This window comes from Nelumbo lutea, chromosome 4, assembly GCF_056320005.1.
Source record: "Nelumbo lutea isolate HS-2025 chromosome 4, American lotus-T2T, whole genome shotgun sequence".
NCBI classification, from domain to species: Eukaryota; Viridiplantae; Streptophyta; class Magnoliopsida; order Proteales; family Nelumbonaceae; genus Nelumbo; species Nelumbo lutea.
The window spans coordinates 40,642,255-40,714,343 of record NC_142687.1 but is presented as its reverse complement, the minus strand read 5'-3'; the positions used below and the strand labels follow the sequence as shown (position 1 = coordinate 40,714,343).

The 72,089-nt window shown below is 37.3% G+C and overlaps 3 protein-coding genes across 4 annotated transcripts; 1 reads left to right on the top strand and 2 right to left on the bottom strand.

Moving 5' to 3' along the window:
- Nucleotides 1-13,978: 13,978 nt before the first annotated feature.
- On the bottom strand, nucleotides 13,979-16,093 carry LOC148855376 (putative clathrin assembly protein At1g25240). The gene has a single exon (XM_088981844.1). It carries the CDS (start codon nucleotides 15,473-15,475, stop codon nucleotides 14,306-14,308), a length of 1,170 nt encoding a protein of 389 aa, XP_088837970.1. The 5' UTR covers nucleotides 15,476-16,093; the 3' UTR covers nucleotides 13,979-14,305.
- Nucleotides 16,094-24,446: 8,353 nt separating this feature from the next.
- Nucleotides 24,447-40,704, bottom strand: LOC148855375 (RPA-interacting protein A). Of its 2 annotated transcripts, none has more exons than XM_088982176.1 (6): nucleotides 40,180-40,704; nucleotides 39,860-39,952; nucleotides 39,085-39,316; nucleotides 27,516-27,607; nucleotides 25,642-25,749; nucleotides 24,447-24,818 (listed from the first exon to the last, which is right to left on the bottom strand). In XM_088982176.1, the coding sequence occupies exons 1-6, from the start codon at nucleotides 40,240-40,242 to the stop codon at nucleotides 24,657-24,659; spliced, it is 750 nt and encodes a 249-aa protein (XP_088838302.1). In that variant the 5' UTR covers nucleotides 40,243-40,704; the 3' UTR covers nucleotides 24,447-24,656. The 2 variants fall into 2 exon arrangements, with proteins under 2 accessions (XP_088838302.1, XP_088838301.1); XM_088982175.1 differs by having other exon boundaries at nucleotides 39,085-39,319; nucleotides 40,180-40,640.
- A 148-nt stretch (nucleotides 40,705-40,852) lies between these two features.
- LOC148855374 (cytochrome C oxidase assembly factor) lies at nucleotides 40,853-68,270 on the top strand. The gene is made up of 3 exons (XM_088981843.1): nucleotides 40,853-41,051; nucleotides 41,727-41,831; nucleotides 68,077-68,270. The coding sequence occupies exons 1-3, from the start codon at nucleotides 40,983-40,985 to the stop codon at nucleotides 68,116-68,118; spliced, it is 216 nt and encodes a 71-aa protein (XP_088837969.1). The 5' UTR covers nucleotides 40,853-40,982; the 3' UTR covers nucleotides 68,119-68,270.
- Nucleotides 68,271-72,089: the final 3,819 nt, after the last annotated feature.

Sequence of the window (72,089 nt, the reverse complement as noted above, 5' to 3'; positions counted from 1 at the left end):
CTTATTCTTCTTGGAAAACTATATATAGAAACATATTAAATGGGGTGCCTGTATTCATGTCTATCTGGGATCTTAGGATCTAGGAAATGGTGGAGAGTTGTACCCCCCTTACCCATGTCCATGTCCATGTCTGCATCCATATCTGGAAATCATGGAGAAGTTGTTGAAAGCAGCATCAAGAAGTTTGCTATTTGATCAACCAATGGAGGTCAGCTTGCTATTTGATTCTTATACGGTTCTACTTTTGCTTGGCCCAAGTAAAGGGGGAGAATCATGTGGATAGGTGTTAGGGCTGCTTTGAAATGTACCATCTGGGAGGAGAAGAATGCAAGAACTTTCGCAGAAAATGAGAGAAGCAAAGAAGCGGTGAGAGATTGTGTTGTGGCCAAGGTGATTCATTAGATTTGAACCTTGGACTTGTTTTTGCAGTTCTCCTTTGATGATATGGAGAAACTGGGAAGTGGTGGCTAGAAGCTCCTCTAAGAAGGAAAAAGTGAATAGTTTGGCAGCCTCATCCTGATGGTTTTGTAAAATTGAACTTTGGTGGAAGATGTCTAGGTAACCTGGGCCCCTTGGGAATAGATTATATATAGGAGGGATTTTGAGAAATGCAAAAGGACATATTGTTGCTTTGTTCTCAGGCCCAGTAGGAATAGGTGACTTGGCCAGAACTGAATTACTTGCTACTACAATGAGTTAAAATTGCAAGTGAATTGAGTATGCAAAATGTGATGATTGAAGGGGACTCAAAATTGGTGGTGGGGTGATTGAAGGAACTAGAATCCATAATTTAGTTCTTTAGGGATGAAATAAAAAAGTTTAAATGGCTCACTAGAAGTATGGATTTGAGCATATTGGGTGAGGAGATCAGCTAATGGGATGGTGGATAATCTAGCTAAACGAAGGGTGAATAGAAATATTTTGTATGGGGCTCAAATGTAATACTTGAAATATGTATGTAAGAAGGGGTAGTTTAAATGGCTCACTAGAAGTATGGATTTGAGCATAAATTGGGTGAGGAGATCAGCTAATGGGATGGTGGATACTCTAGCTAAACAAGGGGTGAATAGAAATATCTTGTATTGGGCTCAAATGTAATACTTGAAATATGTATGTAAGAAGGGGTGATGTCTTGTGCCTCTCTAAGGAATGCCTTGATTTTTTTATTTATTGAAAAAAAATTACTTGTCAAAAAAAGCAGCATCAAGAAGTTTGAGTTATGGAGAGAGAGAGAATGTATGATTTGAAACTTGTGTTATCCTGTAAGGTCAGTTCTAATTGCAGTTGACCATGGTTTGAGAATGTGTTGCCTGTTTGTTCTTTGGGTCTTCAATGCTTGTTTATAGGACTTTTGAGGATGGGGGACTGATACAGACCTATTAGCATCATTGAGACATCAATCATTTGGTTGGTATTTATCCATAATATCCAGCTTATGGGTTCTAGCAATTATGCTGATCTATGTGACTGAAGATTAGATAAGCGATTATCTATGATACCCAGATACCTGTACCGATCATGTCCTATCCGCATCTGGGTAACATAGTGATTAGTTCTTCCTTGTTCAAAGGGATTTATGTGGTATTTATTTTAGAAATAGAAAACGTTGGCCTATTATCACCATATAGTTATTCTGAAGAATCTGAACTTAGTTGATGAGGAGCAGGGATGTTGATGTGGGGTTATGATGAAGGTTTTGAGTGTTGAAAAATAGAATATGAACAGTGCACTCTTTGTATTTGCCTGAGTTCTGTTGCCAGCAATCTTCCCCTTCAGTGGAGTAAACAACTTTACAATTTTTCTAGGTTTGATTCATAAAAGTTGGTCAAAGTGAGGAGACTCTGGTAGATCAAAATTCAACTTCAAGTTGACTCAAAACTCCTAGTCCAGCTGAAGCTGTTGTTAGGAGTGGAGTTCTCGGTGCTAAATGTGTGCAAGTGTGTGTGCACAGGTGTTTCTTTTTCATTGATCATTTGTGGTGTCAGCTATATATTGTGGTTAACATCTCAGTTAGGTGCTTTAGGCTGTCTACTCCTGATTCTATGTCAGCTGACTCAGCTCTAGATGTTTTTTCTTTAAAGCTCTGTCACTAAGGAAAACATTCTTGTACTCTTGTGGGTAGACCTGATGATCTGTTGAGTTGGAGCTATTTGTTGCTGTCCGTAAGTGGACTTGGCATTGGTTGCCATGTATCACTTTTTTTTCAGCTATGGAACTTTTTTTTGTATTTTAAAGTTTTGCCTAGGGGTAAACCAAAAAGGACAAGAGTTGAAATATTAAGTAGTAAGAAATGATTTAAGCACTCATAATTTAACAATGGATATGGCAAAAAACAGAAGTGTGGCGAAACAAGATTCAAGTAACTGATCTCCTATGGTTGGGATAAGGTGTGGATGATGATGATCTTATGATAAAATAATTTGATGTTTCAGATTTCATCTGTTTCTTCTGTATTGCTACCCACTGGTCACTGGTGGAGTTAAATACATGCTTGTATTTACCTACTGTGGTTTATCTAGGAAACCTTTCGTTTGCATCCCCGCTTCCATTTATTCTCTCTTTCGGCGGAATAAATTTTTAGGTGGGTGGTGTTTTTTTTTTAATTTCTTTCTACGGGACTTTATTCATTGCATAGGTAGTAAAATAACCCAATTCATAAATAGCTAGCAGAATTGGAATAGAGGATAGAATAGGGTAAGGACAGCAATGGTGATAATCTATTAATATCAGCTTGGCTGTAGGCTTTATTTAAGGAGTGGTTTGGTGTGTTAAAGGCATCTGACGAATCCACATTCAGGTTCGATTAAAAGTTGTTTGTGCTTTCAATGTTCTGCTTTCATTTTTTGGATGGGTTTAACAAAAGCACGGAAGTCTCCAGTGTCGGTGCAAGTTTGTAGTTTCTGTAAGCAGCAAATCCAATAGATTGATTGGGTTTGCATGCTGAAACTGCCCAAAAATGCAACATTCCATTTACAATTGCACCCATCTAGCCACCTGCTTACTGACGCATCCATTTAATGCTTTCCCATTAACAGCTTTATGGCCATGACATGACATGAAAGATGAGACATAGTATTGCTCTCTATCTCTGGCCATTCTATGTATTTCAACTTTTGCTAGAGATATTTCAATTTTGGACTGTTAATTATCTGGCCGTTCATCATCAACATCATTCTAAGCCAAGCCTTGTCCCAAATACATGGATGGGTTCGGTCACATGAATCCTGTTCAATCATTCCGTTCTATTGTTAAACCATGGTCTCTTAAATCATTTCTTACTACAACCTACCATCACATTTTGTCTTGCTTCTAGCTCTTCTAGGCTCTTCAACTTTTTAACATAGAGTTATTAGTACTGTGGTTTGATTTTCAAAATCATGAATATTTGAAACCATTTTTTGGGGGACTTTTCTGGAGGCCCAGTTTCTCTGTCACGGATCATGTTCCTAAGTACTTTTTATTGTGGAACTCCTGAATGATCCACTTTATTTTGTCTTTTATGATCCATGTGAGCCCGTTTTGTTGTACAAAGGAACTGATAATCCTGGCATATAGACTAAATCGGTGAATGTCCTGGCATATAGACAATTTTCTGGGCTGTTGCAGGAACGCGTCCCATGATTTCGTCCTGGAATAATCTTTGTACCCCTTCTTCAATGTACCGGCATGCAGGTATGCAGCCAACAGGAAAAAAAAAACAGGTCTTAACAGGCAGAAAGTCTAGCTTCATCTGGCTTGCTGCCTTGCATTTCCATTACTTTGATAATGGCTGAAGTGGATGAAGCGAGCTCCTTAATGGCTGAATGATATGTTGGGTTGATTGCTATATCTTTAAATGTTTTATTATATAGCTATTTTTCCATTAAAAAACAAAATGTCATTCAGTTGCGCAGATGCTTCACAAGTTATAAACGTCCCTTTTACTCCTTTCCCAAACTTAGGTACTGCTTGTTTCGAGTCTTTTGACCTATACAGTTTGCTTTTTTTTTTTTTTTTTCTTTTTCTTGCTTCGGCCTTCTATACAGTTTGTTTTATCCTGTTTGGCAAGCGTGCAAATTCAAATATGCATGGTTCGTGGAAATGCAAAGTTGGTCCAGTTTTGCATCGATAAATTTTGTATTCTTAGCAATTGGTTTTTTGGTTATAATGGGTATAAACCTGAATTTCAAGATTGGAGTGTACACTGATCACTTTAGAGTGAGAAGTTATCAAAAAAACAAAAAAAGTGCAATTACTCCCATTTTGAACTCAAACATGTCTGGAAATTGAAATTATTCTCAGTATCAAATGTTTGCAAAAATGAAACTAAGTATAAATTGAATCCAGTTCAGTTTTTCCTTTCTTACACGAATGCTAGGGCCAAGGGGTGCAATTGAGCTGAGCCGAGCTGAACTTTAGCATGTCTTGGCTCGGTTCAACTAAAATACTAGAGTTCAGTTCAAAAGCTTGCAAATGAAATATGCTATTGTATTTTATAATATATATATGATATACTTTTACATGTTATAAAATATATAAATAATAATATTAATCGATCTAGGCTCATGAGTTTCGATCTGTGAGTTTGAGTTCAAATATCTAATCGAGTTTGCCCTAAGATTCAAAATCGGTTCAAATTTGAATCTAGCCTAATCGAATTTGAACATGGACTACTAGTTTAGATTGCCCTCGAAATGCAACCCAATATGCATATAATGCAAATTAATTATGATCAGGCAGGATCTGGTTTGGAAATGTGATTAGATCGATACTAGGGTTGGGTACTTGGATTCACTTGGTATTACATCCATCTTGGTGTCTTTGACAAACGAAAAAAAAGTCTTATTATCAACATGGAATATAGAAAGAACAAATATCCGTCCCGTCGAAATCAGTATGGCCAAGGTTCAAAACATCGATACGCCGGTAGGGGTGTATCAGGCATTTTTGATACTTGTTTTTTTACTTGTTTTTTTTTTTTTTTCAAAACTGGTTCAGGGGAGCCAGTCTAGGATCGTTCCATCCCCTGAACCGGTCAGACCCCCGATACACCCACTGTAGGGGCGTATCAGTAGGGTCTCGGAATGATACGTATTGGCCGATATGGGCTGATACGTAACGATACTTTGAACCTTGAATATAGCTAGAAAGAAAGGAATGGCTCCTGAAACCACATCACCTATGTTTTGAGAGAAGCTTAAAACCTATCAACAAAAGCAACCTCTAACTCAAAAAATTTAGCCTTTTGGGCCGATGTGTGAATGGCCTTATTGCATTTTTTCTTGTTTGTTCATGGCATGATGGCTTATGTAGCAGCACCGATTCCAAACAGAAAATAATTGCTTACAACTCCACATGTTTAGTACTGTTTTTCTTAGAAAACAGTGCAATGTTCCTAAAACCGATGCCAAACACCTACATAGTCAAACTCACAGACAAGATAACAGCCCTAAACTGAAGGAATAACATTCTAGGAATCAGGGTGATTTACTAGGGCACTTCTTCTAGTTTTGCATATTTACAAAGATATACCTTTATTTATTTATTTATTTGACTAAGACAACTGCAACACTTTGCAACCACTTTACTTCATTCATCTTTCATCAATAACGTTTCTGTTTATATATTCCTTTGAGAATGGTCACATGAACTCTTAAAATATTTTTTTATTCTAAAAATATTCTTAAAAAAGTCTCGGAGGTCCTATTCAGTTTGTGGGAACAGGGGTCTGTAATCGGAATCAGAATGGCATTCCAATTGTTTGGTTGGACAGAATCGGAATCTCATTCCCCTTCCTTTCTGAATCAAACAAACTATAGGAATGGACCATAAGATGGGATATTGCTATTAATTTCATTAGCCAAATGGGCTTAAATAGTAGGGGTGCAAGTTGGGTGTGCTGGGCCAGGTTTTAATTCAATGGTTCAACCCAGGCCCAACCTAAGAATTGGGCCTAAGGCCCAAACCTGATCTAAGCCCAAAGTTAAGCCTGAACTATCTAATACAAGTCCAGTTCGCACTAAAATTTGATGCACTTGGATTGGACTCAAGTCCTGGTAGGGATTGGTTTGGTCAATCAGCTAACACTAAAAATTAATATGCATGTATCTGTATATGCATGCTTGGGCTCAGATTGGGATAAGATTGGAGAGGGATTGGGCTACCTCCGAAAAATTAAAAAGCCCAAACTCTTGGGCTCAAGCCTAGCTTGAGGACCAAAAGTACAAACACAACCTGTGTAAAATTGCAGGTTGGTCGGTCCAGCCTCGGATTGGGCTCACTCATGTTTCCCCAGCTAATTACAGACAAAATCTACAACTACAGAACATAAGTCACTACAAAGTAGCAAACAAGTAATAACACCAAGGTCCCGTTCGCTTTTTGGGAAGTTACTTACCTGAGTAAGTGTTTCATGGGAAATACTTACCTGGGTAAGTGCATTTACCCATGCTCTTTTATTTTGTAGGTAAATAAGACAATGACCATTTTAGCTATAAACATCTATTATTAAAAGGGACAGTTTTATCCCATCCAAGTGTTGGCAACTTTCCCCCTAGGTGGGAAAGTCATTTATCCACCTATAAGATGAGTATTATTTACCTGGGTAGAAGATGCCCAAAAAAAAAAATATTTTCCATGAACCCCACATAAATCTGGAAAAAGAACAGAAACCTTGGTCAGTGGGAACCAAAATCCCATTGACCAACTTTCCTCCTCTCAAAATCCAAAAAAAAAGAAAAAAAAAAAAAAACGAATAGGCCCCAAGAGACACCTCTCGTACACTCCTAAGTCCTAACTTATATAACCAACACAATAATCAATTGACTTGTTAACCACTTAGTAGGGCCCATCTAACTGCCCAATTACTAGACCCCATAGCACATTGGAGTGTTATCAATTATTCCAACAATTACCCCATCCATGCCTTTTTGAGGAATTGCTAGGCTCACTGCAACCCTACTAGGTAAACCTTCGTGACTACTAGGGGTGAGCAAATGGGTAGGTTCTACTCAGAACCAAATGGAATTGACTTTGAACCGGCCTTTAGTTAACCCTACCCAATCTGTTATAAGGTAGAGTATGGTTCCAAATTGGTCTAGGGGTTTATCCTACCCAAACCAATTTGATGAACCAACTTTGGAACAGAATTTGCCTTTAAATAAACCCTAAAATATTTTTAAGTATTTAAATTTCTGAGCCCAAGCACTCATGGTTACAAAAGCCATAGTCTCACTTGACCACCGAGTTACTTAAGTTATTTGACCATTTATTTTCACTTTAATATTTATATTTGTATAATAAATAATGTAAAAGGTAATATTTACAAAATTTAAATTATAATGACAAATTTTCAACCATATATAAATATGTTATGATAATTTATATATTAAATTACTCAATTTAATCAATAAAGATAATATAAATTTTAAACTATATATTATCATTATTGAAAAACAAGTTTTTGAAGGACATGTTTTATTTATTTTTTTGTTGAAGGGGGAGTGTAAAGAAAGAATAGATTCTACGGGTAGACCCTGGAACCGGCCCCAGAATTGCCAAGCCTAGAACCGACCTTCACAGGGTAGGTTCTGGTTCAAAAAACCTGAAACCAACCCATACAGAATAGGTTCCAGGTTCTACCATGAAACCAAGCCGAACCAACCCATGCTCACCCCTAATAACTGCATAATCAAAATTGGCTCATTCCAAGTTGGTTTTTTCAAATTCTTTTCTTTTTCCCTTCATTGTTATGGTGAACTTTGTTTTGAAACTTGTTTTTGGAGTCACCATCATGTGGCCCATTTGCATTTGGTCCTTTATGAGCCAGAGGTAGAAGTAACCAACAGCTAATGAGAAGATATACGTATTTGATGAATACGTAGAAGGTCTGTTTTTCCATTTCAGTTGTGAGTCTGTTATTGACAAGGTCTGTAATGGTGTCGGTCGGCATCAGTTACGTATTATGAAGTCGGGTAATCGTAACAGTTAGAATGAACGGATCTTAAGAAGTAATGAATTAAAGAGAAATCAAGGAGGTTGCTAGACATTACGGAACAATGTCTCTGCGTCTTTCTTCTTCAACTCATTTCTCACTTGTGCACAGATTAATGGTGGTTGGTTGTTCTGTGATTAAGGTGGCCAGGCTGTGTTGGGAGGAGTCATCACGAATCTTCCTCCCTTGATACTGACCCGAATTATACGATTGTATTAAATTCCCATTCGTTTTTCAATAAGTTATTTATTCGGGTAAAATGTATTTACCCATGTAAGTGCTTTTCAGCAAAGACTTGCCCAAGTAAGTGTATTTATCAATGTTCTTATATTTCTCGTGTAAATAATGAAATGATTATTTTAGTCATAAAAATTCATTATTACAAGAGGCATTTTTGTCCCATTTTAAGTGTTGACAACTTTCTCCCAATGTGGAAAAGTTATTTTCCCACATAGGAGATGGGTATCACTTACCCGGATAAGTAATACCCAAGAAAATAAATTTTCCCTGGCCCCATTTAAATCTGAAAAAAGAACATGAGATTCTTGGTCAATGAGAATCAAAATCCTATTGACCAATTTTCTCCCCTCTCAAAATCCAGAAAAAGAACACCTTTTAAGAATTCTGAGGTGGATTGAACTCAAATTACCCCTCTATTTTCTTTTTCGCACATTATGTATTTATCATATTTGGGGTCATATATGTGACCACGGTTGCAGCGGTCACAACAGATTTTTTTCTTTGGGGAAGGAGGGGTGCAGCAGTTGCTGATGCAATTGGGTGCAGCTATATTTCTGACGGGTGAGAAATAACAGATTAGAATTCCTTTTTATTTTCTTTTGTTTATCGATTGAAATTTAAATTGTATCAGATTTTTATTTTTTTGCTAAAACAGACTTAATTCCTTAATAAATGTCCAATACACATAGGGGGAGATGTAGGTCATTACCAACATAACCTGACTGGAAACACCAAACAGTTAAAGAGTGAGCTAAAAAGATTAAAATGCCTATTAATGAAAGAAAAGGAAATATTTCCAATGGATGTCACTATTGCTTTTGCATCCAAAAGAGATGTTGCCATCATGATGGAGTTAGGGTAAAAATGTCATTTTACACTTCTAAGAGAACAAACAAGAAACAATACAGTTGCAAAGTATAAAGGGTGTCTCAGTGGAGTATCAGCCACTCTAAGTAATGATATATAAGGGCTGTTTTTTTATTACTATTTCTTAAATAGTTATATAAGATTTATATTGGTTTTTTATGGATATCCATTCATATCTCAAATCTTAAATAATTATGAACTTACCTAATTTATTTGTATCTATTTTAATTGTCATCATCATCATTATCATCATCGTTATCATTATCATCATCACCATTATTATCTAAGCCTTATCCCAATTATATGATAATGACGAAACAGGTTCATATAACTGGCCCTATAGTTCAATTATGGGTGATTAAATCATTTTTTATTATTTTCACCAAAATCCTATATCCTAAAAATGGCTTTCCATTTTGTAATAATCTTTGGATAAAACTTCCTTCCACCACCAATGCATGCCATCCCAATAACGATCAAATGGGTGTGATGAGGTGAATTATGCCCAATACAGGGGGTAAATGGCTCCCCAATCTCATCTTCCGTTAAATGCCAAAAACCTTCGGAGTGTAAAAATAAAAAAAGAAAAAAAAAGAAAAAAAAAAGAATTTAGGCGCTGTTCAAATCAGTAGACAAATCCACTTCCCACCTCCACTGGTCCAAACAATCAGAAAGCCCTCTGCTCCACTTAATAATGTTGTAGATGTAGTTATGCTGAAAATCATATCCAGATCCAAAGATGGTGAAATGGCTAAATATAACCTTTTTACAGTCTTCATGCAAGTCTATAAGTTTACAGATATAGGGTTCTAAGTTAAAGAATAGAGCTGCAAAAGATATGCATTTATCCAAATTTGAATTTGAAATCGATCCAAAAGGTGATATGAATTTGGCCCTAATTACTCTTTTATTAGTGTTGTAATAGGGAAAAATTATAGCTAAAGCCCGGCCCAAAAAACTATAGGGGGCTTAGGCTGCATTTGGCATTCCTTATTTTAAGGATTTATATCTTTTCTGCAATTAAAAGGGAAAATTCTCGATCAATACCCTATACTTTGGCTCAAGTAACAATTTAGTTCCCGAACTTTAAAATGCGATAATTCAGTATTCGAACTTTTAAAATGTGACAATCCAGTACCTTTCATTAACCAGTCTGTTAATTAGTCGTTAAGTGACATTTGAAAAGTAAAAAATGCCTTCGAATGCCATCTAATTCTCTTTAACAACCATCCAAACGTTGATAAAAAACTGAACAATCCCAAATCCTACCCTCTTCTATTCAAAAAATGTTGGTGACTGTTTAACTAGAATTTGGGATTGTTCATTTTATTGTTGATGTTTGGATGGTTGATAAAGAGAATTAGATGACATTCGAAGGGCATTTTTGACTTTTTAAATGTCACTTAATGGCTGATTAATGGACTGGTTAACAAGGTACTGGATTGTCACATTTTGAAAATTTGGGTACTTGATTGCCACATTTTGAAAGTTTGAATATTGAATTGTCGCATTTTAAAGTCTAGGGACCAAATTATCACTCGAGCCAAAGTACAAGATATTGATCGAGAATTTTCTCCAATTAAAATGCTCTTATTATAAACAATGTATATAAATCACAATGACGGAGTGGCCCAATCCTTCTTTCCTTCTATTTTTAAGAACTAGTACACATTATGTTAACCCCATGGTTTCTTTTCTATATTGAACAAAACTCTTATTCCCTGCATATAATAAAGACAAGTGATAGTCTCTGCAATAAAATGTAATATTTTAAAATTTTAATCATTTTTAGTTTGATTTATTCAAGCTATTTATTATCTAATTGTAATTCGAATTTGATTTAAATGGATACAAGTGTTATCAGATTCAGTGCAATCCATATGCAACACCATTAAGGCTCAGTTTGTCTCAAGTGTGAATTTTATTTGCCATGAGGGTGCAGATAGGCTGTGTAAATTATGAATTATGATTTAAGGCTGTAGGACTAATAATAATGTTTCATGCCAATCGCCAGCTATAAGTGATAAGGTGCACATGGCCCACAACCGCTCAATCTCTCATTTTACTGGCTGGTGTTGGGTAAGAGGAGGCTTATTGGTCACTTTATATGAAAAAGAAGGGAAAATCTATGATGCCGAAAAGATATGAAAAATTTTTGATCAATTAAAACTCGCTCATGAATTTTGATCAAAAGCACTGTATTCGTTATCATGTTTATAGTTCCAGTTTATTGGTCAGTTGTTTTTGAGATATCATATCTTTTCCATATCATAGTCGAACCCGAAAAAGAATTAATAGATTATAAAATTTGCACTACAATAAATGCAAATGAAATAAAAAGTAGGAGCTTGTATCAAGTAAGATTACATATCATAGTTACAAACAAACAAATACAATCAAACGATCTTGACCACATGTGTAGTACAAGCTTTTGGCCTCTGGCCCACCTCACCCACTTAGAAGGGATGCATCTTTGGACTGATTGCAAGTGTTCGGTTGAAACTGATGGAAGCAATGAGTTTTGTGTCTGGCTATAAAAGACTCTTTCGTTGTTACTGGGCAGTGGTCACATGTATGTAGATGTGGACCCACCATTGGGTGGGCCTTGGCTTGGGTTGTGTTTGGTTGTTTCTAACTGAACCGCTTTGGGTTGATAAGTCAAAAATATGCAATGTGTCAATGTCACATCATATATGAGAGTTATGCAACTAGAAAAATACATGTGTGGAGTTTTTAGTTGAAATTTCTATTGACGATTAAGATAGAAATAGCGATTTGTATTAATCAATTTAAAATGTTTTTGATAAAAAATGAGTAAATTATAATTGCCATCCAGTACTTTGGGGGGTAGTGACATTTAGCTCTCTGAGCTTTCATTTGTGATAAATGAGACTGGATATGCTGCTCACCACGCTGTGTAATGAATGGAGACGATGAAAGGCGACAAATACCCATTCTGAGCTTTCAGATTCTAGCACTTTGTCTTGTTGTTAGTATTTTATTAATTAACTTAACAACTAATTTTCATATTATTGTCGTATGTGTGTTTAAGTATTTTTAAAACCCCAAAGTGCCCTTATGTCATTTATGAGACCATTGTGCAAAAAAAAAATTGGTGAATTACAACAAAAAAAGAAAAATAAAGGAAGACTAGGAATTTTGCACATAAATATAAAGAAATACAACAAAAAATGAAGAAGATGAAAATACAAGAAAATAGAATAAAGAAAAAAAATAAAATACATAAAAAGTAAAAAATGCAAAAGCAAAAATAGAAAATAAACACAGGAGTTACTGTGTTTATTTTGATATGCCTATCGTCGTTATTTTGATATTTTTCTTTTTCTCATCACATCAAACTTTAAATGGTCATTATAGTAATTTTACTTTTACAACCAAGATTATTAGTTAAGGCAGGGGCAAAGTGCACGAATCTGAAAGCTCAGGGTGGATCTTCATTACAAATGAAAATTTGGGATGCTATGTGTCACTACTCTCAAATGCAAGGTGGTAATCTGCAATTTGTCCTGGAAAAAATATATCTCACTAATTGGTAGTGATCAATCGACAAACATTTCAGGTAGAAAAAGCTATGGGATGAAAAAAAGCCTTTGTATGACCCATCTGAAGTGGGTCTGGGAAGAGTGCAAATACAAATTTGTCCAATGGAAATACAAATGCTGTCATTTTCATGATGCGTGCATATTTGTATTTGCATATGCACTCTTCTCAAATAGAGCTCAAAGCTCGATTTGTTTGCAGTGAAAATCTGAACTGGATGCAGATTTTGCACCAGTTTGTTTGTAACTATGGTTGCACTGGGTGTTTCTACCTGAAATGTTTTGGGTTGATTAATACAAATTGACATACAACTGTTATTTGAAGCTGTTTATAGAAACAAGATGGTTGCACTGGGTGTTTTTACCTGAAATGTTTTGGATTGATTAATACAAATTGACATACAACTGTTATTTGAGGCTGTTTATAGAAACAAGAAGTTGACATTTCTTGCTAAGGGGGTGAAGTCTAGTCATTCTAGGTTAAGTGCTGATTTTCATATTTGATGTGTTAGGACAAATCTCTCACCAGTTTGTATTGATCAATCCAAAACCTTTCTGGTAGAAATAGCAATGATATAAAACACAACCTATGAATTGCATTCCTATCTGATAATCTGATATAAAAATTTGTAGGTTTTGTCTCATTTGCACTCATTGGCAGTATATATATATATTAATCTCAAAGACAGATACGAAATTTGCACCACCTTCCCTCTACCTCAAATTTCTCTGATCCAAGTAAATCATACTCTTGATTTTTTTTATTTATTTTTTTGTATTAATCCAGGAATAGACTAGATGGACTCAGGTCAGATTAATATATATGCTTAAACCTTAGCTGAGGCATAAGAGGAAACGCATTTTCTTTGAAGAACAAATGGAACAAGAGAAGGTAGCATCAAGTAAGCTTTATTGTCACAGCCAGGACTGATAATTATTTTATTGATCCTGCAAAAGTGATCTGATCAGATCATCTATTGCATAGATATCCTATTTGCCATTACTACTACTGATGAAGCATGCTGAAATTCTTGGGCTAAGTTCTAACCATGAGAACATCAACAACCCAGAGAAGAAATCCATATAAATCTTGCTTTTGGATATCTTTTTGGCACCAACATAGTCAAAGATTTCAAACCGGAATGCAACAGTGTTTCAGGAGACAAGCGACATCTGAGTCATGAAAGCATCTGATGGCTTGAAAACTTTTGTTGGCTGCATCTCTAGTTTGAGAGTTATTTCCAAATGAATGAATCCATCTAATTGCATTTATTTATGGGATTGTGAAAAGCTTGATTCCTTTACAAATTATTATAAGAACATAGAAAGGAAACTGCAGTTTCTGATCTTCAACCTTATTTGCAGTAAGCAAGCAATTACTGAAGGTTAATTCTGAAGAAAAAGAGGAAGACCCAGAAAGATCTGTGTCATAGAGAACAATTACAGTAAGAAAGCTTCTGATGAATAATTGAATATTCCTCAGAACCACACCCTTACCTTACAAAATAGAGAGAACCCACAAGGATTCCTAAGAAAACTCGAGAAAGAAAACAGAAAAAAAAAATAATAATAATAACAAAAAGGATAAACAAGAAAGAAAGCTCTGAATCCGGTTTCTCTGCTTCTCCACAGTTGACGAAGCTCCATGACATCAATTCTGATGAAGCTACAACAGTATCAGATCTCTTGAAATTGCAGGAGAGTTGGGTGGATTCTGCACAAGAGGAGGAAATTTCAGGGAAGCTGCAAAAGGATCTTTAAAATTCGTTGTTTCTACTTTGCATTCACTGATTTCTCCTTTATTGTTATTGACTTGGTCATCGAAAACCACCCAATTATCAGTAACTAGCGTCGTCTTCTGCAAATTCTCTGGTTCTTTCTGTAGTTCAACTTCAACATATTTAGTTTCTACCACAACCTTCGCCTTATCGGTCTCAGAAACATCGGATTTCTTTTGCAGTGGAACACCATTTATAATTCTCTCAAGATCTCGGATCCCTTCTTCTGGAATGTGCAGAACTTTGGGGCACTCTGATGCATTCAGAACACCGAATCTCTTGCAGAAATCAAAATAAGAAGAGAGCTGTTCACCCTGTATAGCTGCCTTCTGCAAAACGGTCAGTGCCTTTGCAGCCTCCTTCTTCCCTGCTGAAAATATTCCCATCAGAAGTTTCGCAATCCCATTGTAGATTCTGTCATAAATCTCAAAGATCTCGATGACAACGCAATCCATGGCTTCAAAGATGAGCTTAACATTCATCCCATCAGCATGAGGCCTAATCTGCAGAAGCAAATCAAGTAATGCCTGCAACTGTTGCAGTTCCAGTAGAAGCTTCATCATCGACTCATCTTTTTCCTTGCTTCCTCTTTTCTCTACAAAATCACGGCTTAAGATGACGGACCTTTGATCAAGATAGACAAAGTAGACACGGACGAATACATTGAAACCCCATGTCTTTACAGTGCTGGAATGGCCATCACTGAAATTCGAGAAATCAAACGGCAACCTCCCAATCTTCTGAACGGCCGGAATTTTGCAGCAGAAGACACCGTGCAATAGCATTAGGCCCTTCAGAGCCACGACCCAGCTCTGAGTCTTGTCCATTCTTGCCGACAAAGCACGCAGGAATGGCCGGAGGGAGGCCGGAGAAGTGCGAATCCAGGAAAAGACTCTCTGGGCATTCTTGTAATCCAAGGAGAATTCGTCATGGCTGGTAGCTTTGATGATGGCTTCTTCAAGCTCTGGATTTCGAGAAGCTTTCTTTCTTGCCAACTTGGCAAGATAAATGCTGTTATTGTCTTTCCACACAGCTGAGGCCTTCTTCCAGACCTTCATCCTTGTTGGGTCTCTCTCTCTCTTTTGCTTTCTCTTCTTCTTGATGTTAAGAAGAAGGGGAGCTTCTGTGGTCCCAATTATTTCTTCCCCTCCTTTTCTTGGTCTTATTTTCAGTGGAAGAAGGCGTTAAATTTTCCAGCAATTTCCAAATCCAAGGGCAAGCAATACTGCCCATCTTTGTTTTCTAATTTCCTGATCTCTTTTTCAGCGCAATTTGCATTTCTTTTGGAGCAATGGTTGGTTTTCGGAGGTTTGAAACCTTCAATGTCGTTATTCCGTTGGAAAGTAACAATCTAGGCATTCCCGTAAAACACGGGATCATCTGTTTACTAGAACTCTGCTACTCACATACACTACCCCTGAATTGGGAATATTTCCCCTTATATAATACTATGCAGAGAATGAGATGTTTTCCATGTGTGGCTGCGATTAATATGGACAGAGTTCTCGTGATCCAGACTCTTTATATAGATTACCATTATTTTCGGTTGATCCATACAATTTGGCATATAAATAAGAGCCCAAATTTCTTATTCACTTTTTTCTATCCACTCTCTACACGCTATGAATTGTAATTACACATCTCTCAATTCATAATAGAGAGGTGTGGCTCATCAATACACGTCAAGTTTATGTCTCCTTGTTTTAATAGTCCTCTCGTATTTGATACTCTCTCATTATATTTTGTTAGAAAGTAAGTGAGTCAGTCAACTATGACAGATATACAAGAAAAAATACGAACAGCTCAGCGTGGAAAAGACCTTCCCCAAACATCACTAAGTACAAGAAGTCACTAGGAACTTAGGAGAAGACCCCCGCCAGGTTGACCTACCCAATGTTTGACCGCTAGTTTCTGGATCAGTTGTTCCACCGTCCGGTCCAAACAGATGGTTTGTTGCAATTGAAAAAAAAAAAAACGAACAATTCAAACAAAAAACAGCCAAAAAAAACATTGTCTAGGTTGAATGGGTTTACGGTTAAACTGCACGGGTCAATGGGTCGTTGATTAAATGGTTTTGGCAAAAGATTAGGTCAGGGGTGAAACAAAACTGGTTGTCCAAACAGTCAGGCCATCCGGGTCAATGATTCAAAAACAATGGGCTAACCAATCGGCCTTTTTTAGGTAAATTTTTGAAACCTCCCCTGAAGTTTGGTAATTGCAATCATCTCCCTTGAACTTTCTGATATAATTGCAAGTTGACCCCCTCTATTAGAATCCTCAAGAGGTACAAAAATGTCCTAAATACACATGCAATTATAGGAAAAAACAATACGAGGGAGTTTAAAGTTGCAACTTGAGATACTTGAGTAAGCCTTCTTCTTGTTGAAGCTTGAATAAAGTTGAGAGTTGGAGAGTAGTGAGAGAGAGAGAGTATGAGAGTGTATAAGACTGTATGAGAGATTGAGAGAGTATGAGAAGAGAATTGTTAAATTGGTGTGGTGAGAATGGTGGAGGATAGGTTTATTTATAGGAATTGAAAATAATTCAATTACCCAAAATACCCTAAAAACTAGTCATTTTTTAGTTATTCGGAGAGGTATTTTGATCATTATAAAGTCATTTATCACTTTACCCAAAATGGCCCCCAAACTAGCTGTTATATACCTGTTAGAGGGGCATTGTTATCATTTTTTCTCCCCCAAAGCTAGAATACATAAATATCCCCTATATGTTTATAGCTGTTAGGGGGTATTTCTATAAAAATCCACAAAAAAATTGAAAACTAGTCGTTGCGGGGGGGGGGGGGGGGGGGCAAGCCCGTGGGCCATGCGCATTGGGTTGTGTCGCATGCTATGGCACACGTGGTTATGCCTTGCCCGACACGGCTTGTACGACCATGCCATGCTCGGCACAACCCGTGTTCTGTTGTGCTAGGCTACGACCGACATGACCTGATTTAGACCTCTACTTGCAACTATGTTAAAAAGTTAAGGGGAGATGATTACAATTATCGAATTTCAAGGGAAGTATTAGCAATTTACCTTTTTTATGAAGTAGTCAACATATCAACTCAAATTTTCTATAGTAGTCCTAGCATATTCTTTCTCATTAATTTTCTATAAATAACCCCTATTATTCTTACACTCCTAATCGATCTCTCTAGCTCATTAGTTCACTTGACTATTCAAATTAAAATTTGTTTAATTAACTTTCTCATTTCCTTGATTACCATGACCAATAAATTTTTTGTCAAATAATAATAAATCCACCACAAAGCCATACTCCAATTATTTATTTATTCATTTATTTTTGGCTTCGTGGGACTAGACAATAAAGTTAGCCCATTCTCATCCCCTTAACTCCCCAACCTTGGTGATAGAGGGATTTGATCTCAGGTCTATGCAACAATTATTGGATGTTTGTCAATAAATGTTAAATCCTGATTATTAATATATATATATTGATTTTATCAGAATTAATATATATTTAAATACATGCATATTTTAATTCTTTCATCTTTTCTTAGCATTTACCAATTGTATCCCCATAGTTCAAACTCCCCATGAACAATCATAGTATATGTTCCTTAGGCTCCATTTAGGAAGAGTGTGAATGCAAAAATGTTCAATGCAAATATAAATATGCCTTGCTCTCTTGCCAAATGATTTTTAGTTGTAATAGGTAGAAGCACAAATTCCGAGGTTAGAGTTCACCTCATTTACATTGGCAAAATTGAGTGCAAAGTTTGGATTCATTTTGCGATTGCTATCATTTTTTTATGCAAACTTTACTTTAATTGTGAATGCAAACATGTCTTAGAGTTTGTGATATCATTTTCAATACACAAATGCATTCCAACCAAATACCTACAAAGCTGAACCAGAATGCATATATGCATTGAATTGGTGTTTGCACTCTTCCTAAATGGAGCCTTGTGGGTATATGACTTGTTCGTGGTCATTTAAAACTTCCATCTAGTGCTATTGATGTATTTGTTGAGATTCATTGTCTACTTTTTCTCATTTAATAATTTATTGGAATTAACCCTTGGTTCTTATAAATGACTTTATTGTTTATGCTACGCTTTTAGTTTTTCCACTCATTCATCTTAAAATATACATTTCTACTACACATATTTTTTTGGGTAATGTTGTTTTTTGATTGCCCAACATTATTTTTTTATATAACATAGTTGACCTTAAAATTGTTTTATAAAATTTTCCTTTTAATGTAAGTGATATTCATCCATCACATAAAATTCTAGATGCACCCTCTCCATTTGATCCCATCTTTTCTAGTTATTCCACTCATCCATCTTAGCGTATACATTTCTATTGCACTCATTTTATGGGCATTTTGTTTCTTGACTACTCAACACTCTTCTCTAGACAACAAAGTTGGCCTTAAAATTATTTTATAGAATTTTCCTTTTAATCTAAGTGCTATTCACCTATCACAAAAAATTCTAGATGCACCACTCCATTTCTAATCCCATCCTTTCTAGTTTTTCTGCCCATCCATCTTAGGACACACATTTTTCTAGACATATTGTTTCTCAATTGTCTAACACTCTTCTCCATACAATATAATTGGCCTTAAAAATTCTTTTATAGAATTTTACTTTTAATCTAAGTGATATTCACTTATTACATAAAACTCCAGGTGTGTCCATCCATTTTGTCCATCCTAGGCAATACCCTAAGGCATATCTATATATATATATATATATATAATTGTTAGGTTATTAGCAAATTCGTTCTCAGAATATAACAAAGCCTTGGGTGAGAAACTACAACATGCAAAGCTGAAGATTCTCTGAAGATGCTTTCTGTGAGACAACAACAGATTAATTAAGAGAGACAAGTGTGTTTTCATGAGAAATGAGTGAAAACTCGTGTGTAAATTGGCTTGATTTGTACTCTTTTATAAGTTCTAAGAGTCATCATGAAGAGGGGTGTGTCCATCTAAAGAGGTTCATAGAACGCTAATGGTTAATGACCGCTAACATTTGAGTGATGTCTCATGATTACACCCGATCAAGTCATGACCGTTGGATTAATTTAAAGGGTTTGTTTGATTGCTGAGAAAGGATGGGATGTGAAAAGGAAAAATTATTTTCTTAGTTAGTCATACTGTGTTTGTTTGTTGAGAAGATTTTTGTAAGAAATCCATTTTCTAGTGTTTGTTTAGTGAGAAAATTCATATGAGAAAATCATTATAGAAAACTATTCAACTATAAATATACATGCAATTTATTTATATGATGACATGGCATGGGTATGACAACTTGCATTACCAAAAGTATGACATGTGTTAATAAACTTGGCACATGGCAAAAGTATGCCATGTGCCAACAAACTTTCCACGTGGCAAGTTTCTCAAGGTTCCTCTCTTGTCATGTTTAGCTTCCATCAAGCAAGTTTCTCAATGTTGCTTTCTCGTCATGTTTAGTTTCTATTCTTCATATTTATCACCAATATTTTTTAGAGAAGAATCTCTAATAAAATGTTTTGACCATCATAACCATTTGGAAGTGTTCAAAACTTAATTTATGGCCTTTTATTTTCAATTTATTATAAGGGCATCATTTTAATTGTAACTACACAAAACCACATCGAGAATCAAGGCATTCTTCATGCTAATTTTATTTCCAAAATCTATGTAACCTTAGGTCTAGGGCATAAAGAGGAAACAATTGTCTCATGTGCATAGCTTCAAAGAAGAATTTACCTCTCACAATCGTTTAACATACACTCTATATATAAGTATGCTCTGAATTACCCAAATAGTAGAGATATCATAGCGTAATAGCGGTAAATGGGTATAAATGAAAAATAAAATACAGGTATATAGGGGGTTCTAATGGATTTTAGTTCCTGGGTTTGGATTTATGACAACCTAGGCTTTTATAGGAATCTAAATGGGGTTTTAGTTCACGGGTTTGGATTTATGGCAACCTGGCTTCTCCAAGAATCTCTATCTACTATTACATTTGTTTTTGGGTTCTGAGGTGAGGACTCACAAAAATGTAGGCTCTTTTCACACGGATTTGAATTCAATTCAGGTTGTAGGCAAGGGTTTTGATGTGAACATTATATCGATTGGAAGCATGGTAACATTATTTTATTTTAGAAAACAAAAAAAATGAAAAAATAAAGACAAAAAAATAAATGAATGAGTATTAACAAAAGAGGGTGGCAGGAAAAGAAGAGATGTTATATAGCAACTTGCTAAGCCATAGGGGATTCATCTCTATAGAGCAACCATTATCTATTTTACAATATTGAAAGAGGGTAAATCAACAAATAGCAACCAAAACAGGTCGGTGGGTTAGAATAAGGAAAAGAAACATGGGGAAAAAAGACAAATAGTAACACCCAAGAAAAATGAAGTTCATTTTGGGCAAATTCTAACATGATTTGATGGGGTTCTCTTCTGACAAGGCCCGATATGTTTTCTTAGAGAAGTCCCAATTTTCTTTTCTCAGTGGGTCATGCTATTTTGGTGCAATCCTGCCCACACATTTTTGGGATCTTGTGTCCCACAACTTTCTTATCTCATGTCACTATATTCTACAAAACGAACACGAGAAAATGGAATTATTCAGGAATATTCCATTTTTTCGTTTATTTCTCAATAATCAAACCGACCCAAAACGTCAACAATTATGGTTTGACCTCCAAGACTCAAACACACTCTTATGTGCAATACAAATCAGAAGCAATTTTTGGAGTGTCTGTTTTCGAATTGCAAGTTGCTATTTGCAATTTTGCAAATGACATGTGATTTCACAAAATTTGCAATCTATCATTTGTGATTTCAAAAAACTGTAGTTTGTAGTTTGCGATTTCGCAAAATCGCAATCTATGATTTTATAGTGTCATCACAAATCATCTCATTGCATCAAGTGTCTGCACAAAATATAGTCATTTCATGTGAAGCGTGTGAAGTGCGAGCAAAGTGCTCCTCTAAAGCATCTCATTGCACTGCATACATTCGCACACGCGCATGCACACACGTTGCGTGATAGCAAGTCTCTATACTCCTCTTTATAATTCTAAATGGTGTAACTAAGATACTACTTAAAAACTCAAGTCAATTATAGTAATTTTCCAATTTGGCACAAGTCTTAAAAGAAGAGGAACAAGGTAAAACAAAGAGGTTTGGTAGGAGTTTTAAAACCATTTTCAAAGTGAATGTGTAGGTGTTCTCAAACATGTAATTAATCAATTAACTACCCATTGAATTTAATTTTTAATGATATTAAAATCAAACAATTCCCCACTTCGATTGATCAATTACATGAGTTTCTCTTAATCCATATTACTATTTCAGTCTTGTCAAAGTTATTGGTAGTAAGACTTTAAACTACTTACTCTCAAGGCAGACCAAAAATACCCATACACATAAAAATGTCATATCTATGAAAGAATTTTAAATTTGCACAATACTATTTTGACCATGTGCTACTTTCCTAGTTTCGTGAATGATCTCGAGAGCAAAACCTAGACTTTCATGAGAAGCGACACAATTTCTATGTTCATATAGGTAAAGTTCCACTATGTGTTCCATTACTTGACATATTTCAGAATTGGATTAAGAGTTTAATTCAACATTTTTATCATAATGGACAACATTACTTAATAATGTAATAGGAGGACTCTCAATTTTAGTGCTTACAATCACATCGTAATAACTTGTTATTATCCATTAAACCTAATATTGATATTTTCAGTTTAGATTGAGTTACCATTACTAGTGACTAAGTAAAGGGTTTTAATCCCATCTCTTTAGTTATCGTTCTTATCAATTTTCTAGGCAAGTCCTTAGAAGATCAACCAAGTTTTTACTTGATTTTATATATGTTTAGTGATTATTTCATCATGAATCAATTGACTAACATACTTTTGTCTTAAACTTATATGTGAACTTAACCATTGTAGGTATTATTATAGGCTTTCGATATGTTATAATGATAATTCTGTCCTAAATCAATTGCCTAAAATATTCATGTCTTAGATTTGTATTTCTGGAATTACCACTGTAGGTACTAGTGTAGACTTTTGATAGAGTTTCTTAACTATCACAATAGATAGAAATTGGAGGCATAGGATTAAACCTTAATTTTAAATTTAATAATAAATTCTTAATCCATTCATCTTCCTTCTTAGTAGCCGCTAAGGCTATGAATTTGGATTCTATGCTTGAGTGAGATATACAATTTATCTCTTGTATGTCCAAGAAATCACACCCCTACTAAGTATGAAAATCCATTTAGAAGTGGACTTGTTATATCTATTACTAATAGTTTAATTTGCACTAGTGTATCCTTCCAATACAACTAGATAATCATAGTAGAATAAGCCGAATTCCAAGATCTTTTTAATGTACTCTAAGACTTTCCCAATTGTCTTCCAATGCTTTACATTGGGATTACTTGTAAACATACAAAGTTTACTCATTGCATATGCGACATTAAATCTAATACAAAGCAAAACATACATCAGATTCCTATTGCACTAGTATACTCAAATTGTGCAACTACTCTACCTAATAACTTTATACGAGTCATATGGTGTACTATATTATTTAAATTCATAATGCTTAAAATTTTTAAATATTTTCTTAATATAATGTGTTGGTTTAATGCACAATCTCCATTATGTTCATTAACTTTGATTCCTAGGATGATATCTACTTCTTTTATTTATCTTTCATCTTGAAATATTTTCTTAATATAATGTGTTGGTTTAATGCACAATCTCCACTATGTTTATTAACTTTGATTCCTAGAATGATATCTACTTCTTTTATTTATCTTTCATCTTGAAAATAAAAGATAAGTAGTTTTTGGTTTCACTTATGCCAATTATGTTATTACCAACAATAAACATATCATTAAAATAAAGACATACAACTACATCGTAATTTTTAGTAAATTTTGAAAAATTTTGGCCCTATGAGAGCACAAGGCATGTTATTTAATATAAAAAAATTAAAGTACTATATATTTGCTACTAAACTTCAGGAAAAGATTATACATGACCATTATCATATATGACAAAATGCATAAAGAAGAGTTCTAATTGATATTGGCATCAAACATGGGCCTTTTTTTCCATTACCATTTTTTAGAAAAATGCTGCTAGCTCAGAACCACCTAATCATTTTTTACAGATCACTTCTTATTTGATTGACATTTTATTGCCATTAAATATGTTGCCAACTTTTTGCCTTAATATATGTAAGAGTTGTCTTTCCATAAACATTTTCCTATGTGGTGTTTGCCACCTATTGCTATGTTTGGTTCTATGGGTGTTTATTGGAAAAACACCTCCACATTAGTGCCACTTAAGCGTTGGAATTTATTTTGCATGAAATAAACACCAAAAAACAGAAACACTTGTATTTATGTGCATAGGGTGACAATGGGTCGATCTAACCCTACAAACATGATAGACCCAAATCGATTGGGTTGATAATGGTTCTAGGAACTGGACCCGACAGGTCAATTCTGGGTCTTGATATAGTGTCTCAAATAATACCAATTCGGAACCATTCCACCAAATCCCGAATTGATACAAACACGACCCAAGACATATCCAATCGGTTCGGTTCTAGGTTTAAAAAGTTACAAACCCTATCGGGTCCAGTTTGGTGTTGGGGGAAGCAAATTTTGGTTTCTCCTAATGCCCCAATATTTATTCAAATGAAATGCTTACTAAGAGAGGTAAAAGATTGCTTCATGGGGTGTAATTTAAAATGCCAAACCAAACTACGAAGTGTTACTTGAAACGCTTATGAAATGCCCAACCAAACAACAAAGACAATAAACGTTCAAAGTAACATTTTTCAATTAAATGTTTATGATTTAATTGAGAAACAAACTATCTATAAATGCCCATAAAACCAAACACATACCATATGTCTTGAAACAGAAATAAACATAAATAAAAAATTGCTTTTAGGATTTTGTGTAGGAGTTGCTTGTTCTTTGACTACCAAACACAACCATAAATGGCTACTATGTTGAGCATTAAAATGATACAATCTACTTGATTATTAAGTGAATGTTATAGGGTTTCAGCAAAATTATATAGAATTACAGACCGAAACAAACTCTAGAAACTTAATTGAATGCCGGAAAAAGGATAAAAGTAAAACTGGAAGAAGTCACATGTGAGATGTCATCCAAGCTTGAAATTAAATGCTCTTAACCATATATACAAGCAAATGAAGCTACAATATAATCTCAAATGTCTTGCAAGCCTGACACTGAATGTACAATGCAGTTAGATTGAATTTAGTCTCAATGCAGAACTTGGGTGTCAATTTGCATCCTCTCTCAAGATGTTCTTCATGAGCTTCCCCTAGACGGATGCGCAAAATTTCCAAATTAACCTAAAACCAATAAATTAAAGTTATAAGGTATATATCATTTCAAATATGCATAGTTTTTCTACGATTTACCATCATATTCCTTTGATTGATTGCTATATCATATATATAACTAACAATATTGATTGTTAATATGACTAACATAATTAAGTGACTCCAATATCATTGATTAGCATGGACTTGATATTCACCAAACCTAACTGCAAATTACAGTTTGGTGATTTAAACTAGGAGTATTCACAGTTCAGTTTGGTGTGGTTTAGAGTAAATCTCAGACCAAACTGATAAAATGTCTGAGAAATTCTACCAAACCGTTTTAATATGGTTTGGTGTAGTTTTTAATACGATTTGAGCCATTGCATAAATAATAAATGTTGTCTTTTAGTCACCATGAAATCATTGAATCATTGTATTTCATATGCAAATTTGATTAGAATGAGTGTTTTGAGAATTTATTTTATTATATTATATATTACAATATTAATATATTATATATGTTAATATATGTATATATATTTTAGTTTATGATTTGGTTTGGTTTCTAAATTGCAGGAAACCAAACCAAACCATTGTAAGTTTAGACCAAACCTAACTGCAAATTACAGTTTGGCGGTTTGAACCATATAATGAACACCCCTAGCCATTACCATGGTTCCAGCTATTAGGATTTTTTCTTTTTCTTTTTTTTTGGGGGAGGGGGGGGGGGTGAGACTGGATATGAAACTAAATTTTAGCATTTTTTCAAATATGAAAAACTAAAATAGAAAAAAGATTGTATGCAAAGGCAAGAGGACGGGAATCTCTAAAAGGGAAGAGGTAACTGCACCTCATCACCTCTGTTGAGTTGGAGATCACAAAGAGTGCAATAAATAATTTGGTGGTTCTCTTGCAACTCGCCTTTCTTACAGATGGGACACCAAATCTCCCTGTCAACCTATCACACACATAAAATGTTTTATAATTGTCATTTTACTAATAGGTAATTGAGTAGCAAAAAAGGCATGAAGTAACTATGAATGAGATATTTTTAATTTTATTCTTCTTAAATGCATTTAATAAATAGGAAAGCACAAGATAATCACAACTTTTTTTTTTTTTGATTATAACAAACTATAATAACTTTCTAAAGCCCAAATTATGCATATAATATATCAGAGCTCCAGATCTTGATGGACTAAACTTTGTTTACTAGCACCTAACTTGGACATCTCCAAAATTCATCCAAAGCCTATAGGGAAATTCATTCATGTGAATTTAGCATAATGAAAAAAAAAATGCAAGGTCCACATCAAATTGTCAATTTCTTCTTCTCACAAGATACACATGCTATTACACATGATCCGTTTGTACATCATACTATCACAAAATTGTAATTCTGACATTCTAACTTCATTTATTTTTAGGGGTACAACTTGGGTCAGCTTAACCTGAACCCAACTTGAAAAATTTGGATTGGGTCAGGTAGGGTTCAAGTTTGGGTTAGGGTTGAGGCCGAAGGCTATTGACCCGACCTGAACATGAAATTTCTTCATATTTATATGTATTAATAAAAGGCACTTCATTCAACTTTTCAAATAGAGCCACAACCTTCAACCCTAGTTCCCCCTTCCTTCTCCCCTTTCTCCGAGCTTTCTCAACCAACTCTGACCTTGGAGCAACTGCAGCCAGTTCAGTCCAGTCCAGTCCTCAATACCCAGCACAGTGGGGGAAACTCAGCCTGCCAGACAGTCATACGAACAGAAGGGGCCTCCCAGAACCTAGAACCAGTCAGTCTTGTTGAGTGGGCCGATTTATGTTTAGTTTGTTTTCTTTTAAATTAAGAAGTTGTTGGGCCTTGGGCCCATTAGTTTTTATTTTTAAAAGAATTGTAAGTACTTAGTTTGAGTTGCCGCCCTACTAAGGGCATCTTTGTAATACCTCATATTTAAGTTAATTATAAATAGAATGAGGGGCTGGTGGCTAGGGGAATGAATCACTATCCTAGTCGACCTTCTCCTTTCTTCCCTTTCCTCTATCTATTGCTGAAACCCCCAACTTTCTCCTCTTCCTTTCACAAGAAGCTTGGTTGAATCAGCACATAAGGCTTTCTACTAGTCCAACCCAGACCGCATCTCAAGCCTCAACCATCACTTTCAGAGGTCTAGATTGCCTTCCCCTGCCAGACACTCTTACACTAGGGGCTAATTCCTAATAGTTCCCTTAGATGTTGATTCCTAGAAAGCCTAGGTGTTTATTCCTAGGTTATTATATCTATTTTTTCCCTTATTTACAGGTTGTCTTGCAGTAAACAATGATGAGAGAAGTTCAATTTCATATTAGGGATTTTCAGCAAAAAACTACTAGTACAACAGGTGTATTAAGTCTTAGTATGATGCCGTAGTGCCATACTTATCCTAATTATGTATGTGATATGATAGATCCAATTAAAGTATCAATAACCATTGGATCTTTATTGACTCATTTAATTTTTCCAATTTTGACCATAGAGCATTCTTATTCTATAACCTGATTTAATGGTTTACCAACATATCTCTGATACATACAAAAAGGCAAAAAAAAATTAAGTTTCTACGTATTACTGAACTCCTTTTGCATAAATGTGCATTACTTCCAGATAAGGCCTTCAGATACAAGGTGAATTTATTTGTGCAAGCATAGGTGAGAAGTAACTAACAAAGATATTGCATGTTGATTGAATACCTGCTCTTTGTTCAATTGCATATGCTCAAAAACTGCATGTGCTAAGTAATCATCTTCTTCATCTTCATAAATTCTGTCATAACTTTCTGGGTCTGCAGAGGATAAACAGTTAACTAAATCTACAAAATTAATTTGACCAAACTTCCAAAGACAATGAATGTATGTTTTCACCATAGTGCTCAGAACCACCTAGGTGTGCTGCACAAGGAGGTGCGACAGCCCTAGCAATCTTGGACTGAAATTGCTAGTGAGTCACTCTCATAATATAGGATGGTAATGGATAGGGAAACTTGTAAAGCCATCTTAGGTGAACATTCATGCTCTATTAATACACTAAATACCATGTTTCTTTTTTTGGATGGACAACCCAGTATTTTATAAATAATAATAAAAGTAGACAAATTCATACAAAGCTGATATCTATCAGGAGGTGCGAGTTTCTGCCTCAAAGACAGTAAAATTACAAATGAGCCCAGAATAATTGATCCCTGTTCACCCCTTGCTTAGCTAGTTGGTCAGCCATCCTGTTTGCTGACCTCCTCTCCCGCTGAACTCCAACTGTGAGATTAGAGGTAAGCCATTTGAATCTTTTCAATTCTCCCCTAAAAGACCATGCTACTGTCTCTGGTTCTTTCAGCCACCCAGTTACCACTCTAGAGTCACCTTCAATGATCAACCTCCTAAAGTTAAATTCTTTAGCAATCTGTGCTCCCTGTAGAGCAGCTTGTACCTCTGCACTAACTGCATTCCCACACCAATTAGGCCGAGAATAAAGCCACAATCTGTTCCTCTTCATTCCTAAAGACACCCCAAATGCCAGAGGGTCCAGGATTGCCAATGCTTCTGCCATCAAAATAACTTTATGAAACCTTCTTCTGGTGGCTTCCAATAATCTACAACAGGTTTATCCTTAACCAAAGAAGAATTTGCAACAGATACCCAGTTTCTCTGTATGTCATCAAAGGAGTAAACTGAGAATAAATCTAAAGATTTGCCCAGCTTATAGCCCCACTAGCAGACATTTCCCAAACATTATCTACATCCCTTTCTTTATCACTAAAAATTCTGTTATTTCTTCCCTCCCAAACTGTCCATACTAGAGCAGCCCTAACACATCTCCATAGAATTCTACCTCTTCTCTTAGGCCACCTAAAAGTTGTAGGGTCAAAAAGCCCCCCGGTTTGTAGAGGCCTCACCCACCTACCCCCAAAAAGATGAAAATTTTTTTCTCAAAGATTTACAACAAATGGGCAAGAAAATAAAAGATGGTAACAGCTCTCTCCATTTTCTTTGCAAAGGAAACATCAGCTTGGAGAGATGCAGAGGTTAGGTCTTTTCTTTTGCAATGCATCTAGTGTGTTTAATTTCCCAAGGGAGGCTTCCCAACAGAATGCTCCGACTTTAGGGGGAATGGGTTTAGACCAAACTTCTTTCCAAAAAAACGGTTGAGGGTTAGGGACTGTGCACAAATGAGTGAAAAAGAGGCACAAGAAAAAAAGACCCAGAGGGTTGGGAGTCCAGATTCTAACATCAGGTTTAGAAGGGTCCAAGCAAACATTGTCTAGGGTCTTGATCAACGAAGCAGCTTGATCAATTTCAGAATCTCTTAGATCTCTTTTGAAACCCAAATTTCAGCTGAATCTAGAGGATTGGGAGAAAGAAACAAATTTAAGAATGGGTTCACTTTTAAAAAAGGGAGAGGGAAAACAAAGATGGATAGAGATCCTTAAGGGTGGAATTAACAATCCAGGTGTCTTCCCAAAAGAGAATCTTATCACTAGTACACTGTTAAGACCGCTGAAACAGAACAACAGAGGACAGTTAGTCAGTTTTACAAGAGAAGGCCATGTCAGCATAACAGCTCAGCTAACTAACCGTCCAGTTGCAGCAGTTTTAACAGAATGGAATTAAAGAATGTAAGAAAAAGGAGCTCTGTAAAGCAGTATAAATAGTTAGAAACAGGGGAAATAAAGAAATCAATCTTTCGGCATTCTCTCTCTCTCTCTCTCTTTCTCTCTCTCTTTTCTCCTCTCCCCTACCCCTTGAATTCAGGAGGTTGGCTCCATCAAAAAGCCGTGTGTTAGGCAGGCTCCTAACAAGTTGGTATCAGAGCCAGCATGACCAACACAAGGACAATGCCAATAGATGCTCAGGTAGACCAGATGGAGGTAGAGATCCATCGAATGTCATCAGACTTCAGAGAAATGAAGGAAGGTTTCACCACTCTCCTCAATCGGCTGGAGCAAATGCCAACGAACAACAGCAGAGAAAGCCAAGAGGAGCACAGCAATGAAAACAACTGTAGAACAGGGACGACGACAACGCGATCAGCAAGAATCAATTTCCCCATCTTCTCAGGCGGCGACCCGACTCCCTGGATTCTCAGAGCCGAACGATATTTCGATTACCATGAGACACCTGGGCAAGATAGGGTGGCTCTAGCTTCGACGCATCTTGAGGGGGAAGCTATCCTATGGTATCAGTGGTACTGACGGGGGCACCCTCATCAATCTTGGGCAGACTTCACCGATGCCTTGACCATCCATTTTGGGTCATCTAGGTTTGAAGATCACAATGAGAATCTTGCAAAACTGCGGCAGGTGGGATTGGTTAAAGATTATCAGATGGAGTTCAAAAAACTAGCTATGCGAGTCCAAGGGTGGATGGAAAAGGTTCTAGTTGGAAGCTTCATCGGCGGATTGAAGGAAGAACTACGACTGGAAGTAAAGGCGATGCAACCTACTTTGGTCATAAACGCGGCAGCACTAGCAAAGTTGTACGAAGACAAGTTCGCTCGAGCAAGAAGGGTACATCGGCCATGGGGTTTTGTAACCAAATCGGTAGCACTGGATAAGGAGGAAGGAATACTGGGTTTAGGCCCATATGTTCCCTTCAAACGACTGACTTGGGCCGAAATGCAAGCCCATAGAGACAAAGGACTCTGCTACAACAGTGAAGAGAAATTCAGGCTGGGTCATCGGTGCAAGAAACAACAAGCATTTCTCTTTCAAACGGAGACTGAGGAGGAAGATGGCTTCACCAGTTGTGGGGAATCTGACCCTGGGTGGGAAATACAGCCCAATGGGACACCTGAAATATCTCTACAAGCCCTTACGGGACTTGCATCCCCGCAAACAATGAGAGTAGCTGAGTTAATCCAAGGGTGCCACGTGTCAATCCTCATAGACAATGGCGGTTCCCTTAACTTCATAACTAAAGTTTTGGTGGATAAAATGTTACTCCCGATTCAACCAACAACAACTTTTATGATAAATGTGGCCAACGGTAATAGCCTATCTTGCAATAGTATATGCATGGGCTTACCACTAAAGGTTCAGGGTCACCAGTTTTCAGTGGACCTATACCCCCTTCATCTCAGTGGCAGTCAGTGGTTAAGTCAATTAGGCCCCGTCATCTGTGACTGGGCTTGTCTCACCATGGACTTCACATCGAGGAACTCTACAATCCATCTACAAGGGCAAACATGCAAAGGTCCAAGGCCCATCAGTCCTACAATACTAACAAAGCAAATGAGAGATCCGGATCAGCCCATATTCATGCACATAGACTCAAATTGGACCAGCCCATCCTTATCTAACAACAACTCAAATGGGCCTGGAGACTACCACAACTGCCTACAACATCTCCTCCAACAATATGGCAGCGTGCTCAAAGAACCCCAAGAGCTCCCACCACCCTGGGAGCATGACCATTGCGTTCCTTTCATGCTAGGAGCCGCCCCAACCAATGTAAGACCTTAACGATACCCTTATTTTCAAATATTTGAAATCGAGAAGCAAGTTCAAGATATGCTTGAGAAAGGAATAATACAGCCTAGCCATAAGCCCATAACCCATTCTCCTCGCCAGTATTATTAGTCAAAAAGAAGGATGGGACTTGGCGATTTTGTATTGATTATAGGGCCCTTAACAATATCACCATTAAGGACTGATTCCCAATACTGATCATTGATGAATTGCGTGATGAACTTAGTCGGGCCACCATATTCTCAAAATTAGAGTTATGAGTTAGGAAGCTCCTTGAGTAGGGGCAGTTTAGTCCTTGTACATTTAATTAGAAGCCTAATCACTATTAAGAGGTCGACTGATAGGGTTTAGCTATCAAGTTCGACAGTTCTTTCATCTTCTTCTTCTTCTCTTCTCTTTCTTCTTCTCCTTACTGGTTCGGAGAGTTAATGAACGAGAGTTATGAACGGGAGTTAATAGCAGTGGTCTTAGTAGTGCAGTGTTGGTGATCCTACTTGTTCGGTAGACGATTCATAATTCGGACCGACCATCAAAGTTTGAAATTCTTGTTAGAACAAGCAGTCCTATCACCGGAACAACAATGATGGATGTCCAAATTATTGGGGTACGACTACATAATTGAGTACAAAGTGCGGGCTGCTTACCGGGTGGCTGAAGCCTTCTCAGGACACCCACAATCATTTCAGCTACTCGTATCTTCCCCAACATCTCCACTCATGGATCAGCTTTGAAAGGAACCCCACTCCCATATGGAGTTATAGCAATTGAAGGCCCAAGTATTGACAAATCCATCACAGCATCCAGGGTATACCGTCAAGGATGATCTGCTCTTCTTCAAAGGACGCCTGGAAATCCCAGCAGATTCTGCACATCTTAGGAAGCTCCTTGAATTATTCCATGCTCACCCACAGGTAGTCACTCTGGCATCCTACGAACGCAAAAACACATCGCCACACAATTCCATTGGAAAGGCATGCATACCTCCATTCAAAACTTAATAGCCGAGTGTGCAGTATGTCAACAAAATAAGACAGCTACTACTACAACACCAGCAGGCCTCTTGCAACCACTCCCAATCCCAACCCAAGTTTGGGATGATATATCAATGGATTTCATCATGGGATTGCCCGTTTTTATTGGCAAAACGGTTATTCTTGTGGTGGTGGATAGGTTGATGAAATACAGTCATTTTCTAGCTCTATCACACCCATTTACAGCAGTCACAGTTGCTGAATTGTTCCTCCGGGAAATTGTGTGACTTCATGGGCTCCCCAACTCAATTGTGTCTGACAGGGACCCTATTTTTAGGAGCCATTTCTGGGCTGAACTTTTTCGTCTGCATGGGGTTAAGCTCTTCAAATCAATTACCTACCACCCCCAATTTGATGGACAGACAGACGCGGTTAACAAGAGTCTTGAAACATATCTGAGATGCTTCGCGGGAGATTGACCAAGACAAAGGGTGAAGTGGATACATTGGGCTGGGTGGTGGTACAACACCACTTTCCATAGCGCTGCTGGGATGACGCCCTTCAGAGATCTATATGGTCGGGACCCTCCCCCTCTACTTATGAAAAAGGGACCACTACAGTAGCAGCCTTAGAAGAACAATTGATACAACGAGATGAGGTGTTAAAGGAGCTGAGAAATCATCTCTTGCAAGCACAACAATGGATGAAGCGCACTTATGATAAACATCACAAGAATGTCCAATATGAAGTCGGTGATTGGGTGTTTCTCGAGACTCAAATTACATCTCTTCAGATAGATTTCAGTAGGAAGCTGACAGTGGAACAAACTCAGCCCGTGCTATTTTGGACCATTTAAAATCCTTTAGAGGATAGGGTTTGTGGCATACAAACTGGACCTCACCGCAACATCAAAGTTACACCCTGCATTTCATATCCCTTTACTGAAGAAAGGGCCAAAGCTAGGAGTCATTACAAGTGCTACTCTTCCCACATTTTCAGATGAAGGACAAGTGCAGACTGAGCCAGCCCGCATCATTGATTTTAGATGGGTGTGACGTGGCGGAAGAGTTATTCCAGAAGCACTAGTTGTTTGGTCTAAACTTCCAGAAGAGGATGCAATATGGAAATCTTACTGGGATTTGCAATCAAATTTCTCACATTAGACCATGAGGGCAAGGTCTTTCTGAAGGAAGGAAGGATTGTTAAGACCGGTGAAATAGAATAATAGAGGACAGATAGTCAGTTTTACATGAGGAGGCCATGTCAGCAAAACAACTCAGCTAACTGACTGTCCACTTGCAACGGTTTTAACAGAAAGGAATTAAAGAATGTAAAAAAAAGGAACTCTGTAAAACAGTATAAATAGTCAGAAACAGGGGAAATAAAGGCATCATCTTTTTGCATTCTCTCTCTCTTTCTCTATTCCCCTCTCCCCTACCCCTCGAATTCAGGAGGTTGGCTCCTTCGAAGAGCCCTGTGTTAGGCAGGTTCCTAACATACACACATCATACCTGATAAGGCTAAGGAATTGGGGAAGAATACCATGAATATCCTTCCATAGAGAGTTTAGAGTAGCCCGCCGAGACACTCCAGCATCCCAACCATTTTCTGCATAACCATGAATACTTCCCACCACCTTATGCCAAAGCCTTTCTCTCTCTAATGGCCATCTCCAAAGCCATTTGGCCAATAAGGTTTCATTTTTCTTCCCTATATTGCCTAACCCTAAACCCCCTTGCTCCTTACTTCTACAAACTAGATCCCATCTCACCAAATAATCTTTCTTTCACTAGGCTCCCATGAGAAGTCCCTCATGATCTTCTCTACTTTCATTACCTCCCTTTGTGGCATTTTGAATACTGAGAAAAAGAACACTAGAAGGTTAGCTAAAGCAGATTTAATCAGAGTGATACGACCCCTAGAGACGCATAATTCCTCTTCCAAGCTGACAATTTCTTAGTGCATCTTTTAAGAATTGGACTCCAAAAGCTTCCTTCCCAAGGGTTGGCTCCTAAGGGCATACCTAGATACTTCAAAGGCCACCCAGTGATAGGACAACCTAAGGCTTCTGCTACCCCAGTCATCTCCTCCTGTACCAAGTTCAGTCCCACTATGCAACTCTTTTCAAAGTTAATCTTCAACTTAGAGACAAATCCAAACAGTTTGATCACCTGCTTCAAATTACTTGCCCTTTGAGGATCAACACTTTCACAAAATATAATTGTATCATTAGAAAATTGCAAGTGTGTGACAATTGTGCTCTCTCTCCCAACCCTCCAACCTTTAACCAATCCTAAGTAATCAGCTCTTACAATAAGACTACTGAACACCTCAGCTACCAAGGTAAATAGGAAAGGAGAAAGGGGACCCCCTTGCCTCAGACCTCTTGTTACTAGGAAAAAGTCTCTAACCACTCCATTAACAAGGACTGAATAGTGACAAGTCTTCAAGCAACCCTCGATCCAACCACACCATCTCTCCCCAAACCCAAAATTTTTCAAAGTGTCCAAGAGGAAAGACCAGTCAACCATATCATAAGCTTTCTCCAAGTCCAATTTGCACACAAAACCTTTCTTTTCCCTTTTCTTAAAATCCTCTACGCATTCATTAGCTATCAAAACTTGGTCTGTGATCTCTCTACCTTGAATGAACACGCCTTGGGAGGGGCTTATTAAACCAGGAAGGACTTGCTTTAATCTTAAAGACAACACTTTGGCCAAGATTTTATAGATGCTTGTTACCAGGTTGATTGGTCTGAAATCTCTCGGCTGATTGGCTCCTCCCTTCTTAGGAATCAAGGCTAAGAAAGTTGAATTTATTCCCAGACTAATAAAGTGTTCCCTAGCGAACTCCTCAAAGATAGCCAAAAGGTCCACTTTAATTATCTCCCAATATTCCTGATAAAAGGCCATAGTGAAACCATCCGGTCCTGGAGCTTTAGATCTGTTCATTGAAAATACAGTTCCCCTTATCTCCTCCACGTCAAAATCCCTTTCCAACACTACACTAAATACCATGTTTCTCTCTCTAACCTTTCACATCTCTTTGTTTTGAAGGTAAATAAAAATGAAAAAATTATTAAGAGAAAAAGAACAAAGAAAGGTGATACGAAATCATCCAAGAGAGAATACATCCCAATTACAACAACCCTCCCTAAACCAACTCCCATAGATTTCCCCTTCATTATCACAAAACATGGCCCTCCATCCAAATTACCCCTACAAAAAACCCACCACAGAAATTAAAACAAAACTCACAAATCACACATCAAATAGACACCCAAAAGAACAAATACATTTTTTTTGATAATTCCCAAAAGAACAAATGCATTAGAAAATCCCAAAAAGGTATCCATCCACACCCAAGCCCAAACTGTCATTCTTGCATTATGTCAAGTCTATAGATCCTTGAATTGTGTTTTCCTTTCTTCTTCTATGTGGCCTTCTAGATTTTTTTTTTCACGACCTTGTTGGGACCTAGTATAAAGACAGCAAAAGCTTAGAGCTTGTTAGTTTCACTCATAGTTGTCAACGCCTAGGTGACTAGGCTCTTTTCAAAGAGCGCCTCGCCCAAACACCATATGTTTTGTGCACTAGGCTCTTGCCAAGAGACTTAAGCGGGTGCCTACATACAAGGCGGGCACCTACATGCATCTAATTTTTTTTTAAATTTATTTATTTGATATTTCATTGGTTGTTGTATTCTTTTAAAATAAACCTGTTGCATTGTATCATTTTAGTATTAAGAGAACTATACATTGTATCATTTTAGTATCTCTATTTTCTTTTCTAAACCCTTGTATCACAAGGGTTTTGGTTCGATTGGAGAGGGAGGAGAACCAAATAGGCGAACACTGCAAGCGGCGCCTACATACAAGGCGGGCACCTACATGCATCTAAATTTTTTTTTTTTTTTAATTTATTTATTTGATATTTCATTGGTTGTTGTATTCTTTTAAAATAAACCTGTTGCATTGTATCATTTTAGTATTAAGAGAACTATACATTGTATCATTTTAGTATTAAGAGAACTATACATTGTATCATTTTAGTATCTCTATTTTCTTTTCTAAACCCTTGTATCACAAGGGTTTTGGTTCGATTGGAGAGGGAGGAGAACCAAACAGACGAACACTGCAAGCTCGAGCAGCCCAGCTCCATCGCACCTTAGTTCATAACTTGAGTTCCTATACTCTCAGTCCTCCCTTTCTCCACTTCTTTTTCTTCTTCTTCTTCTTCTTCTTCTTCTTCCACCCCATGAACCCAACTGCTCTCAGTCAGTCACTCTCACTCTCTCAGTCGTCAGTCCGCCCCTTCTCACTAGAGCTAACCTAGAGAGAAGGGGCATTCAGATTTTAGACCTGTCTTGCAGTCTGTGTGGGAGTAGTGCTGAATCCACTGACAATTTGTGTATCCACTGCCCGTTTTATGCTCAGCTGTGGAGCCATTTCCTCAGCTCTATGAGCTTCAATTGGGTTATGCCGAGGTCGGTTAAGGAGCTGTTGTGTTGCTGGAAGCTTATGGGTCTGAGCAAGAAAAAGAAGACTGTTTGGAAGATGATTCCAATTGCTGTGTTGTGGTCCATCTGGTCTGAGAGGAATAGAAGGATTTTCTGTAGCAAGACTTTAAGTCCGGAAGAGCTAATTCAGAAAACAGTGGGCAAACTGATGTCTTGGCTGTCTGTGTCTGAGGATTTCAGAAATTGTAATGTGCCTGCTGTTTTTCTTTCTAGTTCCTGGTGGAATGTGTAATTGCTGATTTGATCAGTCAGCCTTTTCTGAGACTGATCTCAGCCTCTGTGTGTAATTTCATCTCAATAAATATTACTTTGCCTTTTCCAAAAAAAAAAAAAAAAAAACAGGGGCTCCGCCCTACCAATCAGTATTTCAGTCATGATTCACACTTGAATCATCTCAGTTTTTAACAGCCTAAGCTGCCGAACCTACTCTTCTCTTCTTCAATTCTTCTCTAATCTCTTCTTTAATTCTTCTTCTCATTCATTTTTTTTATATCATTAATATATATGATTATATGGCTGATTTTTTTTTTTTTTTTATATGGATGAACTACATGGCTGAAACTTGATTCAGTGATTGTATGGCTGAATTGGATTCTCTTCTTTAAATGTTTTTTTTTTTTTTTTTTTTATGGCTGAATTAAATGTCTGAAACTTGATTCATTGATTCATTGATTCATTGATTAATTGATTATATATATGATATATATCTAGTTGGTTTAGACTCCTTTTTATTGATAATATTTTATATTTTTAGCTTTTTATATGAAATTTATACTCATTTTGATGATTTATAGTGTTAATAGTTAGTCTACATGATTGCTAGTTAGCACACAAAACCAATAAAATGACTTAGAAAAGCATATGTAAAGTAAAAACTCAATAAAACAAACATTTTAAAAATCAAACAGGGCCTACACCCCATTTTTATGCTTTGTTTCACTCTCAGTTACCATTCTACCCTTATTCTTCTTCTTTTCCTCTTCATTTCATGCTTTAATTCCTTTGTTTTCTTGGTTCAAAACAGGGGCTACACCTCATTCGTTCCTCTTCTTTTTTCTCTGTCTTTTCCCCAAATATTTTGAATTGTTTATTGGACTGAAACAGGGGCTTTGACTCCATTTATTCTTTAATTTTAGTATTTTTCTCCTACTTTTGTTGGTCTAAAATAGGGGTTCCAGCTTCCTGTTCTTCTTGGTCTAAAATAGAGGCTATGGCCCTCCTCTTTCTTCTTATTAAGGGTGCTGCTGATGGTCTTCTATGCACATGACCTAACCATCTTACTATACTTTTTCTCATTTTATCATCTATTGGAGCTACTCCTAGAATGATTTCATTTCTTATCCTATCCTTTCTAATTTTTCCACTCATCCATCTCAGCAACGGCAATACACATTTGTGAATCACTTGGTTTTTGGACATGCTTTTTCTTGACTGCCCGACATTCTGCTCCATACAGCACAACTGGCCAGTCTGGCCTTACAATTGTTTTATAGAATTCTCCCTTTAATCTAAGTGGTACTAACCTATCACATAAAACTCTTGATGCACCCTTTCGTTTTGCCCATCCTGCTCTAGTTCTATGTGCGACATCCTCCTCAATCTCTCCCTTGTTATGAATTATCGATCCAAGGTATCAGAAAAGGTCACATTGAGTTATCTCTTGGTCTCCAGTCCCAACTGTACTCTGATTTACACTCCTATCCTAAGGTCACATTGTAGGGAAAGGCATGATACAACTAAAATTCAGTTTATGTGTTAATGACTTTTAGATATATGAGATAAAGCAATATGTTCCAAACCAAATTGCATATAATTACATTACTTTATCTTCCTTTGGACTGGCTAGCAGGTTATCCATGGCTCTTGGGTGATGATATTATAGGATGCAGATTTAAGCATCTATAACCGGTTGGAGTCTGCCAGACTCAAGTTTATACTCCAAAATAATGACAAGTACTCATGCCAAAGGTTCATAATTCTGTGTCAAAATACATCCACAAAAGAAGGCAGTTAAGTTACCTAGGGTGAAATTTATGTAAAAATGCAATTTGGCTATCATATGGTCATGTAATAGTACACAGTCACATATCTCCAAAAAGCAAAACATATGAGGAAAATAACATAAAAGTTGCTGTTCATCATTACTAATATCAAGTTGAAAAAGGAAATTTCCAGAATTTGTAGATAGAAGAAATAAGTCAATATTATAAAATTAGTTATCCCTTGATCAAATATCTTTTTCCAATTTTGATATCATAATGAAGACCAAGTAGACATATCCTAGTCAAAAAAGGAAGAAAACACTACAATTACCTCTTTTACTTGATTCCATTCTGGCATCTTCATAAAATATCCTTTGCAGTTCTAGCATTATCTCTTCACATTCACCTTCAGTTGATTGACAAACCATGGGATCATATTCCCATAAAGTATCATTGTCTTCAAAGTTGGAAGGTGTGATCTCTGATCTGCCATCGTTCATGGGAGAGTCCTTGAACCTTTTAAGTTCATCAGAAACTATGTCCCGGAAAGCAGATTCCATAATCTCCTTTGTCCAAGATACAGAAATAGATGAATCAATAAATAATTATATAAATAAATAACTATTAGGATATGACCAAATGGACAAGAGATTATAGGCATTCAAAAGGAAAATGATTCCAAATAATACAAAGAAGGAAAAGTTGTGCAAAAATAAAAGTTTGAAGAAAAAAGACCTCAAATCCACAGAAACGAATGCCAAGATATAAAAAAAGTTGAAAAAAAAGAACATAGGGAAAATGCAAACAGCATTAACATGAATTGCAAAGACCAAATAATCCAAACAAATGTTGCTTGCTTAGAAATTATTCAACTAAGAATAAGTAGCTGGCTTAACTAAAAAACAAAGAAGTCAATGACTGTTAGTAAAATAACACAAAAACATGAACCCGGTCCCGCCATGCTGCTCAATGAAAAGCCTTTTAGTTAAGAAACAAAGAATCGATATGAACCCGGTCATCAGCAAATTCTGATGACTTAAGGCATAACAACTTTTCCAAAATAGATTTCTTAAAAGATAAGCTGAAACAAAAAGTTAGACAAGTACCTTCTGATTCAGGGATGGGTCTACAGTTGATCTCATTTTCCAAAGCAGGCGAATTCTATCCTTCTCGATCCTTTTGATACAATTCTCTAGAAGCTGCATTGAATGAGTATAGCGATGCAAATGAGTGTGTTGTCTGAAGGAACGAAAACCAAGCAGATATGAAGAAAAAAAATAAAAAAGACTATAGACGTCGAATCCAAACAATAACCAGAGAAAAAATCAACGCAAAAAGAAAAAAAAAAAAGCAATTGCTTACCCACCAAATAAAAAATAAACCCCGAAAGAAATAAAGAGAATGGATAGAGAAAAGTGATAGATACCTTTGTTTTCCAATTGGGACGATGGGATTTCAAAGATAGTCTTCTGGGTCGACGCTCCTCCATTGGTTTCCGTTATCAAGCTCTGAAATTACTCGTTTTCTGATTGTTGAATCCGGTTTGAGGTTTTCTATAATAAACCAACAAATACAAAAAACAGACTAATGGGTACTCCTAGTTTGTCTTCCCGTGTGATGATGGTTCGAGTTCCAAGTTCCAACATGAACTGTTACTTTGTAAGAATTGTGTCGTTCTGGTTTCCCGCCAACGAAATAGCGAAGGCAGTTCCATCTTTCTCTTCCCGGCTTGCCTTTATACGGTGAACTAATGATGGGTGATGAAGAAGACATTATTAATATTTAAGGGAATTTTCATCCTCGATTGATATTTGATTGAGGGTTTTCTCGTCGAGATTTGATTTGATTTTGAGGTTTAATAAAATACTTAAAAAGAGTTGAAATCGCAAGCAGCAAGGAACTCGTTTGTCTATTCACTATACAAACCTACAAATGCCAAGGCTACAGACTCATTTTCTTGTACTACTTATAATGCATCTTAATCCACTAATCTGGATCATTTCATGCGTGGGACCCACCAAGAGTAAAACAATGTTCTGAACTAGTGGTGCGTAAAATGCACTTTATAAGCTTATGAATCGAGGTATTGTTTCCCTGGCAATGGAGGTTTTTTCCTTGCAGGTTGCAGCCCAATAGCCCATATAATGCTGTCATCGGCAGAAGCCCCTGCAAAATCATTGTTTGTTCGTTTTGCTGGAAGTTCTGGTTCTGGACTGGAGAAGAGGAAGCATGTCTAAGTCTTGCAAGGGCCTGGCGATGGAACTGGTCAAATGTCTGAGCGAAACCGATTGTGTTAAGGTCACTCATTTCTCTCTCTCTCTCTCTCTGTTGTTTGACTTGTTTTCCCACTCTAGTTTTATCTCTTCTCGTTATTTTTAAGGGTGTCCTTTTTACGAGTTTTATTCGTTCTGTGATCTGGATTTTTATGGAGGAATATAGATTTTCTCTTGCAATCTTGGGTTCCTTTTCTTTTTCCTCTATTTTGTTATTTTTTTTTTCCACTAGTTGTTGGTCACTGAAGAACAAGCGTTTAAGCTTATCCCATTAGTTGACTGGGTTCCACAATAAACTGATTTCTATCTGAAGTAAATTGATTGTGACCTGTATCTGCTTCTATAATGAAAATGGACAATTACTTACATCCACGATTTGAGAAACCAAGTTGGTTTTAACTCTATTTTTCTCGCTTACTTTACAATGTCAACGGACACTAGTAATGCAAACAGTAACATATGATGCTAGAAAATACAATATGGTCTATCTTCAATCATAAAATAATTGCTGAATCTGTTTTTTTTTTTTTTTTTTTTTTTTTGGTTTTCTACTGTATTTTTGGGTATGTTTTGCTACTGTATTTTACCACTTGGGTTAGAAATGTGGAAATATGTCTGACATATTTTTCTGCTAACTTGCTTCTCATTTCCTTATTATGATCTATCTTTAAAAACGTTAGCATTGCCTACATTTGTTCAGGTTGAGAAGAGATCATATAGAGAATGTGCTGGAGAGAAGGCTCCATCCATTTCAAGTGAATGTGTGGGTCTAAGGGAGACATATTTCAATTGCAAGAGAGGCCAGGCATGTTACCTGTTTATTTAATTTTTTTCTCCAACCATCATCTACGTTTATGTGTTGGTCAGAAGCTTTGAGTTTCTCGATTTATAATTGTGGTTTCCACGCATGTTACAATTGCAATCATAGTTGTCAAGGTGTTGCCTAGGTGATTAGGTGCTGAGTCTGCTGATGGCTGGGTGCCTTACCTGAACGCTGTGGCTTATATAAAAAAGGTTCCTGCCTAGGTGATAAGGTCCCCCCCCCCCCCACCCAGCTGACAAAAAAATTTAAGAGGAGAAGAAGTATTAAAGAAGAAAAAGGATAAAGAGCATAGTTTTCAAGGCGCCAAGGCGAGGCTGGGCATTAGGGGGCGCCTTGTCACTAGGCGAGCACCTAGATGATGGATTTTTTTATATAGAAAACATAGATCCTAGGGTAGTTCGATAGGTACCATAGTCATATTTCCTTAATAAATATTCATAATTTTCATAAGAAAAGTATAGAATTCATGTTAAAGTATAGAAAATGTGTTGATTAGACAAAATTTTAAATTCTTCCTTACTTATTGGTTCAGGTTTTAAAGTTTTTGAGGGTTCAATACAGCATTTAGCAATGTTTGTATTGATTACATCCTAACAAATAAGAAAATAATAAAAACAAATTAGTATATAAACACACAAAATGAATATTTAAGTTTAATAGTGCCTATTTTATAATTATAATGTCAAAAAGTAAAGAATAAAAAAGTATTTTACAATACATAGTACAAAACTGCTTGGCGATTAGGCGAGGCGAGCCTCAAAGGGCGCCTTGTCGCCTAGGTGTTGCTTAGGTGCCTGCCTAGGTGTTGCCTTGACAACTATGATAAAGGGGTCTTTTTTAATACTCTCTTAGGTTAAATAGATAAAAAGGGTTGCTCCTTGTTCTCTTTCCTTTTCATTACTCTCTCAAAATTTTTTATTAGTATGTAATTATAATATTCTTTAGTTGCTAATAATTTTTTTTTTAACACATGATATAGTGTTGTGTTTGAAATGCTGAAATTAAATGGTTTAAAATGCTACTGTCTTTTAGCCTCAGTTTGGGAGGAGTGCAAATACAAATATGTTCAGTGCAATACCCTGTATATGGTATTTCTAAACCTTGTATTTTGTACTGTAAAGTGTAAATATTTGTATTTTTACTCTTCCCAAAGTGAGCCTTAGATATAAGGATTTAATATGTATCAGGAGGCAAACTAATGTTATTAGTAGGGAGATTTGTTTTTCCTTCAATTTATATTCATACTAATTGGTATGTAAAGTTAGGGAACTAATCTAAAATTTAGCTTTTGTTTTTTTGTAAGATTTTATCACCTAGGTAACTTGGCAACTAGGCAATTCACTGTTGCCTAGAATCTCCTTGATGCCTAGACAACTGACTGTAATGCAAAAGTGATTCAGTTGTAATTCTTGGATGTGACTTCATTTATATGAAGATTAGTTTCAATGATTCAGCAGAAGCATTGTTTGTATTGTCGTATTGATCATATTCGTTGTATGTCTATTTTATTGTCAACTTATTGAAACCAGTGTTGCATGGACTCTCCTAGGTGGTGAAGTGTCCATGTTGGACTCACACTGGATTTGAACACCTTATAGTTTTTTAATGGACACTTCAACATAAAATTTTCTTTTATCTACTTTATTATTTGACATGAATAAATAACTAATATAAACAACGAATGCCTTTTCTCTAGAAACCTTTATTAATTAACAAAGATAAAGTTCTAACAATTTTTATTGGTCTATAGTATTAAATTTTGACAAATATGGACTGTTGCAAGCTTTCCACTCTTTGATAGATATTATGCATTTTTGCTTTCCATGAGGCTAGCCTTTTCTCCACTTTCTCCACTATGGGTTCTCAAATAGTTTTAGAATTGCACTTTGTTCCCAAGGGCATGCCCAAATATTAACATGGAAGTTTTCCAACTCTACATCCACTTGCCCAATTCTCCAGTTCTTGTATTTCCCCCACTGCGAATAACTCACTTTTTTGAACATTCACATGTAAACCTGAAACTACCTCAATCCATCTTAGAGTTGTAAGTTTTTCAAGCTGCTCTCTTGCAGCATTGCAGGAAAATATGGTATTGTCAGCAAACTCTAACATTGGAACCAGTACTCTCTCCCTACATCAAAACCTTCTATATAACCTATTTCTAGGCTTCTACAGCCCACCAAACCATTTTGTTTAAAGCTTCCATCATGCAAATTAATAAGAAGGGAGGAAGGGGGGGTGTCTCCCTGTCTTATTCCTCTTGAGATTTTGATGCATTGATTTTATTGTATCTAATGTCTCTGTATCCAATTTCCGTTAACATGGCTACAATGTTGGAGAGGGAAATGAGTGATTTCTTGTGGATGGGATGGAAAGATGAAAACTAAATAGAGCTATCATTTAGTAATTTTGGGACAAGTGTGTTGTCAAAAGAGATTCTGGGGTGGAGGTTAATATAGACGTTTTGGAGATCTAGTGAGAAAAATGGAGTCTTATGGAGGAGAGTAATTCAAGCTAAGCTGGGGTTAAGGGAAGCTGGTTGGAAGCTGGGAGAAGTCAATCAAACCTGTGGGTGCTCTTTTGGAAGCGAATAGAAAAGAGCCATAAGGAATACAGTAATGTTGTAAGATATGAAGTGGGGAATGGGCAGTTTGTAAGCTTTTGGCAGGATTATTGGTGAGGAGAAAGACCTTTAAAGGAAATATTTTCCTCTCTTTATGAATTGGAACCTAACAGAGAGGCTCGGGTGGTTGATTATTTATCAGAAATTGATGGAGTAAGGGTATGGACCCTTTAGTTTAGGTGGCAGCTCAATGTTTGGGAAATTGAACCTTTGATGGAGCTAATGCAGTTGTTTTTATAGCACTTGGACAGACATCAGCAGGGAGGATAGGAGAGTTTGGATTTGGGAGAAGTCTGGTGCTGGTCATATTTTTCTGCAGTGCAGCTTCTCATACTCAATATGGACTAAGGTTTTGAAATTATTTGCTGTTGAAGGAAGTTTTCCTTCTTCAATTGAAGGCTTCTTGAAGGGGTGGAGACTGGAAGGTTTAAATAGAAGAGAAAAGTTATCTGGAACACAGTACCTGCAGCCGTCTTTTGGATGGTCTGGCAAGAAAGAAACAATAGAATTTTTCAAAGGAAGAGTAGTTAAGCTGAAGTAGTGTTCTCAAGGATAGTTGGGAAGTTGTATTCATGGATTAATATACACAATCTGTTTAAAGGAAGAGATTATAAGTCTTTTTTTTATATGAAGATCTTTTTGTAAATTGTCAGGGGCCGAAGGTATAGGGATCATGGATGTATCTTATGTAAATTCTCTTTCCTTTATACAACCTCTAGTTGTAATAGTTAATACGTTTTTATAGACACATCTATGAGGTTTTTTTTTTTTTTTTGCATCATGACAAGTCAGACTCCTGGACACATGTCAGTTTCTAATTGTTGTGTTTGTGTCCATGCAACAGTGTTGTCAAAAACCATAGATTTAAGTGTGGAAGATCTTCAAAAAATTCTTTTGCTTGATATGATGTTTGTCTGTTCCTGAAAATATTTTACCATGTTTTTTAGGGATGCAAGTCTTGCCCAATTTGAACACTTTCAATTACATTAGCCTTGGGTTCGGCCTCAGGCTTATTCAAAATTTAACAAATTCTCAACCCAACATGACCTAAGTTGCACCCCTAATGCCTTTCCTAAAAGCTGACTCCATAGGGAGTATTAACCACTCTAGATACCTAATTATGAGGAGATTGCCCTTATTTGGTAACCATTATCTTCTTCCATTGCACTAACTCATCCGAACAATAACCACCTTATAAGAATAGGTTTATCCATAAGCCTCATCTTTTTGGAGGTCAATCCCTAAAGAGACTTTGGCCTACAAACCAATAAGCCCTATTGTTTTTTTCTCATTTTTGTGCAAGAATCTCCATTTAACTTCTTTAACCTTGGTCCATATGCAATATTTTTCAAGTTTTTTTTTATTGATTACTTTGCATTAGTTTGGCATCGGAACTAGGATCCTGCTACTATCATCTCCTCTATTTTGACCTTGTTGATGCCACCTTTTTTGGGATCTTTTTTGTTTTTGTTTTTTTTTTTGATAGATGACATTGACCATCATTTTTAGATCTTAGTCATCTTGTCTACTTGAAATTCACTCTCAACCACATATACACCTCTAGAGTACTTGATCCATCTATTGGACACACCAATAAGATTTTGCCTAATGATATATGCATTTGGGTTTATTTATGGTTCACCAAAATACAAAGTTACAAATATTGGTTATGTAGTTGGTGGTTTCACATAAGTTATTGTTGTTGCTACCTTAGTGATTGTAGCTTTTGCACTACAAAAGGTTGTAAACTTGGCACAATCTAGGAAGATCTAGGGAAGGATCTAGAACACCTTCTAGAACCTTTAATCTTCAAAACTCTACCAAAGAGTAGTACTCTTCTACATAATATGTGAATATTCTAGAGTATATGACCCCTCTATGGATAGATCAAGGGCCTCAAGATTTGATGGTTTTACTATGGTATTCTATCAAGATTGTTGGGAGATTATAAAAAATGATTTGACTTGGTTCAATAATTCATAATAAGGGAAATATTGAGGAGGATGTCACCTAAAGAACTAGAGTAGAATGGGCAAAATTGAGGGATGCATATGGACTTTTATGTGATGGGCGAATATCGACTTAGATTAAAAGGAAAATTCTATAAAACAGTTGTAAGGCCGGTTATGTTGGAAGATAGGGAGAATGAAGGGCAGAAGGAGAGGATGAAAGTTCTTTGTGCTAATTTAGTGGGAAGGATAATAGGAAGAGAGGTAAATACAAAGGAGTTCGAAGTTTGGGGCAATAATGGAATGGGGAAGAGAAAAGGTGTTAGGGGTGAGGAAGTTGAACACAAAACTTTTGTTCTTCATGTTTCATAGCAAGGAATATGTAGAGAAGATCGGGCTTGAGCCTAAAACACCGGGCCCAATCTTTTTTCGTGTTGGGCTCGAGCTTTCTCAAGAAAGCCCAACCCAAGCCCAAGCCCGACTTGATAATGTATTATAATATAAAAATATATTTTATATAATAAAATATATATAATATATTTTTTCTTTATTATTCTTTTCTTTTTAAATGTAAAAGTGAGATCTTTCGTTATTTTTTAGGTTTTGAGGTCATTTAATATAAATAAAAAAGTTTTTTATTGAATAAAAAAAGAAAAAAATCTTTTTCCAAATTTTTGGCTGGGCTTGGGCTCAAGACCTAGGCTTGATGGTCGGATGGGGCTCGGGCTCAGGTTTGAGTATGTTCTATTAACAGAGACAAAGCTTGGCCCAGCCTGACCTGACCCATGAACAAGTTTAGTAGCGGGTAGAGTGCAAATGGATTGGATCATGATCCGATCTGATCCTATTTGGTCGAATTCGGATCACCCCTGTTTGGATCTTCGGATCGGATAATATGATCCAATTAGAAATCAGATTCGGATTCGGATTCGGATCACCCCTATCCGATCCGATATATATCCTATTTATTTATTTATAAATATATATTTTTTTATCAATATTTATAAATATATTTTTTACACTATATTTTTATAAACTTGTTGTATTATTTACTTTTTTATAAAAACATGTATATATATATGATGAAAATAATTAAAAAATACTTGTATGTTTTGTTTTTACTTTATTTAAATTAGTATATTTTGTTTTTCTTGTAATAATTTATTATTTTTTAAAGAAAACTAGTCAAATTGGACTAGATCCGAAGATCCGACTTACCGATAGGATTCGAATTCAAATCGAGTTCTATCAGATCCGATCCGTTTGCATCCCTAGTAGCGAGAGAGCTGAAGGAGGGGAGACCAAGATATGTGACGTGGATCAGTGTCGTGGATACCCATCCATGCATGGAGCATCCTAACATTTGAAGAAGTGGCTTCAGCCTGCAGAAAATTCCTGAAGTATGATGATAGAAACAGAACTTGGGTAAAATTAGATATGACCAGGATTTTGGTGGAGGCTAAAATCTTAGCCAACATACTAGAAAGATTGATGTTGGAATTTTCTAGGGAAACTTACGGGCTAAGGCTGATAATGGAAGGAATCAGTGATTCATTCTGTGAGGAGGAGAAGACTCAGGTGGACTAGGAATATCATAGAGAAAAAGGAGGTTTAGGGAAGAACGTTGGGGAGCATGGAGCATAGGGGAGGGAGAAGTGCAAAGTAAAGGAGAAGACAAAGGTTGAGTGGAGGAGGAAGACGTTGAGTCAGATTCTTCGTCGAGTAAGAGAGTATGGGTGGACAAAGGAAGTCTATTAGGTCAGAAAGAGGTGGGACAAGTGGAGGGCAAGAATGTTAAATCGAAGGGAGACTGAAAGTCCAGTGAAGGGGCGGATAAAAAGGAGAAGGAATAGGCATTAGCTGGTAGCATCCCACAAATACAAATGGGTGGGGACCACCACTTTAAGAGACTATTGATAATGTTTAAAAAGAGGAGAAAAGGAAAGAAGGTTAAAAGGGGGGAGGGGTATTTTAGGAAATTCCCTCTTGGCTTCGAAGAAGAGGGCTATTGGCTCGTTGATAACCAGCCAAATTGGAAAAGATGAACAGAAGAGAGGCTGCAGAGTTAATTTGTGTGGTATTGAGATGCAAAGGAGATAGGAAGATTGGAGTTTGGGAAGGAAAGAGGTTGGAGGTGTCTTGATCAATCTCAACTGCAGAACGGAAGAAGTCAACTCTAGAAGCGGTGAGGGAAGAGAGCTCAGACTGTGACCGAAACCTCATCGAGGCTGTCAATGGAGACAAAGTTTCTACCTTGAGAGCCTTATAGATTGAAGTCCAACTGGAGAACCTAAGGTCAGTGCGGCCGAGAATATCAGAAAATGAAACTAACCAGGATGACAAAGATATATTGTTGACGGTGGAAGGGAGCTCCTGGATCGAGCTGTAGTTAGTCCTTGTCGATTAGGGGATAGGCTGCATAATGAGGTAAGTATTCCTTTTATCCCTGACTCCTTTTTCGTTGTCCCCATCAACCACTACATCGTCAACTTTTTTTGAAGAAGCAAGAAAAGATTTCATGAAAAGGTAAATGAGTTACATCCTAGCATCCTTGGTTGTCTAGATGACACACCAAATGCATTCTCAAAGCTTCAAATTGATAAGGATTCTACATTACAAAGTTGGAATTCAAGGGTATTGCAGAAATTTTTCAAAAAATCAGTCTTGGAGACTTGATCAAAATCTGGGAGTCTAAGAAACCATTCTGAGATCAGATTGGTCACTGTGGCTACTGTGTGTTCTATGTTGCTTGATCTACTCTTGAAAACTCTTCTATTTCTCTCCCTCCAGATAGACCAACATACTGCAAAGGGGACACAACTCCAAATAATCCTAGCTTTCTTACTGCCTCTAAGCTTTGGCCACAAAAAGAATATTTCTGCTGAAGTCAATGGATGGAATCCACTCACCCCAAATAGAAAGGAGAAGAACTTCCATATAAAGCTTGCTATGCTGCATGGGAAGAACAAATGGAAGACTGTTTCTTCCTCCTGATTGCATATATAACACCAGCTGGCCAGATATAGACCCTAGATTTCAGGTGATCAGAGGTGAGGATGCTGTCATGTGCCACCAACCAGGCAAAGGCTTCTACCCTTGGGAGAACTGGGTTACCCCATACTCCTTTTATCTGATCCATACCCCTTTCTTCTCTTATTAAAGCTTTGTAGAATGACCTGACCATCTTCTATATCTCTAGAAATGCTGGTCCCTTTTAATTTTTCCAAAAGCATAGTACACTCTTCCACTTCTTGGTCTAGTAGAGGCCTTCTGAATTTCGGATTCCAAATCAATTTCTCCCCTCTCCACTCAGCATTTTGCTATTCAGACTTGTTCAGTTAACTTGTATAATCTTGGGCACACCTCACTTAACTTTCCTATCTCAAGCCACTCATCTTCCCAAAACGTCATTCTAGAGCCTTCCCCCACTTTAAACTTGACCAATTTTCTGAATTATTGATTCAAACTCATTATTCCTTTCCAGACACTCACCCCATATGAGCTTCTCACTTCCCTTGGTTCCCACCTAAATCTTATCACACCATATTTTGCAACCATCACTCTGCTCCATAAAGCTTCCCTCTCTCCCCCTTGCTCGAACCTCCACAGCCACTTCCCTAAAGTGCTTTGTTTATTAACTTAACCCTTCTCAGCCCCAGACCTCTCCTCTCCTTTGGATTGCACACCTTTCTCCTACTTGACCAAATGACATTTTTTGGCTACCCCCACCCTTTCCCATAAGAAGTCTCTTGGAATTTTCTCCACCTTCATAGCCACTTCATTAGGTACTTTTGCTCCTTTTGCTCCAGCCTTAAAGCCTTCAATCCAAACATTAATCCACTTCTGCCTCAGCTCCCTCAATTCCTCCCAAAACTTCACTCTCTGTCCCTCCTCATTTGGTCCATAAACATTTGTTGTGCCCCATCTCCATTCCCCGCTTACTTCTTGCAGACATACTGGCACCGAATATTTCCCAATTTCCACCCCCAACTTTTTGGACAACCCTGGATTCTATATTATTATTTGCTCCTAAAGAATACGATGCCCTCAAATCCATCCATACTCCACCCTCCTCACCTAAAATATCGATTTTTATTTTAACATCAAAACTTTCCAAGTTTGTTTCTTGCAGCAACACCGCATCTGGTTTTTGGGTTCTAATTAGATTTCATACTAACTCCCTTCTTCTTTCATCTCTTGAACTTCTCACATTCCAATTGAGAATCATCATCCCTCTCCCCCACTCCCTAAATATTCCATTCGCTCTTCACTCGTTCTTGTCCAGCCCCTCCTCTTCTCCCCCTTCCTTGTCCCACCCCTTATTTTTTTTAGAAGCTCTCTTCATTTCTCCTTATCTTCTTTTTTCTTCTCAAATTTCTCGAAAGCTATTTTGGCAAATCCTTCCCCTCCCAGAAAACTAAACAGAGGGGTTTCCCAATCTCAACCTCCCTTTCCACCAGTTTATTGATATTCACCTCTTCATTTTGTATTATCTCTGAAACGACCTGGTAATTTTGAGAAAACTGAGCTATTACCTCCTCTATTCTCCTCCCTTGTTTGTTTAACTTCATTCCCCTCCTTTTCTTTCCTTTCTTCCTAACTCTGAAATAGTCTCGATTGCCTCCTTTTCCTATTGTAAACCCTATTTTGTGTTTCTCCTCCTCCCTCCCCTTCCTTCTGCCTTCAGTCTTTCTTTTTATCCTCCTCCTTCTAACTGTCATCTCTTGCCCCTACCTCCTTATTCAGCTCTCCCATTATAGGAGTGTTTGGTACAAACTCTTGACTTACCTCGTCGGGTCCTGGGACGTGTTGAGACAGGTTGAAGACAAAACTCTTCTTTATTTCCTCCCTCCCTTTTCCTATATCTTCTTTCTCCTCTAGCTTTGAAGTTTTCTCCTTTGAATAAGATTTTGTATAACAGAGTTTGGCTTCTCCCCTGGCCAAATGGATCTCCCCAGTAACCCTGACACTTCTTCTTGTCTACTGGTAGAGACCTCCTTATTGCGCCCTCTTTGTGGTTGAGGTTCAATCTCCCTGTAACTTGACTGCGAAAGTTGCCCTCTTGTTCCTCTCTGGTCTTCAGCTCCTCCACCTCTTCTCTTTGCCCTTTGAGAGTCCTCAGCTTTCTTTCTAGGATTGAAATACTGCCTCCATTCTTGATAGGTTTCTTTCGTCTTCCTCACCTTCCTATCTTCTTTTTTCTATTTTGTTATCATACCTTGTCACAACCTAGATCCATTCTTCCTTTCTTCCTCTTTGGCGAACCATTGGCTGGTACTCAGTCACTTGAGCTTATCATGAAAAGATCAATACTCTAGACATGTTGCAAAAGAGGACTGCTTGTTTATCTTCAAACTGGTGCCTATTCTATAAGGCTAATGGCGAATATGCTTTTCACATTACGAATTTCTTGTTCTTTTGTTTCCTTTATTTGGGATTGGTTCTTCTCTGTTTTTGGGTGTAGATGGATTCCTTCTACGAGCTTGGCCAACTTATTTTAGGTTGGAACATTTAGATGGCCGATAAAGAAAGGAAGAATTTTGTGGAGATGTACCAGGGCTGTTGTTTTATGGATGATGTGGGAGAAGCTTGCAAACAATCTTGAAGTGTATCTTGGTAAGGGTGATTCATTGGGTAAAATGGTATAACCTTTGTATTTGTTCTTACCATACTCTTATGATGATTTGAGAAGGAATTAGAGGGAAGTGGCTGCATCTTCAAAAAAGAAAAGTGGAACTTACAAAGAATGGGAACCACATACAGAGAGTATCTTAAAGCTAAACTTTAATGGGGGTAGATTTGGCAACCTTAGGCCCTTTGGGTGTTGGAGGAATGTTTAGAAACAAAGAAGGGGATATAGTGGCTTTGCTTCAGGTCCTATAGGAGTTGGAGATTCAACAAGAGCTGAAATGCTTGTGGTTCTATAAGGGATTCAAAAAGCAAAAGAGATGAACATACGAAGCTGGTTATTGAAGGAGACTCTCAAGTAGTGGTTGCTGGCTGAAAGATGCAATGGAAGCACTTTTGACTCATAGAGATGTTATGACAAGGGATACGATTTAAGACTACATTGGGTTCAAAGGTGAGCAAATGGGTAGGTTCTATCCAGAACTAAATTTTACGGACCTCGAATGAACAGACCCTACCCAATCTGTTACTGGGTAGGGTTTGCTTCCAAATTCTTGGAACCAACCTCCACCTAGGCTAGTTCTAGGGTCTAGGGGTTTTACCCTACTCAAACCGACTTGGAGAACTGACCTTTGTTGACCTTGGTGGAATCAGCCTTGGAACTGAACTTGCTTGGAAATAAACCCCAAAATACCGTGAGGATGTGAAGATTTGAACCCAAACACTAATAGTTACAAGTCTTGTCAAAAAAAAAAAAAAAAGAAAAAACACACGAATAGTTACAAGGACCATGGTCTCACTTGACCATTGAGTCACTTAAGTGGTTTGATCATTTTTCTTCAATTTAATATTTGAATGTATATAATAAGTAATGCAAAAGGTAATATTTACAAAATTTAAATTATAATGATAAGTTTGAACATATTATTATTGTTATTGTTGTTGTTGTTGTTGTTAATATTATTATTATTATTATTGTTGAGATTCAAGTTTTTAAGATCATGTTCCATGTTTCTTTTTTTTTTTTTTTTCGGGGGGGGGGGGGCTTAAAAATAACAGGTTCCACGAGTAGACATTGGAACTGATCCCTACAAGGTAGGTTGTAGGTTTTGCCTTGGAATTGAACTTGACCCATGCTCACCTCTAGGTACAAGTAGTTCGGGTGATTCATTGGCCAAACAAGGGGTCACTACGGGATAGTTGTATTGGGCTATCTTGTAAATAGTTGTATTATGGATAGGTGGACGCTATTGCATGCATATTTTCTGTTCACATTAATGAAATTGTTACTTGTTACCTATCAAAAAAGAAGTTTCCTAACATAGTAAGATGCTTCAAAAGTTGATGGAGGATTGTTTGGGTTTGGGCCTATTAAAAAGGTGAGGAAACCAAGGAATGCTTTCCATAATGAGGTTTTTGTTCCTACCTCAGACAAAATTGTATAATTTTGTTAAGTTTTTTAGTGGTGTTAAGTTGGGTTCAATTCACATCTGTGTGTGAGCTTTTGTTGTTTGTGTGGGATTTGGTGAGGTGGTTTGCTTTTTGTAGGGTTGAATTTGTGGTTGTGGGTGTTTAATTTGTTATTTTGGGTCCGATCAGTTGTGATGTTTTTGTTTATGGTGGGTTTCATTCAATTTAAGCTATGATGGGTTTGGAGTTCAGTTTTGGTTGGGTGAAGGTTGGTCTTTTTCCTTCTCTTAGGTGACAAGTCCTTGTAATCTTCTTTTTTTCTTAAACTTTACCTTATTGTTACAAAAAAATTACTATCTACCATGATTCTGAATTTGTCGTTGCACACCCAATTAAGATTATTTTTTTTGTTTTTTTTTTTTTAAATTTCCTGGTCCATTGAAAAAATATTTACTGATTGAATGACTTTGAATATTCAAGTTGAAACAATGCCCTAACTATTAACACAATGACTGGACCATAAATAAAAATATAAAATGAGAAAATTTCCACTATGACTCAAAAATTAGAAAATTGATGTAGAACAGGTGGCCAAAAGGTTCTTGGAGGCTTATGAATGCCATGAAAGAAAGAGGAGTGGCCAAAACTGGCAATCGTGAGTAGAGTAGGTTGGTCTTTTAGTTGATTTTGCACCTATTTCATAGTAGATTTCACACCATAGCATGGGATCCTCAAGGCAAGTTACATACTTTTTTGAAGCCTCTTTAAGTCTACTTTCCAATGCATCAAATGGATATGGATTTGGAGTTTCCTATGTGAAGATGGTGAGAGCTGCTCACCAACAAGAACCTATTCGAGGGGCTCAACCTCCTGAAATGAGAGAGAGAGAGAGAGAGAGAGAGAGAGAGAGAGAGAGAGAGAGAGAGAGAGGAATGAAGGTAATTATCATTTCATGCTTCTCAATTTGCTGTAGACCCCATATTATAGATGTAGGGGTGTTAATGGACCGGTTTTGGGTTGGACCCCGTCCGATCCGAAAGTGTTCTGGACGGACCGGACAGTCTAAATAATTGTATGGACTCGGATCAGTCCAAATTTAAGTGGTCCGTATATAATGCGGACCGAATTTGGACAAAGCTGCTGAACCAAAAGTCCGTTCCATTTTGTTTGAAGTTTGAACTTTCTACAAAATTTTCTTCGAAGACCTAGCACTCCACGCCTCCAATTCTCCCTCCGACAATTGAACAAAGAAGAAGGCTTCTCTCTGGTAGTGGTATTCCTCGAACTCCAGCAATACTTTCGGCGATGGTATCTCTTCGACGGTGGTATTTCTCTCCGGTGGTAGTATCTCTCCAATTGTTTTCTCTCGTATATCTCTCTCTAGCAAATGGCGATGGTGGTCATTATTTCCATCGTTCTAGTGTTATCCAACAACCAACGGAACTCCCCAATCTCTCTTGTGATTATCTATCTCGTGTCTCTCTCTCTATCCAGCGGTAGACTCCTTGCTCGTTCATCAGGTATTTCCTATCTCCTCTATTATTCCAAACAGTTTAATTAGGCTAACAAATGCTTGTTAGACTCTGGGTCATCAGTGTGAATCATTTTGATTTTCTATTAGGGCTATCAATGATTTGGAACCGTAATGATCATTAGTTTGGCTAACAAATCCTTAAGGTCTCATCTATCTAGCGTAAACAACGCACAAAGTGAGCCCTCGGACCTTACTACCCAATACTAGAGGCACCTCAAAGGACACTTCAGAACCTAGGGTTCGACATGTAAACCAATCCGGAACCTCACTCCTAGCAAGTATGGCATCAAAATCTACTGCATTCATCTTTAGCCCCCTATTCCATTTAAACCATCTATAATATGAGATAAGTAGATAGATAGATACATACATATAGTCAAATAAATATAGGGAGAGAGAGAGAGAGAGAGACATGGGGAAGATTTAGGAAACTCTTCATAAAGGCATATGAATTCTTGCACTGATCCATGTGAATTTCTTGAATGGGTTCCTTCCTTTCTGGGTCCTCAATCTCAGCTAACCTGTGGCAATCCATAAGCATTAGGAGTGATAGGTTCTGTAAGTTTGAGAGATTTGGCAATTTTTCCATTCCTGTGCACCACTTGCATATATTCTTTCCAAACTTGATGGAAGCTCTAGGATTGATTTAAGTCTTTTACAGTCTTGTAGTACAAGTTCCTTGAATTGAGATAGGCCACGGATGCTGTCTGGAAAATTACAAATGCTGGTTTGGCTCATATCCAATCCTCCCAAAGAAGATAATCTCCACAGACTAGAAAACTCTTTCAATGATGTGCAGCCACCAGTGTGCAAGTAATATAAATTTGATGGAAGTTCTGGAAGTGCTTTAAGCCTTGTGTAGTCACCCAACCAGAGGTTCTTGAGCTTAGAAAGTTGACTGATGCTATTTGGTAGACTGGAAAAATGGTTGCCACAGAGATCCAAAAGTTCTAATGACTCTAGGCTCCCAATGGAATTGGGTACCTTCATTCCTTTGATAGATAAAATTTTTAGGTTCTCCAACTGTACAATGGAATTGGGTACCTGTTTTATAACAATTTCTTCCAGATCAAACAATTGTTTCTTGCTTAGTTAAATACAAGAAATTAGGTTTAACCTCAAGGAATTCCCATATTTGGTTCAAATCTTGAAACAATGCCTACTCTAGCCAGCAGTTCAATTATGCACAAGACCATTTTTGCTTCACAGGTATTTTTTTTCTTATAATATGTTTTTTGTAAAATATTTTCTTATAAAATTTGGAATGGACTGGACCTAGTTCATTTATAATGGTTTATATTGGACTAGGTTGGGTTGAACCAATGTCTAGTCTATTGATAGAAGATAAGATTGGGGTTGTCAATGGACCATGTTTGGGTTGGACACATTCTGAATTGAATTAAAACCAATTTGAACAAGTTGGACAGTCCAATAAGTCAATGGATTGGATTGGAGTAGTCCAATCCGATCCAGGTTGAATAGTCCAATAAGACAATGGATTGGACCAGTCCAGTCCGTTCCAAGTTGAACAGTCCAATAAGATAGTGGATTGGGTTGGACTAGTCCAATCCGATCCAGGTTGAACAGTCCAATAAGAGAATGGATTGGTCCAAGTTGAATAGTCCAATAAGACAATGGATTGGGTTGGACCAGTCCAATCCAGTCCAGGTTGAATAGTCCAATAAGAGAATGGATTGGTCCAAGTTGAATAGTCCAATAAGACGGTGGATTGGATTGGACTAGTCCAATCCGGTCTAGGTTGAACAGTCCAATCTGGTCCATAGTGGATTGGATTGTATGTTGATTTTTCACTTCAAAGTCAAATTTAATTTTGTCATTTTAGGCTTCTTGTATACAAGTTCTAAATTCTATTTTTTAAGTACATATATGTTAAATCAATGTTTATTGAGTGTCCCAAAGTGTGGTGTGTTCTAGAATACAAGATTTTGGTGTGTTCCAAAATCTACAATATTTTGCATTCCAAAACCAACCCGACGAGTTTGAGAACATGTCGTGGCTTAAAAAGCATGTGTTTGCTGTGGCATGTTACAAAACCTAACAAAATGGGTATCTACCATAGTACCAAACACCACCTACATTGGTGTGGATGTGATTCTTCTAGATAAAATGGGTTGTTTAATCACAAACCAAACCCAATTTAGTCTCCTAAATCAAATAAAACTCAGCCTGAATGCTTCAAGACTTACCTCTTGGATAGTGGTCTCAAAACAAAATACATACATATAGTTTCCCAGCACTCGGTATGGGGTTATTAACTAGTATGAGCAGTATTGCTCAAGGCAAAAGTAACTCTATGCATTCATTTTTATTAGGAGAAGGGTTTCCCATTATGGTTGAGTAGGGAGCTTTTGTATACAAATCCACCTATTTATGTGAATCTACCACAGAAGACATCCTGTTACCAACCCAAACCATCCACCAGATAAGAGACCCACTAGATTTGATCAAATGTTCAATCCTACAGTCCACATTAGCCATTTGAAGTTTTATTTTTTAACATAAAAAACTTGCCTATGAAAGAGGGCTTGCTTTGCACACAAGGAAAAGTTCCACAAATAGAGGGTGGGTAGAGGGCTCGCTAAATGACTCAACTAGCAGACCTGCTCCCTTTTCATTATTCTAATTAGAGGTAACTTTAGTTCTTACATATGTGTAGATTCTCTCTAGTTAGGTTGCCTTGTGTGTTAAGTATATCTATTAGTCACTCACTCTCACTGTACCGGTGGCTTTTCCTGCAGAGCCTGATAATAGTTGAATATGTATAAAATGGTCAAAAAGTGAAGTTTTGGAAGGATTGCTGATGCAGAAATACTTCCTTAACGGAGGCTTTCCATATCTTTCTGATGTAACTGCAGGCAAGGAGGTGAGTGTGGCAGATTGTACACGAATTCAAGATGGGAACATTCATTGTGTGGGTACCCCAATTCCATAAAAACTAGAATGATTGTGAAGTTGGACCCATGTTGGAGCTGCTGCAAAGGTTTATACAGCCCATAAATTTACTTTAACAGAGGATACAAGGAAATGGACATAGGAAAAATTGGGTCAATTTTCTGTCAGTTCATTTTACAACTAGTTGACTCTTCTGGAGGACCAAGACTTTCCAGAAAGCAAAGTTTGGTGCAAGAACATGCCATCCAAAGTAGTTTTTTTTTTCATATGGAGTGCTTGTTTGAATAACCAGTTGAAGAGAGGGATGACGGTGGCTAGTGTTGAATGATTTTCCATATTGGATGTATGCTACTTATCTTCTTTTGTTGTAGATGATTTCAGTCACTTTGTAATATAGATCATGTTCTCATTGTGACAACAAACAATAGAAATGAAATAATTGGGTTATTTCAATGTCTTCAGCTAATCCAGATTCCTTTTACAGTCACTTGCATAATGATTCCTTGGTTTAATATCTTTTACAGATTCAGATGGTTAAACTGCCTAAAACATCCTTTTACAGAGTGCAGAAACAGTTGGCTTAATATCTAGTCTATTGACTAGATATCAAGTTGGTGAATCCCACCAAGTGTTGCACCGGGATGTGGTCCACTTGATATGAGCAATTTCTTTAGGAAAATTATTATTTTTTTTGGTGTTTGATTGCAGATGAAGATGGAAATCATTTTGTTTATTTTCTGAGAAATTAAGGAAATAATTCATTCCTTATTGAGTATTATTTTGAGGAAAACATTTTGTTTCCCTTCATTATTTTAGTTGCAACCAAAGTGTTTTCTAGGGAAAACATTTATTTTGGACCGGATTGGACCCAATCCGGTCCATTTGCGTTTAAATTGGATTGGACTAGATCCGGTTTGTATGGGGTTTGGACCAGATTTGGTCCAGTCCATTTGTAAATGGACCAATGTTGGACTGGACCGGATTGGACCAAATCTAGTCCAATTGACAACCCTATATAGATGGGTGGCAGGTACAATTATTCTAACTAACTAGCAGAATGGACAGTTGTCCTCAAATGTTAGATGTGGCTGACGTGGCTTGACCATTAATGGTTGCATGGACGTGTCTTGTCTTCTTCTTATGTCCATATACCAACTTAATGGGTGGCCTAGGCCTAGCCACAGAGGTCTGTAATGGGCCTAGACCCGTATGTTCAGTACGACCTAGTCCTCGAGGTCGAGATGCAGACACTGGTTCTTGAGCTGATGGTAAGGCTCCCAAGTGGCGTCGGTAGTGGGTGAGCCTGTCCATTCAGCTAGTGCTTATTGGATGGCTTTTTTCCCTATTTTCACCCATCGGAAGTCAGTGATGCATAATGATTGAGTGATGAGTTTGCCGTCTTCGGTGAATTTTGGTAAGCTGGAATTGGTGATGGCCTCTGATTCGATGGACCTCTTGAGCATAACCACATGAAATACCGGGTGCAGCCATGATGAAGTTGGCAAATCCAAGTGGTAAGCGAGATTTCCGATCCTCTCTACTATTTTGAATGGGTCGAAGTACCTGGGGGAGAGCTTGGGCCAGCGTCGATAGGCTAGTGTGACTTGCCAATAGGGTTGGAGCTTGAGGTAGACAAAATCCCCAACCTAGTATTCAATGAACCAGTATTTTTTGTCCAAGTGTTGTTTCATGTTTTGCTGTGCTTTGTGGAGATTATCTTGCAGTAGCCTTAGGATGTCATCGCGGGCCATCAGTTGAGCTTCAACTGCCACCACTACTATGGATCCATATTCATTGGAGTAGGATAGATGGGGGTTCACCACCATAGAGGGCCTAGAACGGGGTCTTCTCGGCGGTAGACTGGAAAGTGGATTTGCACTAGTATTCAGCCCATGGGACCAATTGACCCATTGCCTCAGTTTTCCGCTTGCAAAACACACCTGTTCACCACCTTCGTTTGGCCATCCGATTGGGGTGGTAGCTGGTGGAGTGGCTTAGTTTGGTCCCATGGAGGTGGAAGTATTCTTTCCAAAACTAAGAAAGGTGGGGTCTCGATTCGAAACAATGGCTCAAGGGGTCCCATGGAGTTTTGCCACAACCCTTATGAACATGTCTACTACCATGGCTGTAGTATAGGGGTGAGGCAGAGCCGAGAAATGGGCATATTTTCTTAGTCAGTCGACCACGACCAAGATGACAGACTTCCCTTGTGACTTAGGCAACATAGTGATAAAGTCCATAGAAGCTTCTTCCCAAACGAGCTCTGGAAATTTTAGGGGCTGCATTAGTTTGGGTGGCGCTTGGGAGTCGTACTTATGTTGTTGGAAAATAGAGCAAGAGGCCACATATTGCTTGACCTCTCTCTTCATGCCAACCCAATAATAGTGAGAGGTGAGCTGCTTGTAAATCCGTATTGCTCCGAAATATCCACCTTGGGCTGAAAGAGTTGGAGCAGGATTGCTATGTGGGCCGAAGTGGTTGGGTTTACAAACCACCCTTTAAAAACAAATCTGGGCCTATCAGATCATACCCCTTAGTTTTAGTGGGGTCCTATTGGCATTTAATTCTCAATGGTTCCAATGACACTGATTCTCGAGCCTCGTTTCTAATGGCCTCAAAGAGGGGATAAGTGGCCTGGGAGCTTACTAGTTGGTTCATTTCTGCCACCCTTGATAGTGCATCCGCCGCCTTGTTCATTGGGCCAGGCTTGTATTCTATGACATAGTCATAGCCAAGTAGCTTAGAGATCCATTTTTGTTGATCAGTGGTGTGGACCCATTCTTCCAACAGGTATTTGATACTCCGCTGATCAGTGCGTATTATGAACCACTAGCCCAGGAGGTAGGCCCGCCATTTTTGGACTACAAATACAATGGCTACGAGTTCCTTATTATAAGTAGATTGGGCCTGGCCCTGGGCCGAAAGTGCCTTGCTGAAGTAGGAGATGGGTTGCCCCCTTTGCATTAGGACGACATCTAATCCTGTCCCGGATGCGTTGCATTCCAATATGATGGTATCATTGAAGTTAGGAAGGGCTAGAATGGGAGGAGTGGACACTGCATTCTTTAGGGCCTCATGGGTCCATGTAAAAGAGACCTTCCTTAATAAATGAGTCAGTGGGCTTTCCAAGTGATCGTACCTTGCTATGAACCTCCATTATAGCTTGTCAGGCCCAGAAATCCCCTTGGAGCCTTTATTGAGTTTGGTGTAGGCCATTCCTGCATGCATTTGATCTTTTCAGGTTCCACCTTCACTAATCTTGAAGAAACTATGTGCCCGAGTGATGAAGAAGCTGAAGAGTCAAAATTGGAATTTTATGTATTTCTGGCTTTTTGGACAGTAAATTGTAGAGTCATTGCATAAATAGGATTAGAGTTATTGAGTCTTCTTTAAATTGAAATATGATATGGCAGCTTAGTTTGAATCCTACTAGGATTATTGAGTCTTAACAGTTTTACTCCTAAAACTATATGAGTCTAACAGTTTGACTCCTGGGATTATTACGAGTTTAGAGTCTATAAATATGTATGGACGTTTTACACAATGGCAATGAATTATATTGAGTTTTCTTCAGCTTATGCTAGCTATGGTGAGTGATTTCCATGCCCTAGAGTGATTCTAGGCACCCTGTGAGTGATTCTAGGTATTTTCTCTCTTCTTTCTCTCTCTATTTTCTCTTTTATTCCTTCAAGAAACCATTATAGCCATCAACAGCCATAAAACACTGATCAAGAAGACCATTCAACATTCTTTAAGGACTACAACTGAGCTGGTCCTACATCAGTTTTGTATTAGAGCTAATGGTTTATTCACTATGTTCTCACAAAGTGACTGATTCTATAGGCCTATGGTATCTTCTAGACGATCTTACAAGTCTAGAATCAATGATGATTGGGTTTCTGAACCATATGAAGGGTCTTTGGTTGACTTATTTGAGAAGATGGTGGAAGAAAACAGATCTAATAATGTTGGCTATGGGTGCAAGGTTTTCAAACATGTTAGAAGAGAAAGGGAAATACCAGATTTCAAAGGAGATGATGATCTGCAAGCATTCTTTGATTAGGTTGCTGAACTAGAATATTTTGATTGGCACGATATGCTTGACAAACAAAGGATTAGATTTGCGTGCATGAAGCTGGCGGGTCATGTTAAAGTATGGTGGAGAACTCTTGAGCAATGACTAGAAAATAGAGGCAATGATCCAGTTAGTACATGGGCAGAGATGAAGAGGTGTTTTCAAGAAAAGTACATCCTACTAGATTTCCATGATGATCTATATATGGAGTTGACTAATTTCGTGCAAAAGAAGAAACAATAGGTTACAACAGAGAACTTGAAGTCAATGGGAAGAAGGTACAAAGTTGAAAAGAAAGTAAATGATTCCTTGCATGTTGATGCCTATCCTATAGCTGAAGTTAAGGATGAAGCTAAAGAAGAAGAATTTCAGGCTATAGAAATTGTAGATATTAAAAATCAAGATGGTGCAGGCCAAGAAAAAACAATAATTGTTGGAGCTTCCAACACCCATGATCAGCCTGAGGTTAATGATCAAGAAGAAATAGAAGAGGAGCAAGTTAAAGAAATTCAGGCGCAAGATACAAATGTGTTGACTGTAGTAGATCCTGATAAGAAAGTGACTTTACCTTTCAAATTCAACTAGAACTAATTCAAGAATTACAACCTGACATAGCACAAGTCCCACCAACATCAACACTGGAAGGAGTTCTAGAGTTCATTGAAAAACCAAGGATAGCAGAACACACGGTGATTCCTACTCTCTTTGTAATTGGGGCATATCAACTTTTCATCCTCAAGTTTTGACGAGTTTTTTTTTTCCAACCGGGGAAGAATGATACAGGAGCTGAAGAGTCAAAATTGGAATTTTATGATATTTTATGTATTTTTGTATTTCTGGACAGTAGGTGTATTTTTGTCATTTTTGCAATTTTCTGTGGGGTCCAATGATAAGATTTAAATTGTCTAGTTATAGTTTGTTTATATTTAAAATTTCAGAGTCATTGCATAAGTAGGATTAGAGTTATTGAGTCTTCTTTGAATTGAAATAGGATATGACAGCTTAGTTTGAATTATACTAGGATTATTGAGTCTAACAGTTTTACTCCCAAGACTATTATGAGTCTAACAGTTTGACTCCTAGGATTATTATGAGTTTAGAGTCTATAAATATGTATGGACGTTTTACACAAAGGCAATGAATTAGATTGAGTTTTCTTCAGCTTATGCTATTTATGGTGAGTGATTCCCATGCCCTAGAGTGATTCTAGGAACCCTATTAGTGATTCCAGGTATTTTCTCTCTTCTTTCTCTCCCTATTTTCCCTTTTATTCCTTCAAGAAGCCATTACAGCCATCAACAGCCATAAAACTCTGATCAAGAAGACCATTCAACATTCTCTAAGGACTAGAACTGAGCTTGTCCTACATCACTGAGATAATGGACCTGGGTCTGTCCAAAGGTGCACTTGGATTGCTTGGCAAATAACTGATTTGTTTTGAGTATTTGGGAGTCCCTATCCTGGCTGTATACGAGTATATTGTCACAGAACGCCAGAATAAACTGCTGCAAATATGGATGGAAAAGATCATTCATAGTAGCCTAAAGGATGGGAGGGGGGGGGCATTTGTCAACCCAAATGGCAGAACAATGAACTCTGAGTGTGCGTCATGTGTTTGTGCACATCATCATCATGAACTTTTATCTGATGGTAATCAGACCTCAGGTCCATTTTGGAGAATATCCTGGCTTGCCCCAACTCATCTAGTAATTTGTCAATCATTGGGGTTGGGAAGCGATCCTTAATGGTGGCTTGGTTCAGGGCCCTATAATCAACATAGAACCTCCAGGACCCATCTTTTTTCTTGATCAGAAGAACCGGGGAAGAGAAAGGGCTGGTGCCCTAGAGTGATTCTACTCCTTTGTAAGTTTTTTATGAGACTGTCGAGCACTGAAATTTGTAACCTGGACTAATAATTTGTAAAAATATGATGAAAGTATTACTAAACAGATGGCAAGGTTTCCTCTTAGCATGCCTTTACTTGATCCTTCTGTGTTGTTGTAGCTTGTTAGTTGTTACTAGGGCTGTTCAGATGCTAATTAGCATTTCAATTTTTTCAGTAATATTTATTCTATTAATATTTGGAGAGGACTATAATAAATTCAAGGGACGAAATGCAGGACTGGACATGTACAAACTGATCAGGCTGCCAGCATGGTTTATATAAGCATTTAAAAATGGTTTTGATACAAATCCCTCTCAGCTCCAGTCATACCCCCATCCAGTTTTTTGTTTACTCCTTCCCTGGCTAGCATATCTGCTACACTGTTTGCTGAGCGGGGGTTCCATTTCAGTTAGTGGTTCATAGTGGATACCACTATACCGGTAGCTTGATTTCTCTTATCAAATGTATTAGGTTCCATGGACCTTGATCTTCTGATGTGAGCCATCCAATCACGACATGATGGTCACCTTATATTCAAAATGCAGTTCAGCCCATTGACCTACTTAGACTAAGACATTGGAGAAGTGCTAGCATTTCAGCCTTCGAAGAGTTCCCTTCTCCAGCTGATCTGCAATAACTGAGTCGGAATTCCTCTTCATGATTTCTGATGGCTCTTCCAAATCGATATGGGCCTGGATTGCCTAAGCAGTGCAGCAGCCATCATAGTTAAGTTTCAGTTTACCAATTTCTGGCCTTTCTGTTGCATTTTATCTCACCTTAAGGGGGCATGCTACAAAATGAATAGTTTTTCTTGTTGCCAGTTCCAAAAACAAATCAAAACCATTTTGTTTGTAACATATCGTTTCTTAAAACAAAAAACACATGAAACAAATCAAAACCATTTTGTATGTGTATTTTTGTTGTCAAAACTGAAACTGAAAACATGTTCTTGAATCTGGTTTCAAAAGCATGTTTTTATCTGATCGTTCAACATCATGTTCCATAAATCATATAATTTCTATATTAGGAAGTTTGTTTTTGTTTTAAAAAACAATATTTTGTTGGTTCCAAAAACATGTATTGTTTTTTGAAACAAAACCAACTTGTTTTTCCCTATGAAAAAAAAAGCTCAAGAACATGTTTTTGTTTTTTTGCTGGTGTGGCGATTCCAAAAATAAATGAAAACAAGAACATTCATGTTGTAGAACACCCCCTAAATTTTCCATTGATGTAATTCCGCCTATTTTTATTTGAAAGGTAAATGTAATTTCGTATTATGTATAGAGGTTGTCCTGAAAAAAGCGTATACACCCCAACTGGGGACAGTATATTAGCATGTATACAAAGTGTGAGAATAGTATCATGTGCATATACAGAGTTTCAACTTTCAAGAAACCAAAGTAAAACCATTGTGCCAAATGATTCTGATTCCAGTGATTACTGAAAGTCTTGCCACTTGAAGACAACAAAATTTTCTAAAGACTGGACCATCTGATTATATTCCTTTCCTCTCGCCCTATTACAACTATATTTGAATTCAGTCTTCCCCTCTATTCATGGAAATGAAGTTTATAAGAAGGAAATGGAAGAACTTTATTGTGCGTAAAAAAGCACATAACAGAGAGTCAGAGACATTGTCTTAAACTACCCCTACTTTTTAGCTAATTGACTAACTATACCTTACTGTTTAACTATTGTCTTGCACCACCCCTACTGTTTAGCTAATTGACATCGTTGTTGAACGGAAAAAATGAAATGTCAAAATTTCCCTCTACTATTCCTCAAATTTTCAAAATAAAACCCAAATTTCAGGAAAAGAGAAGATTGCTGCTCTGTTTTCGTCAGGGTCCCTAAGGTTTGGAGGACAGATTGGACTTGCATGACGTCAGAGAAGCAAGGGTCATGGAAGAGATGACCTTCTGGTGATTCAAATGGGGCATCTTCTCTATCCATGGCCTGTAGTAGGAAATGGTGAGGGTTATTACAGTGACCGTTGTTGCTTCGTATGAACCCATTTGCAGAGAGGACACCAAGCTGGGGAAGCTTCGTCTGAACCCATTTTTAGAGAGGATAGAGGAGGGTTAGTACAGTGACCTTTTGTTGCTTTGTATAAACCCATTTGCAGTGGAACGAGCTGGGAAAGCTTCTTATGAACTCAGATTCCTTTTGAATGGGAGAAATGAGAAATCTGAAAATCCAGAGTGATCACCATCACCATAGAAGAGAAAACTCGAAGCAGCACCTGAAAACAAGCAACAATATCCGACCGACCACAGGACGAAGAAATCGAGCCTGCAAGTGGATTCAGAGAGCTCATGAAGTCGATCGAGAGAAATCTTAACGCTCGGCAGCTATGGTTATTCTGGAATGATGGCAAAAGTGAAAGAGGTGGAAAAAGAGAAAATAGTCCCGTCAGTGGAGTTTCGAAATTGAATGGATGATGGATAGGAAGTGTGCTGGTCTTGTTGGTTAGGCGAAGAAACCCATTACCAACTCCACTGAACCTGTTACAGGAGAGCTCAACGAATGGTGAGAAAGTGGGTTGCATAGGACAAAGAAAAGCCAGAGAAACCCAAGAGACATGACCATTGGAGAGACATAAGGTAAGATTTTCAAGGTCCCTGAGATGGTAAAGGCTGAGATTTGAGGGTTTTGGGGTGAGTGGAAAAGAGATGGGTTTTGCACATAGAAGAAGTGAGAACATGTAGGAATAGGATTGTGAAGATCGATGACCGGTTTTCTTCTAGAAGCGTAAGGGCAGGGCAGGGGAGACGAAAAAAGGGAAGAGCTCGTGGTCTTATGTCATTGGGGCAATTGGGTATCAGCATCGACCTTTTGTTCTCAAAATACCAGTAATGGTTAATGTTCTCAGGACTGATGACAACCACATGTTTCTGTGATCTCCTTGGCAAGGTCAATGGCAATCACTTGGGCGCTGCAACCCATCCCACCCAAATTAAAGCTCCTGATATTCCCCCTCAACTTGTAGTCATTAATAATCAATGCCGTTTAGCTTCTTCAGCGACTGGTTGGATTTTTTGTCCACGCCATTGCTTCACCGCACTGGATTGTACAATCCATTTCAGGGCTCATGTCAGCCCTGAAACAGAATGGAAAAGATGATTACAGGAAGGATAAGAACAGAGCTCAGATACTCCCTTTCACCGGCTATGGGATTTAGAGAGGGCAAATCGAAAAGTGCATCTTCGACCATAAAAGGGTAAGGGCCTGTTCGTTTGCTCTGAAGTCTGACAACTGAAAGTGCAATAATTACATTAAGAGGTGTATTGGTATTGGTGAACTTTTCTTTCCTCTGAATTCTGAATGCAGAGAATTCTAAATTCTGAATTCTGAAAATTATTAAATATCATTTTGGCCCATATATGATAGTTTTTGTTTGTCTTTTTGGGGGTATCATTGGAAAACAAAAAAGTTGTATGATTGCACTTTTAGAGATAAGAGATAAGAGGAACAAACAACCGTTTTTCTCCTAAAGTTAAAAGATTCATCTTAAGAGATCAGAGTTAAGAGGAAATGAACAGGCCCTAAGTTGGGGGTTTTTGAAAAATATAAGTCACGTGATGTCACATGTGAACGGTTTATGATGGAGCATTAGCGGTAAGGGAGGTTTTAGGTAATTGTTAGAGGCAGTAGGAGTGGTGCAAGACAATAGTTGAACAGTGGGGATATAGTTAGTCAATTGGCTAAACAGTAGGGGTCGTATAAGAAATTTGCCCAAAAATCAAAAGAATTATTGACTAAGTGAAAAGTGAAGATTGGAAATGTACTGTGCACTTTGTTTCATTGTTTCTCATTTTGATTGGAAATGAATGAAGAACTTATTGAGAAATCGCTATTCAAATTTTTTTGATCTTAGTTATATTGCAAAAGCCTTTTGATTTTCAATTCTGGGACTTCCACAATAAGATGCCTCTTGGAACTCATCTTTTGAGAAATTGGATTTGTTTACCATTTGTTTTGCTAAGTTTTAAATGGTAATTTTGCCACTCAAGAACTCTCGTTAGAAACTCAAAATTGATGTGTTGGTAAGTTCTCTGTTTAGTAAATATACATGTATCAGATTGTGGTGGATCCATAATTGATTCAATTGAAAATTGATTGAACTTAGATCATTTTTGAATTGAGAAGACAGTTTTTATTTGCTGCCCTAATGATTTTCATATCTTTTTCTTTTTTTTTTTTCACTCAGGTTGACATGAGAGCTCGGATTCGCGGGAACAAGGGCTACTAGTTGATATGAGCTTGCCAAATATGCCTTGACCTTGTATAGTTCACTTGTGATGTACCACAGGAGTGAGAAATTCTAAACTCTTGCTTGTATTACTGAAACCATATACAACCAATTTCATTTTATTCTTGCTCGCACTAGATGCCTACTTCAAATTGATGTTTCACTGGTAAATAATCAAGGGAAGCTATTTCTTCCCGACTGTTGTGAAGAATGTTACTTTTTTCGTCAACTTCAATATATTAGAACATATACAAGATGAACAGTCTTTTCGCAATACACCTGACCTAAGGAAACACAGAGCTCTTAAATCACTTCCACTTGATCACTACCATGAAAGAGAGGTATTTTACACGGCCTTATAGGGTGCAAACCTGAATCGGGTACAAATTTTACAGCTAGATCAGTTTTTTAAAGTTGTAACTATGATTTGCAGCCCTACCTGATACAAACTGATGCAAAACTTGTAAACCTTCCACCTCAATTCTATCATGTAAAATAGGGTCAACATCATCCTCCTTACCACCACCTCACGCATTCTCTTTCCAAGTGCGTACACCAGTGCAAATGAAATTCACATTGCAAGCAGAGGCTAATGGAATTGGAATCAGGGCAACTTATATAATGCACAGACATTTATTAAATTCACTTTATTTCTCAAGAAATTGAGATGCAGCGTTCAGCTACCAAATGAAAATTTGAGTTTATTCGTTCACCCATTGTTGGGCATATTACTGGCATAATGGTCAATGGAAGCCAACGTTTTAAAAAACGACCTGGAAATGGAACCGTTCTGGCCACTGATTTCCAGGTTAACAGTCCAACCGTCCGGTTTGAATGAATGGCTTGTTCTTGATAGAAAAATAAAAAAATAAAAAAATAAAAAATGGTCAAAAGTCGTTGAATGGGTCCATGGATCGACAATTCGACCACCTGGGTAAATGGTTTGTTGACTTTTTTTAACAGTTTTTTATCAAATTTCGGGTTTTGGATAAAACGGAACTGGTTGCCTGGATGGTTTCTGGACTGAACGGTCCGACTGTCTGAATCAATGGCAGTTTGAAAACATTGCTGTAGAGCTTAATAGATGCTACTCATCACCATCATCATTCAGTCATATGGTTGGTTAATTGATAGATTAAACTAAAAATTCGGAGGCCCAACACTAAGTTGATCCCATTTCTATTTATTGGGGGTAAGTTATTGCAGTCCACAATTTTATATGGGCTGGGCTTGGATTTTCGGTCCTGGACCTGGGTCCAAAGCTCATATTAAACTTGGGGCATGAACTTGCACCATTTTATCAATTTTTTTTTTTTTTTTTACTTTTTCTATAAAAATAGCAATTGATTTGAGGCCCACGTTTCTCTTTGATGTTGTTTTCAAGGATGTTACGTTTTGTGGTAAGACTTGAGATTGAGATTCCAGTGTCAGAAGTTTCAACAAAACAATCATCTTGAGTAAGGTGGCTTCGTTATACTGATTGCAGCATCCTCAAATTGTTAACCATGATACTTGGAAAGCGCTGTTTTGTGGGCAGGGGTGAGAAAAAAAACCAAAAAATCGAATCGATTAAAGCCAAACAAAAAATATGGTTAATCAAACTGATTGGTTTGGTTTCGGTTAATCAAAATAGAAAATCGGCGGTTAACCGAACCGACTGGTATACATATTTATATATATTTTATGTATATTTATATTATATATATATTTTATATTATCTATACATTATAAATTAATAAATATGCATTATATATAAATATATATTTATTATATATAATATATTGTTTATTATTTAAAATATAATAAAAAACTGACGGTTAACCGAACCGGTCAACTGATTAACTAATTGACTTCACTTCAGTTTTGGTTACCGGTTTTCCAAAAACCAATAACCCTGATTCGGTTTCAAAGATTAATCCACGATTCAGCTAACCGAACCGTGAGAACCCCTATTTGTGGGGGCTTTCTTTTGGCTTTGCAAAGTGAACCAACCACACCAGGACAGCTTATATTAGTAGCTTTAGGACTGACAATGGGGCTGGGTTTTGTATGTTCTGTCCCCGACCCCAAACTCAAATACCCTGCCCCGTACCTCAACAGGGCCAGAAATCCCAACCCCATCTCTATGGAGAACAGGAATCCCAAATTTGTAACACCCTACCTAGGTCATTCCCCCTTGCAATTTTATTTTTATATTTTTGAACTTATCTGATCAATGGTCAAATAACCCACCCTGAATCCCATGGATATGGGACAAATTACCACATCTAAGTAGCTTCTTCAAAAGCAGGTCAACAAAAGCAATTCAACCAAAGCTTCAGGCCTTCACCCCCCCAATTAACAGGCTTTCAGTTGTATTCTAGAGCAGTGTTGTCCGAATTGGACTAGCCATGAGCTAAGGAATTAATGCCCAAGCCTAATTGGGACAATCATGAGTCAGGTCAAAACAGGGGCCACTACAAGCTTAATTGGAATGTCAAGAATGAGAACATAGATTTGAGTCTCATAACAGCCGCTTAGTGTGAAACAATGCCCAAGTTTAGGATCGTATTCAGTTCACTCCTAAGACCATAGATCGATGGCTGAACTGAATGACGTATTGCTTTGTTTGTTAAGAGTATAATTGCAAACTGGTTAAGTGGTTAATGACTGAAGCTGAAGTTAGACTGGTGATAGAATAAGAAACAGTTTTACTTCCACAAGCAAATAAAAGTTATTCTAATACAAGATATGTGGTCTGTGCTACCACAATACATCTCTAATTCCTTTACTCCTAAAATTGGTGCTAATAATATTCAAATTCTTTCTTATATATTTCTCCTGTAAATAAGAAAAAGAATGATAATGCCAAGCTATTTAGTGGCCGATAGAGTTGCAAATCATACCTGAATTTAGGGGTGTAAATGGATCGAATTCGAATCTTATCAGACAATATCTAAATTCGAATTCAGTTAAATATTCGAATATTTAATTCGATTCAAATTCAACTAATTAATTATTTTAGATAATTAATGAATATATAAAATAAATATTTTATTTATATAAAGTATATAAATATATATAAGAATTAAATAATCGGTTGAATTCAGATATTTATCAAATCGAATCAGGTCATATCTGAATTCGAATCCGATTAGATATTCGAATTATTCGAATTCGATTCGATTATACCGAATCCCAAATTCGAAGTTAGAATTTTGAATACCGTTTACACCCCTGAATCTGATGTACCAAAAGTAAAAAATTATTTAGTGGTTTATATCTGAAATTGATGTACCAAATAGTAAAAGATTATTTAGTACCCATAATTTAACAATGAAAATGACATTAAGCATAAAGCAAAATTCATGTAGCTGACTCCATATAAATGGGATAAAGGCTTAAATGATGGTGAGATACCTGAATTTGGGTTCGGAATTTGATAAACTTTTAATGTGTTGAAACCCTAATCCCAGCCCGATGTAATTGAGATCCTTTAAATCGGACTACCCGATTTGCATCCCTAACAAATATAAACAATATATATATATATATTTTCAAGGTATGATCTATCATATTTACATATTAGAAATCTTTAAACATGCAGGATGCAGAACAGCAGTTAGAAGGTCCGTGCTGCTGTTCCCTTTCTTTTCTCCCTTGATTTGGTTCTTAAGTTTTCTTCTCTTGGTTTGTTTAGGCAGTCCTGACCTCTCTTTTAGAGGATCAGCATGGAGAGCCTAACATCTTTCTACATTGTTATGAATTCCTTACATTTCCTTTTCTTGTTTCGATGGTATGAATTCTAGTAAATGTTACAAAACAAGACTAGGAATGAAACACATCTTATTTGAGTTGCATAAACTGGTTGATTACCATCACTCCTCATTCTTTTGATTATTGTAGTGAGAATCAACTTCTCTCTATCAAAATTAAGGCAGGGAGACGTATTAGGTTGTGTTTGGTTTCATAGAAATTAAGAGAGGAAATTT

What these genes read in the sequence shown, in the direction of transcription:
- LOC148855374 (XM_088981843.1), top strand. Translation starts at nt 40,983, where the DNA reads ATGTCTAAGTCTTGCAAGGGCCTGGCGATGGAACTGGTCAAATGTCTG. An exon ending in GCGAAACCGATTGTGTTAAG is followed by an intron (nt 41,052 to 41,726) that starts GTCACTCATTTC and finishes ACATTTGTTCAG; the next exon opens with GTTGAGAAGAGATCATATAG. An exon ending in TCAATTGCAAGAGAGGCCAG is followed by an intron (nt 41,832 to 68,076) that starts GCATGTTACCTG and finishes TTTTTCACTCAG; the next exon opens with GTTGACATGAGAGCTCGGAT.
- LOC148855376 (XM_088981844.1), bottom strand. Translation starts at nt 15,475, where the DNA reads ATGAAGGTCTGGAAGAAGGCCTCAGCTGTGTGGAAAGACAATAACAGC.
- LOC148855375 (XM_088982175.1), bottom strand. Translation starts at nt 40,242, where the DNA reads ATGGAGGAGCGTCGACCCAGAAGACTATCTTTGAAATCCCATCGTCCC. An exon ending in ACCCATCCCTGAATCAGAAG is followed by an intron (nt 39,320 to 39,859) that starts GTACTTGTCTAA and finishes TCTTGGACAAAG; the next exon opens with GAGATTATGGAATCTGCTTT. An exon ending in TGCAATTGAACAAAGAGCAG is followed by an intron (nt 25,750 to 27,515) that starts GTATTCAATCAA and finishes TGTGTGTGATAG; the next exon opens with GTTGACAGGGAGATTTGGTG.